This window comes from Pinus tabuliformis, chromosome 3_1 (genome assembly GCF_031772625.1).
Source record: "Pinus tabuliformis cultivar Carrire ecotype Pingquan chromosome 3_1, CPIR1, whole genome shotgun sequence".
NCBI classification, from domain to species: domain Eukaryota; kingdom Viridiplantae; phylum Streptophyta; class Pinopsida; order Pinales; family Pinaceae; genus Pinus; species Pinus tabuliformis.
The window spans coordinates 707,710,474-707,782,562 of NC_142301.1; the positions used below are offsets into that span (position 1 = coordinate 707,710,474).

Below are 72,089 nucleotides of genomic sequence, written 5' to 3' on the forward strand. Positions count from 1 at the left end.
AAGTTTGAAGAAATATATTTGGCAAGGACTAACTCAGGGATGATCAAAATGGATGACAGATATTTTGCAAATGAATGGTTTATTTGAACTGATCTCTTGAACACATAACGACGCTGCAGATGGCTTGGTGAAAATTGACCCAAATCTAATACCCAGAAACTGGCTGAAGACTTTCAATATGGTTTGATTAACTGTTAGGAAAAGGATTTCCCAACCCAGGTGAACAAAAAGTGTCGTGTTCAAGAGTGGTTAACTGTTTTTCTAAAACACAATGTGTAACAAACAGGTTCATTTCCCTCTCTTTTCCCCCACCATTTCTGGCAAGTACCTCTTTATTTTTTGGCAAGCTTGACGAGGATAACATTTGCTTGGTTATAAGGTCATCCTTCGGATGAGCCCAACTTAGTTTAAAATTCGAACCCTAAGAAGGAGTGGTTCATTCCTATTTAAAATTGAACAGGTCCTTTACTGTTAAATTTTAATGAGTCCAATATAGGAAAAACTTGGTGTTTTTCAATTTTAGGGAGTCAGAAGAAAAACTTAAGATAACTCCATGGATGTCCTTTTTCGTAAATTTGTGTCTCCCAAGCCCGAAAAATTATAAAATAATACTTGAGAGAACCGCTTGACCATTACGATCAAGGAGTACTTTTCATAATTAGTGGCTTCGATCTGAAAAAGTAAAAAAGTGATCATAGACATGTTGTTTTATAACCAATATCGAACTTGAAACGACAAAAGTCCGGCGATCTTTTCATGTTTATATGGTCAGAAAAGAGCTGTAACTGGACCGTCCTTTTAATTCCATTTTAACGAGTTTAAAAAGGAAAAAATCGGCAATCTTTTCATATTTTACGAGTCAGAAAAGAGCTTAAAGAGGACTCATCCTAGAGGAATGAGTGGTATAAAGGGTAGCAACTGGTTCCGGCAATGGAGGAACTACTCAAAACATGTAATGGTTAAGAGGCTAGCTAATAAAACCACTCATAGATGCGGTCCCTCAGGAAGGGTAAACAACCAAGCGAAAGCATATGATCAGCCAAAGAGATGGTGGCGATGGAATGAAGACAACCAAGGCTCATATAACAGAATTTAGCGGATAAAGACGGAAATCACGAGATGTAAAGGTATAGGTTCATTTTTATACAAGCTTTAACCATAGAGAACTCTACTTGGATTCGGTTTCATGTTTACACATGCTTGAAACGAAAAACTATGCTTGTTATAAGTTCGCATGCCCCTAGCATAATGACGCAAAATGAGGTACATGCCCCCCAAGCTTCATTGCCTTCAACCAAGTAGATGGAATGAAGGTTCACTTTCGAGATCTTGGAAAGACTCGACTCGAAAAGGGAGTTGCTTCATTTTTTAATGAGGTTGACACAGGAAAAGAACTATCCTCAAAACCCTTGTTTCATTTTTTAAACGAGCTTGACACAAGGCAAGGAACTATGCTCTAAAATCCTTGATTCATTTTTTAACGAGCTTAACACAAGACAAGGAACTATGCTCATGACTCCTTGTTTCATTTTTTAAACGAGCTTGACACAAGACCAGGAACTATGCTCGAGACATCCAGTTTCATTTTTTAGCAAGGTTGATACAGGAAGAAACTATCCTCGAGATAGGTTAGGAATCAGAAAACAATTGTACTGCTTGATATGCAATTTCAAAGGGATTCGAAGGTATCGCGCCATCAAATGAATCCACCTCGGAATCGGAAGGTACGATCCAAGGATCATCAAAAGCAATAGTGTTTGATGAAATCATATGAATAGTTGTAATAGAAGGTGATACGTTAGGAGGAGGGACGGAAAAAGTTCCCAGTAAACCAGAATCTTTAATCAAACCTACCCCAACATCCTTGTAAGGGATAGTTGTTTTACCGACATGCTAAACACTATCAGTAGAGGCTGTGTTAGATGAGAAATAACTCAGATGGTCTATTGTAACGATCTTTCTATTATAAGGAAACATAACAAGCCAAAAGACCGATGAAACAATAGCAGTCATAGCATAAGACCAACTGCGACCCAGGAGAAGGTTGTAATCTAGAGGGGCATCAACCACTTCCACATCTAGATTTACAATTTTTCCTTCGACCCCTATAGGTAAATCTTCAAAAATACCAAAAGGATGGAACCCTTGGCCATCAAAAGCCTTTAGAATTGTCGGAGACTGATTGAGTGTAGGAGAACCAAGAGATCTCCAACATTGGATCGACATAATACATGTAGAAGCTCCCTCATCAATCACAGTCCAAAAGCAAGGCTTGTTTTTGACTAACACTGGAATTTGGAAAGCCATTTGATGAGGAAGGTGGGGTGTACTATTTTCTAAATCGAAGATTATTAGGTTCAAATCCTGAATATCAACAGCTCCTATAGCAGACAATAGTAATTTACATTGTGTCGGGCATGATTGCAGCACTTCCAAAACTGACATTTCTGAAGGGGCAACAGCTAAGTCTTCAACAATGTTATAATTCTGAGCAGCTTTCGCATATGGATGGAAAGCTAATTTCCGAAATATACCTTTAGCAGGTGGTTTGGTTACTAAGTCTGGGTTGGGTTTCTCAATATATAGTGGAGCAGACCCATGAGGAGGTGTTGTTGATGTGTTTAAATTAGAAGATTCTGCTTCTTTACCATCAACAGGATTTTTACTACCATAATCTTGCAATCGTGTCGCAATCCTGACATGAGACATCATCATAATGGGTTCTTCCAAGGTATTCAAGGAAGAAGCAACCACTTTACTATCTTGAGTAGGAGAAGGATCCTTCAAGACAGCAATAATTTGAGAACCTTTAACAAATTTCAAAAACTCTGCTCAATAGGGGCATTCTTTAGTAAAATGATCCTCGTCGCAGATGAAACAAGGATAGCGAGGTTTTCGTTTTTCATCAATAGATTCATTTTTATTTGTTTTATCTTTTGAATTTTGATTGTTTTTGTTCTTCCCCTTCTCTTTACTACCGGATTTGGTCGTAGATGAATCTACGACATGGACGTCGACAAAAACTTCAGTGGAAGAATCTCCTTTCGGGGAATCAGGTAACGTTATTGTAGGAGAAGATTTCTTTGAATATTTCTTCTTTCTTTTAATGCTAACTGAAAAAATGGTACCATCAGCGATATGAGACACTGAAGGAGCTGTAGTTTTCGGAAGATTAGGGATTTTTTCATGTAAAGTACCTGACTGCATATAGACGAGGTCAAGGTACTGAGCCTGAGCAATGACTTGCTCTTCAGTGACAACTTCTGCCTTAGCTACATCTTCAGTGATTTTAGGTAACAATGATTTAACAAACCAATCCACTAAGATTTGATCCGGAATGAAAACTTTCACTAAACGCCTTCTACGTCGCCATTCATGAATATGATCAGAAATATATGTGGACGTGGATTGTTTTAGTGAAGTTAATAATTTCGTGCCATTGTCGTATCTGACAGGCAACTGAAAATGAGTTAAGAAAGAAGTGACTAACTGACTGAAATCATAAAAAGAGCCTCGTGGTAACTCAATGTATCATTTCGCGGCAAGACCAATCAGAGTTCGTTGAAAAAGACGTAAGTGAATTGAATCATCAATAATGGAATTAGATGCACACCAGAGGTGATAAGTCATCACATGATTTGACGGATCCTCACCTGACTTACCCTCGAATTTCGAGATATCACTGGGCAACTTATTAGGCATTGGCGACCAGTATGGAAGATAGTAAATCGGATTGTTCGTAAGGCGTGACAAATCAGGTAAATCCAAAGTTGCAATAAATGGTAACTAACGGTTAGGTTCACGAAAACCTTGTGTAATGAGACCAGCTCCAGGAGGAGGATATCCAGGATAACCTGGAATCAGATTTGCATTAGGAATGTTATAACCTCCCGGAAAACCAGGATTAACCGGACCAAACTGGGGTTATTGAGGCTATTGATAAGTATAGCCAGGGTACGGTTGATAATGATAAGCTGGATTTTGTACAGTAGGACCGGATTGATACTGTCCCTGGTATGATTGACTCGTGGCAATTGTACTTGAACCAGCTTGTCCTGTAGGCATCTGGACCGAAGTCTGAACTATAGGTCCTGACTGGGGCACAAAGACTTGAGGAGTTGAAACTGATGCAGGGATAGTAGAAACCGGAGCTACAGATACTCCAGAAATAGGTGTGGTAGATTGAACAGAAAATGCAACAGTTGTAGCAGAAGTTCGAGGCGGAGTCTGAGGTGAGCTAGGCCCAGGCTGTTGAACTAAACCAAGTGTAGAGGTTTGAACCATAGGTTGGACAGGTTGCTGGGTTGGACCAGAAACCAAAGGTTGTCCAGTTTGATTAGATAACTGCACATTAGGTTGCAAAGTCTATTGAGTTTGAGACGGATCCCACACCATATTCATTTCGGGACCCATAAAAGGTTGTACATATGGAGGACCATAACCTGGTTGAACGTAGGGCTGATAATTAGGAGGTACATTTCCAGTTCCTTGTAAAAATGACTGACCAGAAGGCAGTTGGAAACCTTGAGTTGGGTACTGACCTTGAGGTTGATAACCCTGAGGCACGTACTGAATCTGGGGTTGATAAGCATCCTAAGGAATATGGGGTTGACCTTGGGGTATGTACTGTCCTGAAGGTTGAAAACCTTGAGGTAGCCCTCCAAGCAGAAACTGACTACCTTGGGGTTGCCCCCCAAGCGATAACTGACTACCTTGAGGTTGCCCCCCAGGCGGTAACTGACTACCTTGAGGTTGAGGGTTTGGAATACTACCAGACATCATAAAGATCTGTTCTACGTTCAACGTTTTAGTTCCATTATTACCAGGTGATAACTGATGTTCAGTCGGTCGAGGAGTTGCTCCTGAAAAAGTACTAGAAAGTGACTGGTACCCCAAAGGAACAGTAGGACCGCCATATAAAAATGTTTCCGGTGATTGGGAAAACATGGATGACTATCTTGACATGATTGATCAAGGATAATAATCTTTGGGTGTAGGATGAAAATAATCACACGCAAACAAAGAAAATTTCAATAAAAGAACCTAAAGTCTCTAAAGAAACAAACAACTGAATCACACACCTAAAAAATCTAAGAGTTCAAACCACACACAAACAGTAACTTCCTGTACTAAAAACACTAGTTGGTGATGAAATCCAATGTCGTAGAATTTAATACAGAAAGGGCGGTTGGAACAGTTACCCCGACAACCTGCTTAATGAAATAGACTGGCACAAGTTTCTTCACATAACCATCTCGAGTGAAGAGAACCCCCCAAAGAGTCCAAGTGAGTCTAGTCGACGTCTACTCCAGGTATTGTGAGACTCATCCTTCACCATCACCTTAGGAAATAATCTTAAGTATATGGATACTAAGGTTACCAACAACAACAAATACAACTAGGGAACAGTCTACGATCCGATCTATGCGCAAGGGCAGAGTAACAAAGCTCAATCCCCTTGAAGGCTCCTCAACATGATTAATCCAAGGTTTACCAACAAGTGACCCCAGGCTCCTCGACAATGGTTAATCCCAGGTTTACCGTTTTTAATATGTGAAAATATTCTATCTTTCCCAATGAGACAGACTTGATTGTCTCAAAGGTTCGGACATGATCTCGTGATGGACTCCCATAAGAGGAGTTTCCCAAATTATATCAATTACGATTGGATTTATTTCCTACCACAAGATATATCTACTTGTTTGTTTTAACTACCTTGGAGAGTTAATCACTCCCTACTCCAAGATACTAGCCTAAGCTATATTGGTGATAAGAGCCCTAGAAATAAAAAGATTGCTAGATCAATTTTAATTAAGCATTACTTTTATGGGTTGTTTCTTAATTCAATAGGTATGGAAATGAAATTTTTATGGTGTGAATACTCGACTCCAAAACACTAAAAAAAATGCACCTAAAATGATAAACAATTCGTTTTTCCTTCAATGAATTTCTAGCTAAAAGAAAGAGTTCGAAAATGCAATTCTTTAAGAAACAAATCCTTCTTTCAACATAGAAATAAAAAGAAAATCCTTTTGTCTTTTTCAATAAGAACTCAAAACGAGACTACTAATTAAAGCTCACAAAAAATCCCTTTTCTTTTTCAAAACTCAAAACTACAAAAAACAATTTTCTTTCAAAAGAGATCTACAAGTTCTAGAAAACACTCAAAACTACAAAAACTAATTTTGAGATCTAAAAACTTAAAAAAAAACTAATTGAATAAAAGTTTCAATTATTTTCGAGGACGTTTTACTTAGTTATTCAGTAAACTAAGGATTAATTCGTTCGGAATAACAAAACAATCAAAAAACATCCAAATGTGTTTTCTTTTATAAAAATGAAATTCAAAACTTATAACCTAGTTTGTTCAAATATTTGCAAAGAGAAAAGTAAAGCTACTTCTCACAAAGGGCAGATTTCACAAACAGGTCAGACTCATCAAGAAGACAAAAAGACACCAGGGTAATCTAAGGTTTCTCAGGCTTCTAATCTTTGAGTCACTACAGAGACCAAGTGGAAACCACTCTAGGCATGCAAAAATTCTAGAAAATAATCTAAAACAAAAATACCAATGGAACTTACTTCCAAGAGATTTTTGACAGAACACATGCAGATCTGGGTAGACACTAAAAGCCGTAAATAAAACCTACACTTAACTGGAAGAAAACATTTTAAGTTTTTCAAAATTTTGACAGGGTCCGCAGGTTTCCAGAAGAACCAGATGCGGTACCACTCTGTGTACTAAGGGGAAACTATGGAGATGCCCGCACTGTCTATAAAAAGAAAGTACGATCCTCTGAAAACTTCGAAAAAACAAAAAATAATCCAGATCCTAAAAACTACCCAATCCCACACACATCAAGAAAAAGCCAGAAACAAGAACAAGTTTCTCCAGTCAAAGAGAAAGGAAAACCAAAAACCAAATTCAGTTCCCCAGCAGAGTCGCCAATTTGTTGGCTAGATAAATCAATCTTGTGGACAAGGCTGATCTCCCTAGTATCAAAAGATATCTAGCAACAAGCAAGACAAGAAAATCTACCTTTCTCTAAACATATTGCGATTCGTTAATAAGAACTATAGAGGTGTTTAGACCCTACCTTAAGTCTAACGCTAGTTTGTAGTAGCCATCCTTCAACTGTCCAAAAGAGTTTTCTTTTGAGAACTTGCAATCACAAACAAGCACACGTCAAATAACACCTGCATAGCTAATATAATAAATCATGTTCATAATGGTGATCAAGGAATCCATAAAATAAACCATAAAACAAAGCTTATTGAGAAAAATAAACTTGATTGTATTAACTTTGAAAATAGAAGAACTTTACAACCTTTGGTGCCTTCATGTTATACAAGCTCTTCCTAGGGTCTAAAACAGGAATCTCCTCTACTTTGACAAGCCTCACACTCTTCCAAATGAGATCAAAGAGGTATGTAATCTTTCCTCACAAAAGCTCAATTAGGAAGACTAAGTTCTAGCAGCATTTCACCTCAAAAATATTCAGCTTTTAACCTCCTAAGTAACCAGCCCAATGCTTCATTTTATAGTGCAAAGGAAGGAGGTTACAGGTCCACCTATGAAGGGATAGAGTCCTCCTTCAAAGGGATAAGCTCCTCACATCAAGGAGTTAGCTCCTTAAGGTATGGGATGCATGAACCTTAAAGGAGCGAACTTGCCACCTTAAGATTCCTTCCAGAAGCTTCTAGAAATGACTCAAAGTGAGTTTTTAAGAATATACTTGCGCCTTTTTGAGTTTTACAGGGGTCCGCACCCATTACACACAGACAGAGTGGTCAGGTGTGTAGGGGACATGACCTTTAGGTGCGGGACTACAGGTAATGCTAAGAGAAAATGTGGAACAAGAGTTTTATAGACTTTTGAGGACTTTCTCTTATTTTCAAGGCTTGATATGAAGAACTGAGGCTTAAGACTTGCAAGGAGCAAAGTATGAGTGGTAATGGACTCACACAAATTGCAGAATGTCAAGGTGACAATATTTTGTGAAACAGCTAATTTTGAGCATCATCCATTGGAAGAGGTATGATTAACCTTTGACTACTTTTGTGGCTTTAAAGATGGCTGCCAAATTTCTGTTCAATTGCACCTTTTTAATAGTTGAAGGCAAATATTGGAGAGGGTGGCAACAATGCCAATGCCCAATGACCTCTCCTTTTTCACACTTAGTGTGGTTGCTTCCCAAAAATAAAAATGATGACAGGGTATGTGTGATGATGTTCATTTTGAAGAGATCGCAAAATGGTCATGATGTGGCATAACAACATGGTGTGGTAGCAGTAGGGACATGGCAATGCATATAATGCCAAGGAAATGACATATGTTGGTTGAATAACACTTCACAAAAATTATTATAAAAATTAAAAAATGCAATATGAATCCATTTATAAAATAATAAATATGAAAATTTCTTATTGAGACAAGAGGCACATTCTATAGCCGAGTATGATGTGTAACTATGTCATCAAAGTTGAAATTTTGCTCATGTTGACCTAAATAAAAATTAAAAAAAAAATAAAAAAAAAATAATATATATATTTGTCGATATATATATCTATATATATATATATATATATATAAGCTGAATTATGCCAATCATATTAAAAAGTCATTCTAAATTGTTTTAATTTCTTTTTGTTATGTTTTTCTTAATTAAAAATACAAAGAAATATTGTAACATCTTTATATAATTACGTCTTCAGGCGTTCCCTCTGAAATCAACTCTCCTCCCATGCCACTGTGTTATTGTGAGTCATTGATTTAGGTGTTAGATGATAGAAATGGTCTCTGCCATCTGATTAAAAACTGGTATTATTCAGTTACCATTCTCTAACGAAATTTTCTTCTTACCCAGCCTTCCTCTAAATCCAGGAACTGACAGTGCTTTTGCAGGTTCTTTCGATCTAGGCATTTTTTCTTACCTCGCCTTCCTCTAAATCTAGGCACTAATAGTTCTTCTGCAGGTTCTTCCGAGCTAGGCATTACAGTTTTCTTTGAAAGTATTGCATGCGGGACTTTATGAAGCACAGGAGGAGCCATCACTTCCGAGCTAGGCATTACAATTTGCTTTGTAAGTACTGTATGCGGGACTTTATGAAGTAGAGGAGGAGCCATCGCCCAACGTCTGGAGTGGGGATACCAATCCTAGGCCTCTCCCTTGGCTTACAGGAGCGGAAACCTTGCTCACCTGTTGTCTCAGCAATGCTCCTCCGTGGCCTCGTCCAACAATGTTCTTCGGTTCTCTGTCTCTGTTGTTTCACCATTTTCTTCACTATGGATTAGAATCGGTATGTATCGAACAACGTGTTATTCTTGTTCACGAATAGGAATTCATTTAGACATTTCTTACCTTTCTTTGGCCACTGTTACGATGGTTCGCAGATTTGATCTTTAATTGAATGATGTTGATAAATACTTAAGTTTCCAGGGAAATTATAGATACATATCTGAATTTATTCATCTTAATTTCTACTCCTCCATGGATCACCGGGTGGAGACTCCTTACAACATCAATTACTTTGCAAAAGATTCAAATTCTCTATGGAGATCTGTAGTTTGCAGTTTATGTTTCTTTTTCCCCACAAACATTTGATGAAGTTGTGTGTTCTTGGGTGAGTGAACGAGTCTTTCATGTGGTACTTTTTTGCAGGATGGAGCAGGCCAAGCAGGGTGGCCACTTGGGCTTCAGACACTGAAATTGAGGGTACACATAATGGATGCCATGAGAGGTGGAGAAATTGGTTCGATGAGGATGTCCATGCCTAGTTTTTATTCTGTTTCTTCATTGGGTTTTGATATAGAGGTAATTTGATGAGATAAATTTTGGATTTTTCTATGAATACGCATTTGGAACTTTTAGGTTTAATTTTCCTACAAAATGTTTGAATTCTGGAGAGAGATTGACTAGCATCTGAATTAGGGTTTTGGCAATGCAAACATAGGAAGGGTTTGCTTATGGGCATTGCCATGGGTAAAGTGGCGGTCACCATGTGCTGGAAATTGACATGGACGACGCTAGGACAGGCATAGAATTTCAAGAGACCCTCGGCATAACTACCCTCCACAGAGTTACGATTTGGCTCTTAGCCATCTAGATCCTTGTTTGATAAGTTTAAGGGCTATTTTGATTTTCATTGGGAAGGGTTTATCTGTCATTCAGTGCATGCAGAGAAGCATTAATGAAATTTTATTGTTAAGCCCCCTTAGAGCCAGGGTGATTTAAAGAGTTTCTTGGGTCACTAGTACTGCTGTGACCAAAATATTTTTTGGTCAATCTTCAAGACCATTTAACTGCAAATCTTAGCTAAATGACACTGAAATTTACCTGACCATGACACCGTGTGGGATGTGGGCTTTCTGAGGGTCAACATTTATAGCGTGGACCCTTTTTCCTATATAGTTTAAATGCATATATTCTGTGGTGTCCACGATCTGATTCATTAATTTTATGCTTAAAATCCAAGTAGGTGCAAGTCCAGACATTGTAAGTATTGTTCTAACATTTTTTTTTATTTTTGGTCTGGGCTGATGGCAGTCTTCTTTACCCTTCTTTATCATTCTTCCTTGATAAAAGCACCACACTTTGAAACCCCATTGGTATCTGGTCCAATCGCAGAACACGTCATGCCAACAACAATGTTGAGCTTGGTGTACTTATGTGATCATAGGTCACATCTCATGCATTTACTTCCAAGAGTGTTTTTACAGCTATGCCTAGTACGTAGGATGTTAACTGCCACTATTTTACTAAAGATATTTTGTTATTGGAATAGTCGTGTTATTCAAATTAGGCTTACTTTTGAGCTTTGTGCTGCTGGAACATGTAGGCTTTGGTTTATTTTGTTTTATGATCTGGCTTTGGGGGCCATGAGATAACCTCTGCATATTAGTATATGCTACACCTAAGTCTTTTTACTTGTTTATATTTTGAATGTTCTGACCTTGCTACAGGTTTTCGTTATGTTTGCCTTGGCTATGTTTATCTTGGCATTTTTTGGATTGTCATAAGTCTATATACTGGAAATTTATTTTTGGAATACGTTTGGCATTTTTTGGATTATTATAGGTCTATATATACTGGAAATTTATCTTTGGGATACATTTTTGTTTTAGAGATATATATTGTATTTTGAGCCGAACATACAGTTCAGAATAATTTCATCTATGGATTATATGGATTATGTAAACTAGTTTACATACATGTTCCAATGAGTCATGAGGACACAGGAGCTGCAGAGGAGCTGGTACAGGCCCTCTACCTTAAGGTGATGGAGGAAACACCTCTCCTTCTCACAATGACTGCACTTGGACTTGGCCTTCTCCTTCTCCTCCCCCATTTCTCTCCACACTTACATCTCTTCCATCCTATTCTTCGGTCCTGTTCTTCGGTTCTCTGTCTCTGCTTTTTCACCAGTTTCTTCGCTATTGATTTTTTCTTTAAACTAATAATCCCAAGTCTCTCACATTGGAGTAATTCCTTAGTTTTAGAAATTTCAAAGTGGACAACCTCTCCAACGGAGGAAGCTCCTTCACATAGCGACTCCCATCCAATTCTAACCTTTCCAGCTGTCGAAAGTCACACATCCATTTGGGAAATTTCACTCCAATGTAATCACCCAATATAAGACTTTGCAACTTCTTCATCTTCTGCATCTAATCAGGAAGATTGTACTTAAGATTATTCCTGTTTATGTGATGCAAATATAAATGCCTCATTTCTGGCCAATTTCCCATTATGGTTGCTAGTGCATCAAATTTTGAAAATAAGACTAAACAGAGCTCTATAAGATTTGTCAGATCCTTCTGAGCCACAACATTTGTGGGATCATTCAAAGATTTTTCCATACCCATACTCAAATGTAGTCTTTTGAACGAAGTGAGTTTAGACATCTCACTTGGCAATGATGTTAAGACTTTGCAGTCTGAAAGATCCAAGAATTGAAGCCTAGAAAGATTGCATATAGCTGGAGGCAATTCCTTGATGTTAGTAGAATTCAATGTGAGAAATTCAAGCAATGTGAGTTGAGTGACCGATGTTGGCAGTGACTCTATTTGGGTATGGGAGAGATCAAGAACCCTCAAAGCATTGAGCTTGATTAGAAAGTTCTCTAGAATAGGATAAATTAATGGATTTTCAGATAAGATTAAACTCACCAGCTTGGGGCACATGAAATCTTCTGGCAATTTTTCAATTTGATAGCTGAACAGTAATATTCTTTCGTAAAGACAGTGTAGCATGCTGATCATTCTCATTATGCAGAAATCCTACAATCATGTTTCTTCTCTTTATAGGCTCTCTTAGGCTCCCACTAGGATCAATATATGCTCATTACGTCCAGGGAGGCTTAGACCAGGCTTGTAGTGCAAGGTTTTCTTTATTTTAGTATATCTGTCACCAGTTCCAAGGACTCCTACACGTTTTGTGGAAGAGTGTACCCGAAGTTGTATGGGATTGTGCATGTGAATGGTGTACAAGGAATTTTTGGGTTTGAACGTCATTTTATTTTTCAATTGAAGAGAGTGTGCTAAGCAAGTTTAAGAAGGGAGTTTAAGTGGGTTGGTTGAGGGGTGAGTTCTCAGTAGCATCATGGAAAAGAGGAGAGAAAAGATGATGCTTCATCTTATGCCTAATTACCCATCAGATTCATCACCCACCAGAGGCTGGCCAGAAGACAAGCACTGGTTTTGCAATGCTCCTGGGATCTCAATAGGTTTCAATCCAAAGGGGTCCTCAAATTCAGAGGGGGCCAAAAGCCCAATTTCTCCATTGGATTTGAAGACCTTTTCTGGAGTTGGGATCACTTATTGGCCTAAAAACAACTTTGATTACCAGTTGAGTTCTCACAAGCAGCAAAGCGAGACAATACCGATTGGTTCTCCCCATGGATTTACAGAATCCACCCATCAAACAGGAATGGAGCATTCAGAGAGCTATACTTGTGTTATATCCCGTGATTCAAATTCGAGCACAAACAACATGCATACTCATTGCGGTATAGAGTGTGAAATTGTGCAATACCCTCTTCAAAATCAAGATGAACATGAAATATGGGATGTCGCATGGCCAGCTCAGAGCTATTCAAATGCTCCAGCGTTTCCTGTTGCCCATTTTCTCAGGGCTTGTTATCTTTGCAAATGGCAATTGAACCATGGAAAAGACATCTACATGTATAGGTCTGTTATAATGATCACACGATTGATTTAAACCTCTGAGAATCGATTGAATTGATTAAAATTTCCCATTCTTAAGAGTTAGTCTCATTCTCTGTTTGCTGATTATTGTAGGGGTGACATGGCATTCTGCAGCGAGGAATGCCGCTACCAACAGATTTTGATGGGTGAACGAATGGAAGCATTTGCTGCTTCTCCATCTTCATCGAGTGCTGCTTCATAAGATCCACAGGGGCTTCACTGAGTGAGCAATACCATACCACGTGGGTTCATATTGGGGGATATATATTGAGGAAGAAATGGCACAATATATTGGAGGATATATAGGGGGTAAAAGGTTTTTATATTGGTAGGTATAAAAAAATGGACCTCAAAGTTAATGAAAAAATATAAAGGGGTATAAAAAATGTTAATGAAAAAATGGATACGTACAATATCTAGTGTAAGTAGGAAATTTTTTAAATTTGGAAGGTGTATTGGGTTTGTATTGGTAGGGGGTTAAATAATATCATTTTTAGGGGTATTTTCGAATATGTAGTCAAATAAGGGTATTGTTTAATATGCCACAAACGCACGTGATAGGTCAGAGGTTCATTGAGTGAAGCCCCCATGATAAGATCAAAGGCATGATATTTGTCTATCATTAGCGGGGCAAAAAGAGGCATTCCAATGTATGTATTTTTTGCATCAGAGTAGCTGTCGAAAAATACACTGCTACAGATGATATAAAAATGTATCTCTTTTTTATTCAGAGGAAAAGGGATTGAATGGGGTAGGATTTTCTCAGGCATATTAATACAAAGAGAGTTTTTTGATCCAATTTTCAAGTGTCAAATGCAAGAATAAGCTAATTGAATTTTTATTTCCAATCCTTCAAATTATTCCCTTGGTAGGAGAACCATTTTAAACAAATTCTTAGTTTTATCTCCAAGAATCTATTTAAAATCACTACTTCATCTAAATTTAATGAAGTTCTTTTCCCTTCGAGTGAATGTTATTTTTATGGATCTTTATCTTGTCATTGTTACTTCACACAGCCACTACTATAACTGCAGATGCTTAATATATTTCAAGATTGGCTGCAAGGGACTTCTACGTGATTTTCAACCTTTATATTCAAATTTTGTCAATTTGCAGTCAGAGTTATGCATTACACTAAAATTGTATGTCAGATAAGAAGCGGCTTTGTTTCTGTGGCAGCAGTTGCAGGCATGGTAATGTGCCAAAGTTACTGAAGTTTTTCCTATGCTTTACTAGAATGGATTTTTGTTCACAAGCGTCATTTTTCATGTCGTAAGTACTTTTCCAGATTTTGCAGATGATGAAAATGGACTCCCTTCACCCAATTTGGTCTATTGGCAAAAAGGTTTATAAGGTATTTGAAGCGAAAAACTCTGATGAGGAGCAAGTGACTAGCCTCTCTACAAGAAGATCTCCAGTTTACCAGGATTGGAAAATGAGCACAACCACACTTATCTCTTCATGGATTATTGTGATTTGCATGTTTTTTGTTTCATAACTGCTCTAGCTAGTTTTAGCTTGGCAATGTATTTTAACTATTATAATAGTCAAGCTATGGCTCTCATCCAAGCCAATGATTATGTTGTAACTATATATTCTACCCTAGCTCTTGGGATTGCTCCATAAGGTCATTGGACTTTATTATACCTCTGTGCTTTGTAAAAGATTGAGTACTTTCAATATTAAGGCTATGTAAGTTTTTATTTGTCATCACTTGTGTTTATAATAAGCTTTGTGATTTAACCTATTTAGAAGGAAAGAAGCTAGCTGATGGGCATGCCAACTCAGTCATTCCCCTCTTCTCTTATTTAATTTTTCTTCTAGGATATAGATATATTGCTGCATTATTTCATTTCCATGGTGTGGTGTGCTAATCGACCTTAAAGCTTTCATATATCAGTGGTTTTGGGATCATAGAATGTAGTATTTGATACTTTATTACTTGGGATCAATTTTTTATCATATGCCTGAGTGGAGTGCATATGGATCTATACGAGGATTAAAACCATGATATATCACTTCTTTTAAGGGTTGATTCATGAATCGATTTTAGAAAACTTTAAATCAATAATAGTTTGATAATGACTATCCATTACTCAATTTCCTGTAACTTTAAATCAATAATGGTTTGATAATGAATATCGATTACTCTGTTTTATGTAAGTTCGTTGTCATTGGTTTATTGTGTATGAATGATTTGAAGAGGGATGTGATCCTGGAGTAGTAACCTGTAGCTTTTATTTGGGAAATTATTGAACTATTTTTTCAACCATTGCAACTACACTGTATGTGTGTATCAATACTTTGAGATTGATCTATTTCTCTTGTGAAATCTTGGAAACAGAGTATATTTTTCAAGAGCTTGCTTATCTATTACACTTTATAAAATTGATATTATCACATTATTTTACTTGTTTTGTTATTACAGTGATTAATTTTCTCTTAACCACAATCTACTTTGATATTATATCCCATCTTACAACACTTTGCTGATTTTTACAATAATTTTTAAGAAAATAACTCTTTGTTATCACACAATTACCTTTTTTCTCATATTTTTTCCCATGAAAAATTTCCTTTACCATCCTCTTTTCCAAAGTAGTTTATTATACTTAAAAATTTATACTGTCTCAACATGGAGCATACTATTAGTTCCATGGTTCCAAACCACTTTTATATGGTTTCAACCAATTTAATATTGTCCAATGAATCTCCAGAATATGCATTCGAACATGGTTCGGAGATAATTAGTACATAAAATACTCTATGTTCTATTTTCACAATTTCAATTATTGAATTTCTATATCTCTGTTTTGAGAACACCCATGGATATATTCTGTTTGCACCCATCTATTAAGCTTGGTAGATATTTACTATTCTCATTTATCCATAAATAATTTTTTTATCAGAAAAACTACATTACTTCTTGGCTATCCTTGAATATCAATAAATCCATGCATTTTGGACAACTAAATCTTGCACGTTCATTGTTTCCTTATTTTTTTTTTTATACTGAGGTTTTTGATAGGGGATGGTTTCACTCATAGAATCATTTTCTCTTCAAAATCCGGGGATTTTATTTTCAAAAAATATTTCATTTTGGGGTAACAAACATAGACGTGTTTCTGAGATATTTTTTATTTTCTCTGTTGAATTCTTAATGTCATTGTTGACTGTCAAATGCAGATATTCTCAAAGTTGTTTAAGAGGAAATTGATTTCATGATGATGATGATGATGAGATTTTGTTCCTATGCTCAAAAAACTTGGAGAGAAGCCTAGTGAGCTCACTATAATTTTGACATTGTAAAAAGCTAGGAATGTTAGTATTGTAACAAAGATTGTGAAAATGAGATCTAATGTGGTTGTACGCAGGACACTCTAAGAGGAAGTGATTTTCATCCTCGATGTTCCCATTCTCACATAGATGGCAGATCCTTTCCATCCATGGTGTTTTAGGAACTGCCCAACCACCTGTTTCACTATGGAGCTCATGAGAATTCATTCTAATCTTAGCTATATTAATTTTCCTCTTTGAGCTAGTTAAAATAGAGAGATACTTTTGATCTTCTAGGGTGGGGTTGATGACCTCCATAATCACTACTGTTATTATCCTAGCTTGGTTGTGTTAGAATGCAAAAAAATGATTCTAGATAATTTAGGTATGAAGGATTTTAATGGCATTATAAATTTAAATGGTTTGGTTGTGTTAGAATGCAAAAAAATGATTGTAGATAATTTAGGTATGAAGGATTTTAATAGCTTTATAAATTTAAATGGTTTCAGAGTAAATGTAATGTAATCTTTGTATCTTGTGTTAGAAGAGGAGAGAAAATGTATGTTTGTATCTTGTGCTAGAAGAAGAGAAAAAATATATAGATCGTACTATATTTACCTTTTTACTTGTTGAACACATCTGATAAGGTTTCACAAAACACATTGATTTTTAATTTTAGTCTTGTTTCGCTATTTGCTTTGGACAGGAATGTTGTTTATAAAGAGCAAGCAAGATTGAAACAGAGTACTTGCAATGGCCTTATCCCGAAATCTCGAATTTATGCCATAAAATTTATGCCTTATGGGATTATCTTTGCAACCTCTATTGTAATTACTAGTTACATTATTGTTAATAAAAAATTACACGCTAAAATATTGTAACTCATTTATATAATTTATTTATTGAAATATTATCTTTACATATTTTTAATTAAAAAAAAAAAAACCATAAAAAATTAAACACGTTATTTCTTCTTTATTGTGAAAAAACATGAGTGGCAGTACAGGTATGAATAATTCCTTTCAGGGACGGGAGCGCATCCAGTGAGCGAACATCACCACTTATCGCAATACTCATTTTATTTATTTATTTATCTATCAGTAGACGGTAGACTCTGTGCTGACCATAACATAGAACACGAAACAGTAGTAGTCGATGTGATGATTTGGTAGCGTAGAGATTAAGTTCCGAAGGGCTTCTGGTTTTTGCAGTCGAGGTTGGATCCCACGTCCACGCCCAGCATGTTGCAGTATCTCTGATAGAACCCGATGCGCCCCTGCTGCACGTCGCTTATTGTGCCTGTGCCGCATTCCGGCCCACCGTTTATGATGTCCGTCACCATTCCATATCCCGCCACTCTGCCAGCAGCGGTATCGGTGGCTGACGGACTCCATCTTCCCAATATCACGTCGTGGCACGAAGGCTTCGGAGACTGCGCCGTCATCCAGAACCAAACCGCCGTTTTAAACGATATCGTGGCATCGGTCACCACGAGATCGTAACCTAATGCATCCCCCGCAGCTTTATAGTTGTAGTCCCTACTCACACACCAGTAAATGTATTAGGCTTCAAATTCATTCGTTTTATTTTGCATTTGTATTTGTAGAATTCGAAGCGGATTAACAAAACTTAGATATAGAAATATTACCCCGTTAGCTGAATAGGTCCTCGTCCGTGGTATCTGTCTCCGCTATTCACCTGATCTTTGAAGCAGTAACCCCACGCACATGGGCCGTCTGGGGCCGTTGCCCACCCGCCTGTGGAAACCCGTATATCCTAATCCGATTAATAACAATAAGGCATGGCAGGGAGACAGAAGAGTTAGAGGAGGCTAAATTAATAATACCTGTGGTTTCCTGCGAAGTTTGACCAAAGAAAGCCGCGAGCTCTCTTTTGCGGCTCTCTAGATCGCCGTTGTTCCGAAGTCTGGGAAACTATTAGCTGCCGCAATGAAGGCGGTGTAGGTGTAGAAGCCTTTCGCCGGGCATGCGGCGTCGTTTCTGTGCTTCAGAAATTGATTGAAAACATCTTCACTTATGATGGATGCGACTCCCTGTTGTGCAGAAACATAACAAAACAAAGAACTCATTTTCGCCACTGCGGTGAGGGCCAATAGCAACCTCATGATCGACATCATTCTCCCCATATTCGTGTACGCCATCGTTATGCTGCTAACGCAAATTCTGGTGATGATCCCAGGCTGCAAACCCGTCGTTTTATAGCAGCAATGCTGCCGGAGTAAAATACCGCGTCACGGGGCCGGGGGTGAAACTTTCTACCACTGCGTGGGGTTCGCGGTGGAATATAGTGTTTTTATAGTCGAACCTACAACCACCACCATTCATAGCGATATTTCGGCGAAGGTAGAAGGTAATTAACGGGTTACGCGGGTCCACGATTTCGATTGGGCATTATAGCTGCCCCTCTCCTGTTCTTCATCTTGACTTCAGATCTTTCTTCGCTTCTTCCTCGCCTCGAGAAGGCTCCACTTTACTTTGGAGGGCAGACTTTGGTTTTGAGTCTTGACCTTTTCACACATACAACAATATGGAAACTATTTTTTTCTTTTCAAGAAACTTATCGGTTTTGGTCTTTTCAAACTTATGGCAACTAGATTGATTTTAGGGGAATAAACTCCTGGTTTCTGTCCGAGTACATGTTAATTTTTTTAACGTTTAGACTACGGTACATTACGGTTATGTAAGAATATCATACACATGGAAGAATCCATTCCACTTTAAGTTGCAAGAAGTGCTCATGGTCGCGGCACACCGTGGTCAACCAAGAAATAGATAGCCTGCGTTGTCTTTAATGGGATGGTACAGTGGTGTACATCTTTACCGTTCATTGTATATCCATTATTCTGCAAAATCAATCCTAAGTAGCAAAGGCTTAAAGGTAATTTTATGGTGGTGATTGGGACCGGCATCTCTTACATCTTAATGATTATAAACTGGGTATTGTCTTCTCTGTGCTGTAGTAGTGTGTTTGTGTTAGGTTGTGTTATTGTACTACCTTATAAGGGCTGTGCTTGTGTTTTGCACTATGTATGGGTTTTGTAGGCAAAGGTTTTTCTTGTTTTTGATAATTGACTAATTTACTTAGTAGTGTTTCTGTTCGATAGGCGATCTTTTCACATCTGTGATTTTGGGATTTAATTCTTTTGTTTATATCTATATCTTATTGGCCACAATCTTTAACGCTGGTGTGGTTGATTATTTTAGGTCTAGAATATTGGAAGAACCTAGTGCACATTTTTCAAAGAGTTAACACTTTTTAAGGGAGGGTGGCAATGGAGTGTATTGTATTGTGGTATTGAGTTAACACTTTTTAAGGGAGGGTGGCAATGGAGTGTATTGTATTGTGGTATTTTATTGGTGGTTTTGTGTAGGTTTTGTGTATGAAGTGTTTTGTTTTTGTGTAATATGGTTGTGTTTTTCCTTAATGTTGGCGTGGTTGATTATTTTAGGTCTCGAATATTGGAAGAACCTAGTGCACATTTTTCAAAGAGTTAACACTTTTTAAGGGAGGGTGGCAATGGAGTGTATTGTATTGTGGTATTTTATTGGTGGTTTTGTGTATGAAGTGTTTTGTTTTTCTCTAATATGGTTGTGTTTTTCATTACATGGATGATGGTAAATATAAGGATTTTGGATAGGTGTTTATTACTACGTTACATGTTAGTGATTTTTTTGTTACTGCTTCAAATAGGCATAGAATATTGAAAGACAATGGTGCATTTTTTTTATAAAGATGACATTTTATAGTTTCTCTAATAGTGTCCATTTACTTACTAATTACATAAACAATACCTAGTTCAACGAGGGAAATATGTATTATTGTGTTCTTGGTTCTATCATGTCTATTTAGAATGCAATCTTAATAAATCACTCAAAATTTTCTTGCTCTAGTTTAAAACAAAAATGAAAAACAAAAAGAAATATCTCATGTCTAATATGTTAGTGCATTGTTTATTCTCTGTGAATTGTGCAAAGTATCACTAGAATGGATGGAAGTGGTTTGTGTTAGTTGTTGCTATGCATGTGGTGCAATTATTCATATTTGATTTTATTTTCTAGATTATTTTGGTTCCTTCCACAACTAAAATACTTATTGTCACTTTGATTGGCTAGTTTACAAACATTTACAATTTCTAAGGGATTTACTAGCTAGAACATGTTATGTTGATTTTAGGCTCTATATCCCAAAAAGTGTTTTCGGAATGGATTTAGATTCTCTTATATGGATTTGTTTTTGGAATGTCTTTATATTCTCTTATATGTATTTCGGTGTGCAATTCTTTGGAATAATAGGCTTTAAACTTCATGGTTGGGTTTCCATAGTTTATTTCATTGATTAGATTAATGAGAAACAAAACCTTTGGTCATTGATTATAATTTCTTGGTTATTGTTTACAACTTATACAAGTTATGCTTCATAGGATACATAACCTTTGTTGTCGATGAATTCTAATTGACATGTGTGTTTGGACCATGAGATGAGCAAGTAGCAAATTCAACTATTGACTTTGTCACTTAACCGATTGATGAGTTGAATATATATTTTAGACACACATCTTATTTTTTGTACCATTGTCCGGCCATTATAAAAAAAACAACTATTTATCCTATGTCATAGCACCAAGGCATCAAAATTTTATGTGCTATTGTTATAATAAATGTCTCTAATTCAAGAACTATTCAATAAGTTTTCAACATGGCTCTTAGGTTGATGCTTACATGGCTTCTTTCCTTCGTTCTTTTGTGGCACCAATTCCACTAAGCCAATTGAATTTTGTGCCCTACTACTAATGCATTTAATGCATTCTAGTTTTTTTTCCCTACTTTGTTCGCTTTATGGGATGTTTATTTTTCTCAATTAAAAATTTCATAAATTAACTATGCTTATTATTTTATTTCATTTGTTTAAAAAAATCTACTTTTATATTAGGCATTAATGCTTTGAATAATACTTTTAATCTTGTAATTGGGAAACCCATGTTATAATTTTCACCCATGGGCCTGATGGCCTTATATTATTGTGTCATGATGTATTCAATGCATTTGAATGCCATTCTGTGTCCAAAATACTTTCTATGATATCGTGTCCCCTAGCATCACATAGTAATTTGTATAATAGCAATGATGGTTGCATCATTTTCATTCTCTATACTTTCAATGTTCTTCTTATTCTATTTTTCACTTCCCTCACCTTTTCTTGCATATTTTTAGTCATAGTTGCAATCATTTGAACTCTGCGATGGTAATTGTATATTGTACTTAAATTTCTTTTGGTTCTTTTTCGAATTTAAACTTATTAGAAAGACACTGGAAACAATCATCACACTACTCCTTGGATATCCTCTTCCTCATGCCATAACAAAGTTTCTCTTTTTTCCTTATTGAAATTCAAAATGACCTAATATTCTTGGAACAAAGACTAGGGATATTGAAATTGTAAGATATTTAACTTTATGAGAAATTTCCATAATTAAATCCTATCATGCATTGAGAATGAGGCCCACTCAAAGAAAAAGTTAGAAAAGAAGTGATGTTCAATACTTTATACCATCCTCCCTATTTATAGTCTTGTTGTATGTGAATGGTGATCATTCAAACACTTTATTGTATGTTGCCACAAATTTTTTTAAAGTAATTGTTTGGTGTACCTAATTTTAACAATAAATTTTCTTTTGTATACATGTCAACTAGTACCTAGCCACCTTCATATTCCCTCTTCAATATAATTGATGGTGCAAATATTTGACAAGTTAGTCATGTAAGAGTCATTTATTAAATAATAATAGACCTCTCAAAATTAGTGATCAAATTTGAAGGGTTACTCTTCACTGAAAAAATACACTTCAATTAACAAGAGAAAACAAAATATACAATTCAAAAAAAAATAATTTAAATAAAACATTTCCCTTTCAATTTTTTACAATGTTAAAGATAACAAACCACAAAATATATAAGTTGTAATTGAAATAGAAAATAGCAATCATGTTATTGTGTAATCCCAAATGTAACGTTATTTTGGTTTATATGTATATTATAACTAAAATTTAAAAATCATGAACACAAAGTTATATCTTTTTTTTTTTTTAGAGTTTTAAAGTGTTAAAACTGACAATCTACACCTCTCGATGCAACATTAGAATCAACCTTTTTTTTGGAAAAACCATATAAGATATGGTTTGTTCTATGCACTCATATAATAAGTGAGTATTACAAGTTAGAATCATAATCATAATGATGCTTAACTATGAGCCTCATGTTTGTTGTAGATATCATTAGAAAACAAGAAATTGTACTAGAAATTAAGGCCTTTGTTAAAATTCTATCAAAGCATTACAAAATCCACGTAGAAGGACTACTTGTTTTATAGGTAGCATCCTATTTTTAGTTCTCAAATTAACAATGAATAATTTGTAAATATGGTTAATGGTTGAGGGCCAAGTGATATAATATGTAAACATAGTATATTCTAAATAATAAAATAAGATACACCTCTAATTGCAAGATGGACACAAATATAGTTATAAGGGGCTATGATTCCACAAGAAAGAGGGATAAAAGGTATAGGGCGAGGGGGAAATCCACATGCCTATATTCCCAAGTCATTTTCCCATATTAATTTCTATTCCATATGATCACCATCTGAGTAATTAAATACCAATCAGTCAATCCATGTATGAGTTTGATAGAAGAGTTGTCTTAGCTAGTTATTGAAGCATGAGGGAAAGTAAACTCATGTAAGAGGAGGGTGGGAGAGTCCACCATCTTAGTTATGACAACATGGGTAGAGTATAGTCGTCTTTAGGAAGAACGAGAGTCAAGAAACCCATCCATGGAAGAGGAAATTTAAGTCAAAGTATGTGATTAGTTATGCAAGTGGCAAGGAGTGAAGACAAGAAAGTTTTAATATTGAAGAAAAGAAGGAAGCAATGATTGTATGTTGAGGACAACTTGTGAAGATAGTAACTATGTTGAAAGCTAGGTTGATATGTCTATGTGGAGTTTCCAATGATAAAATTACCTAAGATCCCATGTAAATTTGTGTGAGAGACCCTATAACAACTACTATCCTGAAGCCCTTAATTGAGAAATTCTTGGTTGGTCTTATGATAGATCCCTAAAGGGGATCAATATTGTTTGGGGGACTACAATGCAAAAAATAAAATCTCATTCCATGGGTTCTGCAAAATAATCGCGAATAGAGTTGGGTAGTTAGAAATATTGTAGGAGTCAAATCACTATGCTCTTAATGGGTATTAGGATGTATGAGTGCATAGTTGACACCTATAGGAGATTTCCTATATTTGTAGATGCATATCCTCAACTTGAGAGTGACTTATTGCTAATAAAATTAGAGCAACAAAGTGTATGGTTGGGTGGAACATCCAACATACAAATCTTGTTGTTTAGATCTTGTTAAAGATAAGTGTTTTGTCACTGTTTTGGTTTCTAATTTGAATGCTATCTTGAATTACTTGAATGTTGTGGTTAATTCTTGGCTTGTATGTTTAAAGTTTTTTTCAATTGTTCAATTCAATTGCATTTACATTTTTAATATTTTATTATTGATTGTATCAATGCATATATCATGTTGTGATTATCCATTTAGTGAAATACGATATTAGAGTTTGATTTCGAAAGTAACATGCCTCAAACATGAATTTTCAGTCATTGCAAGGTGGTATTAAATCTATGATTCAATACTGACTTTGTATGGGTCAAAGACTAGTGTGAATTTGACAAATTCATTTCTACATAGTTTTGATCAATGTCGAATTCCGGGAAAATTTGTGCAAAAGGAGGAGAATTTCCAAATTGCATAGCAAATTCATGGTGAATTTGTTCCTAAAAAAATCAAGAGAATGATTAACGTCATCAATATGCAAGTTACAAAACCAAAATTTAGCTTTAGAAGATGATTTTAATAATTCCATATCGATTTCATAGTTTCAAATATCTAATCACTGAGATCATCTCTAATCAGGGGATCAATAGTCCAGAATCATCCTAGGATATGACCAAGTTCTTATTTTTGGGAGGTTGGCCAAATTCTCATAGTTTTTAGAGTTGGTCAAAAAGGATATTAGTGAATTAACTATAGGGCTAAAGAAAAAAACATCCATCTCCAAAATCAATTAAATTTTATATTTAATGGAAATGTCTAATCAAATGATTTCTCGGGATCAAAAAAAAGAAAATAGCTCTTAGGCTTTTCAATGGAATACTTTGGCCAATCCTTAAAGAAGAAATTTGCATTTTGGTAGTATGCCCATCAATGGGGCCTTTTGGAAAAATCGTCAATGGGTTGATGAAGTCCTTTGACAAAAATTGTCCATGAATATTTTCAATGAAATCATCGATGGGTCAATGAAGGATCATGTTGATACCCAATGACCTCTCCTTTTTAGTGTTTGGTATGGTTGATTCCAAGCATATAAGTGATGATGTGGAAGAGTACATGTTGTGATAAAAATCGTGAAAATATGGTAGTATGCCCATGATGTGGCATGACCACATGGCATGGTAGTAGGAGCGACCACGACCAAGGTGGATCCGCATTATTTATTTCTTATTGTACAAAAACAAGGGTGATATTACAGGTATAAATAATTAATCTACTCTGCAGTAGCAGGGAGGGGAGCGCATTAGTGAGAGAACATCACCACTTATCGCAATTCTCATTTTGTTTATTTATTTATTAGATACACGGTAGACTCTGTGTTGACCATAACATAGAACACGAAACAGTGGTAGTCGATGTGATGGTTTGGTAGCATAGAGATTAAGTTCTGAAGGGCTTCTGGTTTTTGCACTCGAGGTTGGATCCCACATCCATGCCCAGCATGTTGTAGTATCTCTGATAGAACCTGATGCACCCTTGCTACACGTCGCTTATTGTGCCTGTGCCACATTCTGGCCCATTGTTTATGATGTCCGTCACTATTCCATATCCTGCCACTCTCCGAGTAGCACTATCAGTGTCTTACAGACTCCATCTTCCCAATATCACGTCATGATAAGAAGGCTTCGGAGATTGCGACGTCATCTAGAACCAAACTGTCATCCTAAATGAGACCATTAGTATTTTCAGACTGGATTAACAGAATATGCTAAGTAAAGTTATTAGTCCATATATCTGTTGGTTCTCTTTTCAACAATTTCTTCTTAGTTTTAGAGTACACTGAATTGCATGGATATAATCAGATTCAGTTATACCTAATTTTTCATAAATCTATCAAATGTATATGTCTCATCATGTTGCGCTCGGTGGTGGAATAGTTCTTCTCAGCCTTGGATAACCTCCTACTTGTGAATGCTATAGGATGGTCCAATTCTCCTCTGCCAGCCTATGTCAGTACTACTCCCAGTGCTATACATGATGCATCTACATGTACATGAAACTCCTTCTTCCAATTTGGGAAGACTAAAATCGCGTGGTGACCGTTTTTCCCTTCAACACATCCAAGCTTTACTGGCAGTCATTGTTCCAACAGAACGTGACATCCTTTTTAAACAACTTCTACATAGGTGCAGGGATCTGGGCATAGCCCTTGACAAACTTCCTATAGTACCCAGTATGTCCCAAGTTTGCACACAGTTGTTTCACACTCCTTGGCGCCTCTAGGTTAATTATCATTGCAATCTTCACGGGATCTACCATCAATCCCTATCTTCATACCACATGACCCAGCAAAGTCCCAAAAGGGACACAAAATAGACATTTCTTCAAATTGAGCGCAATCTGGTACCTTCGACAAGTGTCTAGCATTAAGCACAAACTGGCCACATAGCATTTTACCAACCGAAACATAGTCCAGTCATCAAAGTACACCTCCAAAAACTAATGAATGAAGTCGTCGAATGTAGCAATGACTATGCTTGAAAGAATTGCAGGCGCATTCTTTAACCCGAAAGGCATTACGTTGTATTGTTGGCTTGTTGGGGCCTAACCCAGGTTCGGAGTTAATTAGCCAAATAAATCATCGTACTACTAGCCCTTTCAGCAACAATACGCGGAGAGCGTACTGATGTCTCATCCGAAGTAGTATGGGAGGGTGCTAGAACCAGGTTTCCACACCCTTAATATGTCTGAGAGGTTTGACTGGTCCCACTATTTATCCCTGTGTGTAGGTCACTCCGCCGCACTTCCATGTACCTTACACCCTGATACACTTCCTTCACACAACCCTAACCAGGGATTGTGGAGCTTCTGCGCTGCTAGAGCCACGCTCTGTGCTATTACCCACGATCTTACTTATCTTCCTATTCCAGTTAATTATCTTCACGTACTTGGATGTCTTATGTTATAATTAGTTATACAAAATATTCAAATAATTTCGCGCAACATATAAACATTATACTCATAAATTATACCCAATCATATATTAAAACAGAAAAAGATGCATAGAAATATAGTAAACTTTTTCTTTATTGATTCCTCCAACGGTTATAGACTCGACCTGCCTTTTGCACTCAGCTACAGGGGTCGGCGCACTCAGCTATGGACTACTAGGCCTTCATGCCCTTAGCTGCAGAGCCTTCCCCTACTCTACGACCCAAAAGACACTCTTTACACTGTTCCTCAATCCCTTAGACCTCTCCTGCTCTCCTATTCTATCTTTTATATTAGTTTTTCTCTGATACACTTAGAGCCTCGCTCTATTTATACAATCCCATGGTCCGCGGACCATGGGTAGGCCTATTCAACCGACATTACATTACAAAAACTAGGGTGGACAACCCTGTGACTCTATTATAATTTTGCGCCCCGCGCCCACAATTCGCGGAGCTTTTACAAACAGATTAGGTAAAAACTTGGGCTTTAAACCCCAAAACCTGCCTTGGGGGCAGTCCCTACCCAACATGTACTCAAAACATCCCCATTCAGTCGTGAAGGTCATCTTGTTTCTATCTTCAGGCACGATTTTGATCTGATGGTACCCATAGAACCCATCAATGAAGGAGTATGATTCCTAGCCACCTACATTATCCAATACCTCATCAGTGAACATATTCGGGAAAGGATCATGCATGCAAGCGATTCAACTTCCTGGGATCTACGGATATCCTTATTTCATCCTTCTACTTCTTTTCCTGTACCACCATTGGGTTTAGCCAATCAGATTCTTCTACAGGCTCAATGATGCCTGCCGCGAGCATCTTATCTAACTCTAAGTGGACCTTCTCCTTATACTTTGGATTGAGACGGTAAGGTCTTTGCTTAACTGGATTTGCGTCGGGTTTTAACGTGATATTCATAACGCTCAGGTCTCCTATTATCCCCTTTAATTCCATAAACTTGGTAGGGAACAAATCCTGGTATTCGCGTAGTAATTCAGTCACCTTATCTACCATCGCGTCATCCCAGTAATCTCTAATCTTCATGAATTTGGGCTCCACCTCCGTACCAATATTTATCTATTTAGTCTTCAGCGGCGCAGTTATATCACGATTCTCAATCGATGATTCCTCAATCTCGCGATATCCTAAATATCATTGCTTTAACCACTTGTAGTGCTTTGTTAATACAGTCAAACCCATCTTCGAAGCTAAACATCATTATGAACCCTTTGCACAAAATATCCCATTCTCCTATGCCATGGCGGAGCTCTGTCTCCAAGTACCATTTCATTGGGATGACATCCAGGGTGTGATAGAACAAGTGCACCCATTCATGTTGGGGCTTCGCTCCATAGGCCTTAGCCAATTTTTCCAAGTGAGCGTGCAGACCATCCCTCTCATCATACTTGATTGTCACTCGTACCTTCGGCTTCCCAAAGTGTGTTCTCATCATCCTCCTACACTCACGCCAATCATCAAAACTACCCTTGTGTGTACCCCACCATCTCGAAGGCATAACGTGCAGGGCCCAGTCCAAAGCCTAGAAGCACTACTTCTATGGTACTTCCCTCTCAAATGCATCCAAAAACACATCCACATCATTCAAGCCATCATAAGTGGGAAAATTTCTTACCTCTGACGACACAGTGTAACCACCGAGTCATCATGTTATAGCTTAGTGTGGTTACTTCATGTAGCTGACTCTGCTAGTGCTCTAATTCTTTGTCTGAGTCTGAGTTGCAGGAACTCTTGCAATCCCATGTAATTCGTCCGTCCCCTATCAGATTCACCCAATCTTGGTCTCGCACTGTTATCTTATATATGCAGTCCAAATCGTCATTGCTTTCGTAATCACGGACTGGTTCAGTATAGCACGATCCTTCAGCGGGATCTAGGGGTACTATTATGCGAAGCGATTTATTTTCAAATATCATCTTTTGCTTCTTTAGGTTGATTACCCCGTTCACATCAGTAGCCCAATCAATGCCAACAAGTGCAGTGTAGGGGTTTCTTTCATCCACAATTTCTATTACTTCAAAATCATCCAATGCGCTCGCACCTTCAATATCTTAAGTTACTCCTTGCAGCGATACCATGGGGATGATCTTCTTCTTATTTTCCATCCTTAACTGAATCGGATACCACTGCAGCGCGGGTCTCCCCATCCGCTCCCAAGTCTGCTTTAGCAAAACATTCGCGTCTAACCCCAGATCTAGAATAACTTGATCCATTTCATATTCTCTTATCTGCACTATGAGTCTCATTTCAGGTCCTGTCCTTGCCTTATGCTTACTGATCTTCCGTACCACACGCGGTTCACCCGAAGTGGTTCTGGCACACCTATTTATAAGTTCCTGTAACCCCTTTAAAGCCTTTCTATCGTGCAACAACTTCATGTAGGTCTCTAAAACAGTCATAAGCATAGACAGGTCCATTTCCTTAATAGGCTTATCCCGGCTCCCTGAGGTAGAGGCCTCAACGAAGCTTTTCTTTGCTTCCATGAACGTTTCGCTTGCATTCTCCAAATGAAATTCAGCCTCCTTTTCTGGAGCTTTGTGTACCCATGCACTGTCTTCAGGTTGTTTCCCCTTATCATCGCCTATTGCAATTCCTCTTCAGAGCACTATATTAACATTCAGATCCTATTCACGACACTCAACCCTCATCATCTGCAGGTTTTCAGTCGGTTGCGGGGGTAGCACCCCTTTGTCGCTTATTCTTGCTACCAATGTAGGACAGTCCTCAGTCTCATGATCAAACTGAGTGCAATATTTACACAACAGATGCGTTGGGTTAGTGCATTTGTGGGAATAGTGTCTTGGTCCTCCACAATTGTAACATATCAATTTTCCACGCCCTTTTCCAGTTCCTCCTCTACCTCGACCTCGTCCGTGCCCCTGAAGGCCTGTCTGCACCATCCCAACGCCTTGGTTAGGAGGCTGCATTTTTTCCTGAACTCTATAGGTAGGTGTTCTATCCATCATCAGTTCATAACTTCGGAAATTGTGCTCATCATGCCCTACTGGCCTATAGAAGTTATAGAACAATTGTTGCGGTGGTTGTACAAACTTCTACAGCAAATGACAATTATTAGTCGTATGTTTCCCTGCTACCTGACATATAACACACCACAACATAGATCCCATGCTCGACCCTACTTGGGCTTCTGGCCTCAAAGGAATCGGTCCTCCCCTTGTAATATAGTTCGCAAAGGCCAGGCAGTGATCCTTCTCATGCCCCTGACCTTTACATTTCAAGCACCATATCTCTTTGCGTGCCTCTAGCCGAACTGTTTTGTCCTGCTTTAGACTTTGCATTTCAAGGCAAAGATTTTGCAACTGCGCATGGATCTTTTAAACCCCTAGATTCAGATCTTGCATCGGTGTTTCATGCAATATTATTTCAATCTCCAAGGCCTCTCTGTGAGTCGCAATCTTCTATTGTGACAGCACAACCCTTAGGTGAGGCAGGAGCGAAGCCACGAACCACTCGTGGTGCTACCCATCTATTAAATTCATATTATTTTCGTAGATTTTACACTTCAATCTCTAATCCAGCTTCCAAGGTGTCTCACCTAGTTTCATCGCGATTTCCTTGAACCCCACAATCAACTGCGCCTCCGATTTAGGCCTACTGAACTCTTTATTCAGCGCGGTCTCGATATTTGCCAACCTAGCGTTAGGGTTGCCATTACAGTACTTGATGTACCATGTTAGTGCACAATCCTACAAAGCACTAACTAATGTCGCCTTCTTCATGTGATCATCTGTGAAGCGTTGAGCTTCCCATACAACTTTTACGACGAACCAGAACTGGTTTGGGTCCTCATTTCCCAAGCCCTTAATCAGAGGCAGCTTCACTGAATTCACCATGTTGAACTATGGTGGAGGTGGTGGTGGTGTGGGCGAAGTCGTAGGTGACGATGGTGAAGGTGGAGGTGGTGTGGGTGGAGGTGGTAGTCGTAGGAACCCTTGTTTTATCAACAGAACTGCACTTCGTGGAGAAGCTTGTGCTACTCCTTCTTCGTCACTCAAGGGAGGTAAAATTAGTGGGTTATATTCATGACCCTTTCTTCCTTCGTTCCTGTAAGTCTTTCCACTTCGCGTAGCTCTGAACATCAAGGTAGTTGCATAACCCACTTTTCACACTGTAACATCTTAATCCAAGTATTTAAAGACTTCAAGTACTTACCTCGTGGAGCTTTGAAAAAGTGTCGCTTCGCCTCACTGTAACTGACTGAGGTATCGATCGCGAATTCTGTCACAAACCCCCCTATGATACAATCAAGCCAATGATCGACAGCGCATGTGATCATATCCTCAGAGGCTTCCAATCTCTGTACTAACTCCGGGGTCTAGATAGTAGGATTGTCAAGCCTCCACCTTTGTTAGTTATCTGTTAGCTTCGCGATCCACTCGTAAAACTCAACTGGAAAGGAACATAAAAAGATCTCGTGAATTTCTGTATACAAGTACTTGTCTAGCCACTATTCCTTTGTCAGTCACGAATTTCTGTTCTCCTGCGCCGTGAATTCGTGGATCTTCCTATCCAACTAGTCTTCGATCTCTTTCTTAGTTGGATTCCAGTGATATGACATCGCAAATCTCTCATGCAGATCCTAGTCCTGGCAACGAAACAATTTGTTGGCTTCATGGGTCCTAACCCAGGTTCAGCGTTAGTCAACCAAACAAATCCCTACACTACTGACCCTTTCGGAATTAGCCCGCGGAGCGCGGACCAAAGTCTTGACCAAAGTCTCACTTGAAGTAGTATGGGGGGATGTTGGAACCAAGTTTTTGCACCCTCAGATGGTCGTGATGTCGGTTTATAACATCATTCTCATTATGTATATATCCTACAATTGTGTTTCTTCTATTTATAGGCTCTCTTAGGCTCCCACTAAGATCAATATGCTCATTACGTCTAGGGAGGCTTATACTAGGCTTGTAGTGCGAGGTTTTCTTTATTTTAGTATATTTGTCACTAGTTCCAAGGACTCCTACACGTTTTGTGGAAGAGTGTACCTGAAGTTGTATGGGATTGTGCATGTGAATGGCGTACAAGGAATTTTTGGGTTTGAACGTCATTTTATTTTTCAATTGAAGAGAGTGTGCTAAGCAAGTTTAAGAAGGGAGTTTAAGTGGGTTGGTTGAGGGGTGAGTTCTCAATAGCATCATGGAAAAGAGGAGAGAAAAGATGATGCTTCATCTTATGCCTGATTACCGATCAGATTCATCACCCACGAGAGGTTTCAATCCAAAGGGGTCGTCAGATTCAGAGGGGGCCAAAAGCCTAATTTCTCCATTGGATTTGAAGACCTTTCTGGAGTTGGGATCACTTATTCGCCTAAAAACAACTTTGATTACCAGTTGAGTTCTCACAAGTAGCAAAGCGAGACAATACTGATTGGTTCTCCCATGGATTTACAGAATCCACCCAACAAATAGGAATGGAGCATTCAAAGAGCTATACTTGTGTTATATCCCGTGATTCAAATTCAAGCACAAACAACATGCATACTCATTGCAGTATAGAGTGTGAAATTGTGCAATACCCTCTTCAAAATCAAGATGAACATGAAATATGGGATGTCTCATGGCCAGCTCGGTGCTATTCAAATGCTCCAGTGTTTCCCATTGCCCATTTTCTCGGGGCTTGTTATCTTTGCAAATGGAAAGTAAACCATGGAAAAGACATCTACATGTACAGGTCTGTTATAATGATCCCACGATTGATTTAAACCTCTAAGAATCGATTGAATTGATTAAAAGTTCCCATTCTTAAGAGTTAGTCTCATTCTATGTTTGCTGATTATTATTAGGGTGACATGGCATTATGTAGCGAGGAATGTCACTACCAACAGATTTTGATGGGTGAACGAATGGAAGCATTTGCTGCTTCTCCATATTCATCGAGTGCTGCTTCATAAGATCCACAGGGGCTTCACTAAGTGAGCAATATCAGACCACGTGGGTTCATATTGGGTGATATATATTGAGGAATAAATGGCACAATATATTGGGGGATATATAGGGGGTAAAGGGTTTTTATATTGGCATGTATAGAAAATGGACCTCAAAGTTAATCAAAAAATATAAAAGGGTATAAAAAATATTAATGAAAAAATGGATACCTACAATATCTAGTGTAAGTAGGGGTTTTTTAAATTGGGAAGGTGTATTGGGTTTGTATTGGTAGGGGGTTAAATAATGTGATTTTTAGGGGTACTTTCGAATATGTATTCAAATAAGGGTATTGTTTAATATGCCACAAATGCACATGATAGGTCAGAGGTTCATTGAGTGAAGCCCCCAGGATAAGATCAAAGGCATGAAATTTTTCCATCATTAGCGGGGGTAAAAGGAGGCATTCCAATGTATGTATTTTTTGCATCAGAGTAGTTGTCGAAAAATGCAATGCTACAGATGATATAAAAATGTATCTCTGTTTTATTAAGAGGAAAAGGGATTGAATGGGGTAGGATTTTCTAAGGCATATTAATATGGAGAGAGTCTTTTGATCCAATTTTAAAGTGTCAAATGCAAGAATAAGCTAATTGAATTTTTATTTCCAATCCTTCAGATTATTCCCTTGGTAGGAGAACCATTTTAAATAGATTCTTAGTTTTATCTCCAAGAATCTGTCTAAAATTGCTACTTCATCTAAATTTAATGAAGTTCTTTTCCCTTCGAGTGAATGTTATTTCTATGGATATTTATCTTGTCATTGTTACTTCACATAGCCACTATTATAACTGCAGATGCTTAATATATTTCCAAATTGGCTGCAAGGGACTTCTACGTGATTTTCAACCTTTATATACAAATTTTGTCAATTTGCAGTCAGAGTTATGCATTACAATAAAATTGTATGTCAGATAAGAAGCGACTTTGTTTCTGTGGCAGTAATTGCAGGCATGGTAATGTGCCAAAGTTGATGAAGTTTTTCCTATGCTTTACTAGAAGGGATTTTTGTTCACAAGCGTCATTTTTCATGTTGCAGGTACTTTTCCAGATTCTGCAGATGATGAAAATGGACCCCCTTCACCCAATTTGGTCTATTGGTGAAAAGACTTATAAGGTATTTGAAGCAAAAACCTCTAATGAGGAGCAAGTGACTAGCCTCTCTAAAAGAAGATCTCCAGATTACCAAGAATGGAAAACGAGCACAACCACACTTATCTCTTCATGGATTATTGTGATTTGCATGTTTTTTGTTTCATAATTGCTCTAGCTAGTTTTAGCTTGGCAATGTATTTTAACTATTATAATAGTCAAGCTATGGCTCTGGTCCGAGCCAACGATTATGTTGTAACTATATATTCTACCCTAGCTCTTGGGATTGCTCCATAAGGTCATTGGAATTTATTATACCTCTGTGCTTTGTAAAAGATTGAGTACTTTCAATATTAAGGCTATGTAAGTTTTTATTTGTCATCACTTGTGTTTATAATAAGCTTTTTTATTTAACCTATTTAGAATGAAAGAAGCTAGCTGATGGGCATGCCAACTCAGTCATTCCCCTCTTCTCTTATTCAATTTTTCTTCTAGGATATAGATATATTTCTGCATTATTTCATTTGCATGGTGTGGTGTGCTAATCGACCTTAAAGCTTTCATACATCAGTGCTTTTGGGATCATAGAATGTAGTATTTGATACTTTATTACTTACGATCAATTTTTTATCATATGCAGTGGAGTGCATATGGATCTATACGAGGATTAAAACCAAGGTATATCACTTCTTTTAAGGGTTGATTCATGAATCGAATTTAGAAAACTTTAAATCAATAATAGTTTGATAATGACTATCGATTACTCTGTTTTCTGCAACTTTAAATCAATAATGCTTTGATAATGAATATCGATTACTCTATTTTCTGTAAGTTTGTTGTCACTCGTTTATTGTGTATGAATGATTTGAAGAGGGATGTGATCCTGGAGTAGTAACCTATAGCTTTTATTTGGGAAATTATTGAACTATTTGTTGAACCATTGCAACTACATGGTATGTGTGTATCAATACTTTGAGATTGATCTATTTCTCTTATGAAATCTTGGAAACATAGTATATTTTTCAAGAGCTTGCTTATCTATTACATTTTATAAAATTGATATTATCACATTATTTTACTTGTTTTGTATTACAATGATTAATTTTTTTTTAACCACAATCTACTTTGATATTATATCCCATCTTACGAACACTTTGCTGGTTTTTACAATACTTTTTAAGAAAATAACTCTTTGTTATCACACAATTACCTTTTTTCTCATGTTTTTTCCCATGAAAAAATTCCTGTACAATACTCATTTCCAAAGTAGCTTATTATACTTAAAAATTTATACTGTCTCAACATGGAGCATACTACTATTTCCAAACCACTTTTATATGGTTTCATGCAATTTAATATTGTACAATGAATCTCCAGAATATGCATTGGGAACATGATTCGGAGATAATTAGTACATAAAATACTCTATGTTCTATTTTCACAATTTTAATTATTGAATATGTAGATATCTGTTTTGAGAACACCCATGGTATATTCTCTTTGCACCCATATATTAAGCCTGCTAGATATTTACTATTCTCAATTATCCATAAATAATTTTGTTATAAAAAAACTACATACCTTCTTGGTTATCCTTGAATATCAATAAATCCATGCATTTTGGACAACTAAATCTTGCACGTTCATTGTTTCCTTATTTTTTTTATACTCGGGTTTTTGATAGGGGATGGTTTCACTCATAGAATCATTTTCTCTTCAAAATCAGGCGATTTTATTTCCAAAAAATATTTCATCATTTGGGATTATTGAATTTCTAGATATCTGTTTTGAGAACACCCATGGATATATTCTCTTTGTACCCATATATTAAGCCTTATAGATATTTACTATTTTCATTTATACATAAATAATTATATTCTCATTTATACATAAATAATTTTGTTATCAGAAAACTTCTTGACTATCCTTGAATATCAATAAATCCATGCATTTAGGACAACTAAATCTTACACGTTCATTGTTTCCTTATTTTTTTTTATACTGGGTTTTTTGATAGGGGATGGTTTCACTCTCATAATCATTTTCTCTTCAAAATCCGGGGATTTTATTTTCAAAAAATATTTCTATCATTTGTGATAACAAACAAAGACATGTTTCTGAGACACAATCATCATACAAGCAATGCGTTGAGAAGATAAGGGACACCATGCATCAAGGAATATATTTTTTATTCTCTGTTGAATTCTTAATGTCAGTGTTGACTGTCAAATGGAGATATTCTCAAAGTTGTGCAGAAGGAAATTGATTTCATAATCACTACTGTTATTATCCTAGCTTGGTTGTGTTAGAAAGCAAAAAAAATGATTCTAGATAATTTAGGTATGAAGGATTTTATTGGCATTATAAATTTAAATGGTTTCAAAGTAAATGTGATGTAATCTTTGTATCTTGCGTTAGAAGAGGCAGGAAAATGTATGTTTGTATCTTGTGCTAGAAGAAGAGAGAAAATGTATAGATCGTACTATATTTACCTTTTTACTTGCTCAACAGATCTTATAAGGTCTCACAAACCACATTGATTTTTAATTTTGGTCTTGTTTCAATATTTACTTTGGACAGGAATGTTGTTTATAAGGAGCAAGCAAGGTTGAATCAGAGTGCTTGCAATGCTCTTATCTCGAAATCTCAAATTTATGCCATAAAATTTATGCCTTGGCGTTACTTTTGCAACATCTGGTGTAATTGCTAGTTATATTAAAATTACACGCTAAAATATTATAACTCATTATGTAATTTATTTATTGAAATATTATCTTTATAAATTTTTAATTTAAAAAAAAAAAAAAAAAAACACGTTATTTCTTCTTTATTGTGAAAAAACATGAGTGGCAGTACAGGTATGAATAATTCCTTTCAGGGACGGAAGCGCGTCCAGTGAGCGAACATCACCACTTATCGCAATACTCATTTTATTTATTTATTTATCTATCAGTAGACGGTAGACTCTGTGCTGACCATAACATAGAACACGAAACAGTAGTAGTCGATGTGATGATTTGGTAGCGTAGAGATTAAGTTCCGAAGGGCTTCTGGTTTTTGCAGTCGAGGTTGGATCCCACGTCCACGCCCAGCATGTTGCAGTATCTCTGATAGAACCCGATGCGCCCCTTCTGCACGTCGCTTATTGTGCCTGTGCCGCATTCCGGCCCACCGTTTATGATGTCCGTCACCATTCCATATCCCGCCACTCTGCCAGCAGCGGTATCGGTGGCTGACGGACTCCATCTTCCCAATATCACGTCGTGGCACGAAGGCTTCGGAGACTGCGCCGTCATCCAGAACCAAACCGCCGTTTTAAACGATATCGTGGCATCGGTCACCACGAGATCCGGATTGTTTATGAGATCGTAACCTAATGCATCCCCCGCAGCTTTATAGTTGTAGTCCCTACTCACACACCAGTAAATGTATTAGGCTTCAAATTCATTCGTTTTATTTTGCATTTGTATTTGTAGAATTCGAAGCGGATTAACAAAACTTAGATATAGAAATATTACCCTGTTAGCTGAATAGGTCCTCGTCCGTGGTATCTGTCTCCGCTATTCACCTGATCTTTGAAGCAGTAACCCCACGCATATGGGCCGTCTGGGGCCGTTGCCCACCCGCCTGTGGAAACCCATATATCCTAATCCGATTAATAACAATAAGGCATGGCAGGGAGACAGAAGAGTTAGTGGAGGCTAAATTAATAATACCTGTGGTTGTTGGATATTTTTAATGCAAAATACCAAAAACAAACAATATGTTTACCACAGAGCCAATGCTCTGTTTACTCTGTCCAGGATCTTTTGACAGAAAACCTCTTAGAAACAAAATGACTCAGATCAAACCATTAAACTGACACAAAACATTTCTATTCACAAATATATTTCCTCATACATATTCATCCTCTGTTACTGAGAGGGATTCACCACAAGAAAAACATTCAACAAAAAAAACATTCACTGTGTTTTCACCTGAGAATTCACTGAGCTGGGTTTACTGCTGTAAATCCCATTTTACATTCACTGCTGTAACAAAACTTTACTGCTGTAATATAAAGACTTACATAAGATTACTGCTGTGAAAAACAAAATTACACAGGCTTACAAAAATTCACGCTCCACCATTTCCTTTATCCACTACTTGTCCAAAACCACACATGGTTTTCCTTCACCTCTGTTTTTCAATTCCCACAAAAAACATTACAACATATTTGTGCACTGCTGTGCATACACCCTCTGTTTTACAAAATCAACACCACCACCATTACAACCCACGAGCATATTTCTACTTGGCTGGTTCATCTGTGTTTTTTTTTAACTCGTGTCTCTGATCTTTTTACATACCATTACCCAAATATGGTCAACGCATAAAAAATATAAAAAAATTACGTACCCATATCCCTTACAATACTTAGTTAATGAGCACATGCGCCCATACCTCCGATTAAAAACATTTACGTGCAATATATGAAAACTTCAATATACTACCTACCACTATGACATTTCATTAATTAACCGTATGGTCAACAAAACTTTGATTTACTCCACGCTATGAATTTAATGTTTGCCGTATGCAGGTTTGGCAATCAACGGTTGAAAGGAGTGGAGCACATCCGACGGTGGAGGGCAATATCGGAAGACCAACAAGTGCTGAAAGTTAACCTCCGAGATTCTTACGTTGCGTTACGTCAGGGGTCAACCACGCGTCAGCTCCATATTTTCTCGGAGCTCCTTCCCGGATTATTCCTTCGTCGGCAAATAGCTCCGAGAAAATCCGGTGAACGGTTTCTGGCTTGGTTCACGGTTTTTCTTGGTCTGCGTTGAAATTAGATTTCAACACTCCCCTTTAATTTCAACAGCTGGGCATTCAGTCATACCCAGACACTTTCTCAAAAATTCAAAGCTCTTCTGATCAAGTGGCTTTGTCAAGATGTCTGCTACCTGTTCTTGAGTCCTGCAATGTTCTAGGACAATTTCTCCATTGTTCACCAATTCTCTGATGTAGTGAAACCTTGTATCAATGTGTTTCGTTCTCTTATGAAACACTGAATTCTTTGACAAAGCAATAGCTGAGCTATTGTCACAAAAAATCACTGTCGCTTTTGCCTGCTCTTGGCCTAAGCTTCTCAACATTCTTCTCATCCACACTGCTTGACATGCTGCTGCTGTAGCTGCCACATATTCAGCCTCTGCTGTAGACAATGCTACAATGGACTGCTTCTTAGAAGCCCATGAAATGGCTCCTGAGCCCATATTAAAAACATAACCGGAAGTGCTCTTCCGATCATCTACACTTCCAGCCCAATCACTGTCTGTGTATCCAACCAAATCTGAATGTTCTGAGGCATGATATAGAATTCCAAACATTTTGGTACCTTTGACATACCTCAAAATTCTCTTTGTTGCCTGCCAATGTGCCTCCTTTGGCCTCTCCATGAACCTGGAAATTAGACTAACAGCATACATTAAATCAGGCCTAGTTGCTGTTAAATACATAAGGCTGCCCACAATACTTTTATACAAGCTAGGATCAAAATCCTTGCTGCTGTCCTCTCTGCTGAGCTTTAATCCCATTACTGTGGGAGTGATGGCTGCCTTGCATTCTTGCATGTTAAATCTGTCCAAAACTTGATTTACATATCTTGCTTGAGATATAAAAATTCCTTTTTCATTTTGATCTACTTCTATGCCTAAGAAGTATCTCAAGAAACCCATGTCAGTCATTTCAAATTCATCCTTCATGACTGATTTAAAATTTTTAATGAGCTGATCATCATTACCTGTGAAAATCACATCATCAACATACAAAACAACAATTAAAATCTTACCATCCTTTTCCTTGATGTAGACTGTGGGTTCTCCTTCACACTTGTCAAATTCATTATCCAATAGATATGAATCTATCCTGCTGTACCATGCTCTTGGCGCTTGCTTCAGCCCATAAAGAGATTTCTTCAATTTGCACACTTTGTGCTCTTCACCTTTCTTCTCATATCCGAGAGGCTGTTCCACATAGACCTCTTCCATTAACACTCCATTTAGGAATGCTGATTTCACATCCATTTGGTAGACTTTCCATTTGTTTTGTGCTGCTATGGACAGCACTGCTCTCACGGTTTCCATTCTTGCAACCGGTGCAAAAGTCTCCTCATAATCTCTCCCATACTGCTGCTTGTAGCCCTTGACAACCAGCCTTGCCTTGTGCCTTTCAATCTTGCCTTCAGCATTGCTCTTGGTCTTGTAGACCCATTTCACACCAATGACTTCTTTGCCTTTTGGTAACTCAACCAAATCCCATGTTTTGTTTCTCTCTATGGCATTCATCTCCTCATCCATAGCTTCTATCCATTTCCTATCTTTGATTGCATCTTCGAAATGAATAGGATCATCAACATGACAAAATAAGGCAAATAAGGAATTCATTCCTTCTTCATAAATGTCACTTAGATTTCTAAATTTCTTACCTCTTTCACTTGGTGTGCAAGTGCTTGAAGATGCACTTGAATTTCCTCCTTGTGGTGTGCTTGGAGAAGCACTCTCATTGATCCTCAATGGTGTCCCTTGTTGTCCTTGTGTTGGTGCTGCTGTTTGGGGATTCATTTCAGCCACCTCCTCTTCATCTTCATCGTGAGACAAACAGTTTTTGACATTCACTGTTTTCTCTATGCTTCCATCCCAAGCTTCCTCTTCAATGAATTGAACATCCCTGCTGACAAAGAACTTCTTGGTAGATGGAATGTACAGCCTGTAGGCTTTGGATTCATCACTGTATCCAATGAAGATGCATTTCTCCCCTTTGCTGTCCAACTTCCTCCTTAGCTGATCCGGAATGTGTGCATAGGCCACACACCCAAAAACTCTCATGTGGGTGACTCCTTGCTTTCTCCCACTCCATGCCTCTTCTGGCACTTTGTTCATGACTGCTTTTGTAGGACACCTGTTCAATATATAAACTGCACAATGTACAGCTTCAGCCCAATACTCATTTGGCAAATGCTTTGCCTTCAACATGCTCCTTGCCATATCCATAATGGTCCTGTTTTTCCTTTCAGCAACTCCATTTTGCTGTGGGGTGTACCGAGTTGTAAACTGTTTGTGAATTCCATTTTCTCTACAGAATCTTAGGAATTCCTTGGAGATATACTCACCTCCTCTATCAGTTCTCAATACTTTTATGTGCAACCCACTTTGGTTCTCCACAAGTGCTTTGAAGTTTTGGAATTTCTCAAAGACTTCACTTTTGTTTTTAAGGAAATATATCCAAGTCTTTCTTGTAAAATCATCAATGAATGTCAAGAAATATAGGCTGCCTGCTAATGATGGAGCTTGCATTGGTCCACACAAATCTGAGTGGATAATCTCTAAGGGTGTCTTTGCCCTTATGCTCTTCCCTGATGGAAAACTTTCTCTGTGTTGTTTTCCCAAAATGCAGCCTTCACATAGGCTGTCCGGTTTCTCTATCAATGGTAATCCTCTTACCATTCCTTTCCTACTCAACAAGTTTAGACCTCCAAAATTGAGATGACCAAATCTCAAGTGCCACAACCAATTTTCATCCTTTGGCACGCTTTGGAAGGCCTCTTGGGTAACTGCTGCAATTTCATTTTTGATTTTCAAATCTGCCCTGATCCTCAAGGGGAACATCCTGTTCCTTGTCATCTTCACTTCAGCAATGCATCTTTTGCTGGGTGGTATATCCATGATAGTGCATACATCATTTTTAAAGAAAACATTGTACCCCTTATGGACAAGCTGTCCAACACTCAAGAGGTTACATCTCATGCCAGGGACATAGTATACATCTGCTATGGTTTTCTTTTCTCCTTGCTTTGAAAGTATTTTTATTTCTCCTTTTCCCATAACAGACACTTTACTATCAGTTCCTAGTGTGACTTCTGATTTCACATTTTTATCTAGGGCAGAAAAGAAGGCTATGTTTCCGGTCATATGGTTGCTGCAACCCGAGTCTAAAAACCATATGTCCTCACTATGTGTTTCAGCCATGTTACAAGCTAACAGGACATTTTCTTGACTGTTGTTTTCTCTTGTAACATTTGCATTTTGTCTGTTGTTCATATCATGCTGTTTCTTTCTACAATCACTAGCATAATGTCCATACTTTTTGCAATAATAGCATTGAACATTAGATTTATCATACCTTTGTCCTTGAGCATGATGTTGTCCTCCTTGTTGGCTGCTGCCTTGGCCTTGGTTCTGATTTGGATTGTTGCCTCTTCCTTGTGCATTTGATGAGTTGTTCCTTCCACCTCTATTCTGGCTTCTGCCTCTTCCTCTTTTGTTTCCTCTGCCTTGACCTCTGCCTCTTCCAAAGGACATCTGGGTCTTGAAGGCTTGCTCAAGAGATGAGTTTTCATTCCTACTCAACCTCTGCTCATGTGTTATCAGTGATGCATGCAGCTCATCAACTGAATAGCTTGAGAGATCCTTTGTCTCTTCAATGGTGGTGACTATGGCATCAAACCTTGAGGGTAAGACCCTCAATATTTTCTCCACAATTCTTCTGTCTTCAATGGTTTCTCCATGAGTTCTCATTTGTGTGATTACACCAATCACATGAGTGAAGAATGAGTCAATGTTATCTGACTCCTTCATGTTCAAGTTCTCAAAATCCTTTCTCAGCAATTGTAGCTTTGCTGTCTTCACTCTCTCCATGCCTTGATAGGCTGTCTTGAGGGTTTGCCATGCTTCATTGGCTGTCTTAGCTGCTGCTAACCTTGGAAACATACTCTGGTCTACTGCTAGATACAACAACACACGGGCTTTTGAATCTTTCTTCCTATTGTTCTTCAGCAGATCCTTCTCTCCCTGAGTTAATGCATTGAACTTAGTTTCATCTGCTGGTTCTTCAAAACCTTCTTCAACTATTTCCCATAAATCTTGGGAAGCAAGCAGAGCTGTCATAGTTATTGACCAGTAGTCATAGTTCTTCCCATTAAACTGTGGGAGCTGGGTGTTAAACAAACCCATACCAGTGCTTGTGCTGGCCATTCCTTGACTGTGTATTTAAAACACTGACTGTCTCTTCAATAACAAACAAGATAGCTATGAAGAATACCTGAATCCTTTGTTGTCTGAGTCTTCTGTCTGCCTGAGAAGTTTTGCTGCAGCAACAACCTTCTCCCTTCAGCTTCTTTAACTTCCTTAAAGAGCCTAAGCCTGCTCTGATACCACTGTTGGGTATTTTTAATGCAAAATACCAAAAACAAACAATATGTTTACCACAGAGCCAATGCTCTGTTTACTCTGTCCAGGATCTTTTGACAGAAAACCTCTTAGAAACAAAATGACTCAGATCAAACCATTAAACTGACACAAAACATTTCTATTCACAAATATATTTCCTCATACATATTCATCCTCTGTTACTGAGAGGGATTCACCACAAGAAAAACATTCAACAAAAAAAACATTCACTGTGTTTTCACCTGAGAATTCACTGAGCTGGGTTTACTGCTGTAAATCCCATTTTACATTCACTGCTGTAACAAAACTTTACTGCTGTAATATAAAGACTTACATAAGATTACTGCTGTGAAAAACAAAATTACACAGGCTTACAAAAATTCACGCTCCACCATTTCCTTTATCCACTACTTGTCCAAAACCACACATGGTTTTCCTTCACCTCTGTTTTTCAATTCCCACAAAAAACATTACAACATATTTGTGCACTGCTGTGCATACACCCTCTGTTTTACAAAATCAACACCACCACCATTACAACCCACGAGCATATTTCTACTTGGCTGGTTCATCTGTGTTTTTTTTTTAACTCGTGTCTCTGATCTTTTTACATACCATTACCCAAATATGGTCAACGCATAAAAAATATAAAAAAATTACGTACCCATATCCCTTACAATACTTAGTTAATGAGCACATGCGCCCATACCTCCGATTAAAAACATTTACGTGCAATATATGAAAACTTCAATATACTACCTACCACTATGACATTTCATTAATTAACCGTATGGTCAACAAAACTTTGATTTACTCCACGCTATGAATTTAATGTTTGCCGTATGCAGGTTTGGCAATCAACGGTTGAAAGGAGTGGAGCACATCCGACGGTGGAGGGCAATATCGGAAGACCAACAAGTGCTGAAAGTTAACCTCCGAGATTCTTACGTTGCGTTACGTCAGGGGTCAACCACGCGTCAGCTCCATATTTTCTCGGAGCTCCTTCCCGGATTATTCCTTCGTCGGCAAATAGCTCCGAGAAAATCCGGTGAACGGTTTCTGGCTTGGTTCACGGTTTTTCTTGGTCTGCGTTGAAATTAGATTTCAACAGTGGTTTCCTGCGATGTTTGACCAAAGAAAGCCGCGAGCTCTCTTTTGCGGCTCTCTAGATCGCCGTTGTTGCCGAAGGCTGGGAAACTCTTAGCTGCCGCAATGAAGGCGCTGTAGGTGTAGAAGCCTTTCGCCGGGCATGCGGCGTCGTTTCTGTGCTTCAGAAATTGATTGAAAACATCTTCACTTATGATGGATGCGACTCCCTGTTGTGCAGAAACATAACAAAACAAAGAACTCATTATCGCCACTGCGGTGAGGGCCAATATCAACCTCATGATCGACATCACTCTCCCCATATTCGTGTACGCCATCGGTATGCTGCTAACGCAAATTCTGGTGATGATCCCAGGCTGCAAACCCGTCGTTTTATAGCAGCATTGCTGCCGGAGTAAAATACCGCGTCACGGGGCCGGGGGTGAAACTTTCTACCACTGCGTGGGGTTCACGGTGGAATATAGTGTTTTTACAGTCGAACCTACCACCACCACCATTCATAGCGATATTTCTGCGAAGGTAGAAGGTAATTAACGGGTTACGCGGTTCCACGATTTCGATTGGGCATTATAGCTGCCCCTCTCCTGTTCTTCATCATCTTGACTTCAGATCTTTCTTCGCTTCTTCCTCGCCTCGGGAAGGCTCCACTTTTACTTTGGAGGGCAGACTTTGGTTTTGACCTTTTCACACATACAACAATATGGAAACTATTTTTTTCTTTTCAAGAAACTTATCGGTTTTGGTATTTTCAAACTTATGGCAACTAAATTGATTTTAGGGGAATAAACTCCCGGTTTCTGTCCGAGTACATGTTAATTTTTTTAACGTCTAGACTACGGCACATTACGGTTATGTAAGAATATCATACACATGGAAGAATCCATTCCACTTTAAGTTGCAAGAAGTGCTCATGGTCGCGGCACACCGTGGTCAACCAAGAAATAGATAGCCTGCGTTGTCTTTAATGGGATGGTACAGTGGTGTACATCTTTACCGTTCATTGTATATCCATTATTCTGCAAAATCAATCCTAAGTATCAAAGGTTTAAAGGTAATTTTATGGTGGTGATTGGGACCGGCATCTCTTACATCTTAATGATTATACACTGGGTAGTGTCTTCTCTGTGCTGTAGTAGTGTGTTTGTGTTAGGTTGTGTTATTGTACTACCTTATAAGGGCTGTGCTTGTGTTTTGCACTATGTAGGGGTTTTGTAGGCAAAGGTTTTTCTTGTTTTTGATAATTGACTAATTTACTCAGTAGTGTTTATGTTCGATAGGCGATCTTTTCACATCTATGATTTTGGGATTTAATTCTTTTGTTTATATCTATATCTTATTGGCCACAATCCTTAATGTTGGTGTGGTTGATTATTTTAGGTCTCTAATATTGGAAGAACCTAGTGCACATTTTTCAAAGAGTTAACACTTTTTAATGGGCTGAGTTGCATTACCCAGCCCACCATGGCTGCATCTTCAAACTCACACTTCTGAATAGCAAACTTCAGGGCTTGATAGTCTGTTCTTATTGTAAAGTGTGTGTAGATGACAAAGTCTTTAAACTTGGAAATGCCAAGGCATACTGCTCGCAGCTCCTTTTTAAGGCTAGACCAGTTCAACTGGTTCTTAGCCCAAAGACCAGAGGAGTATTGACAAACTTCTAGTGCCTTTTTATCTGTGGGATTTTCCCGACATAAGACTGCACCCCAGCCGGCATGGCTTGCATCTGTCATTATGATCTTTTTCCATTCTTCTCTTATAGGTGAAAGGGGCTGTATATTTCTCACTCTTTCTTTAATTCTTCGGACTGCTTTAGTGCAATCTTTATTCCAAGGAATAGGATCTTTCTGTAGACGTTTATTTAGCAACTTTCTTTCCTGAGCACAATGTTTCAGGAACTTTGAGATATAATTTAAACTGCCTAGGAATCTCTGTAACTGATTTTTATCAGTTATCTCATCAGGAAAATGATCAACAAAATTGAGACTCCTTTGTATCACATTGTAGGAACCATACTGAATATTGTATCCAAGAAAATCTATCATGGTTTTGAAAAGCTTCATCTTGGATGCAGAGAGGACTATTCCCATTTCTTTCACTCTTTTATAGAAGATCTTTAGATGCTTGATATGTTCAGGAATGTTATCAGAATGAATCAAAAGATCATCTATATACTTCTTTAGAAATTCATCCATACCTTCAAAGGTTTCATCCATAATTCTTTGGAAGGCGGATGGAGCATTGATAAGGCCGAATGGCATAATGTTCCATTGAAAATGTCCTTCAGGAACAGAGAACGTTGTCTTCCATTTGTCTTCTTCTTTGATCCCAACCTGCCAAAATCCAGACTTCAAATCGAATTTAGAAAAGATTTTTGATTTGGAAATCTGTGCCAGAATGGTTGATGGTTTGGGCAATGGATAAGCATCATAATCCAAAATAGAATTCAGGGGCTTATAATTAACAACTAGTCTTGGTTTACCCCGGGCCTGTTTAGCGTGATTATTTACATAAAATGCAAATCAAGCTATAGGGCTCTTGCTTTTCCTAATTAACCCCTTTTTTAAGAGATCTTTGATTTCTGCTTTGCATGTCTTTAGTTGTTCTTCATTCATAGCAACAGCTTTAGATCTTCTGAGCTTGCCATTAAAATCTTTCTTGAGTGGCAGCTCTACATCTTGCTTCTTTATATGCCAGAATGCATTCGGATCATCAGAGCAACATTCTCTGAATTTGGTTGTTATATCTGCAATTTCTTTGGCGTATTTTCCATTGTTAAGAAGTTCTTCTGCTTTTAGAACTTCTTTCTTCACCTCCATTTTAGCTAAGAGATGTTCCATCCTTTCAATCCTAGATATTCTATTTGGGGAATTAGGATTAATAAAAGGAAAGAAAATTTATTTTTCATCCAAGCTAACAAAATAACCATACCTTCCTGATGCTCGATCTAGCTTGGCTCCATGCTTCTCAAAATTTTTGAAGAAGGGAGTCCCAAGGTACATGGCACAGTCTATTCCCGGGACTATTGGACAGACAAGATGAACTCGAGTGGCTTCTGTCAAAAAGATATTTACATCTGCTTCATGCTTTGTAGGAATAGTTCCACTGGCAGTTATCACCTTTGGACACTCAGTAGGCCTCCTTAGATGTGCTGGAACAACTGTATCACTAACAATGTTTAGGCGAGATCCAGTGTCCATCAAAACTTTCCAAAACTCCGTGTGATTTCCAATTTGTACCTTTAGTTTGACACAATACATTACATCTTGGTTGGGCCTGATGGCCTTATATTATTGTGTCATGATGTATTCAATGCATTTGAATGCCATTATGTGTCCAACATACTTTCTATGATATCGTGTCCCCTAGCATCACATAGTAATTTGTATAATAGCAATGATGGTTGCATCATTTTCATTCTCTATACTTTCAATGTTCTTCTTATTCTATTTTTCACTTCCCTCACCTTTTTTTGCATATTTTTATTCATAGTTGCAATCATTTGAACTCTGCCATGGTAATTGTATATTGTACTTAAATTTCTTTTGGTCCTTTTTCGAATTTAAACTTATTAGAAAGACACTGGAAACAATCATCACACTACTCCTTGGATATCCTCTTCCTCATGCCATAACAAAGTTTCTCTTTTTTCCTTATTGAAATTCAAAATGACCTAATATTCTTGGAACAAAGACTAGGGATATTGAAATTGTAAGATATTTAACTTTATGAGAAATTTCCATAATTAAATCCTATAATGCATTGAGATTGAGGCCCACTCAAAGAAAAAGTTAGAAAAGAAGTGATGTTCAATACTTTATACCATCCTCCCTATTTATAGTCTTGTTGTCTGCTAATGGTGACCATTCAAACACTTTATTGTATGTTGCCACGAATTTTTTTAAAGTAATTGTTTGGTGTACCTAATTTTAACAATAAATTTTCTTTTGTATACATGACAACTAGTACCTAGCCACCTTCATATTCCCTCTTCAATATAATTGATGGTGCAAATATTTGACAAGTTAGTCATGTAAGAGTCATTTATTAAATAATAATAGACCTCTCAAAATTAGTGATCAAATTTGAAGGGTTACTCTTCACTGAAAAAAATACCCTTCAATTAACAAGAGGAAACAAAATATACAATTCAAAAAAAAATAATTTAAATAAAATATTTCCATTTCAATTTTTTACAATGTTAAAGATAACAAACCACCAAATATATAAGTTGTAATTGAAATAGAAAATAGCAATCATCTTATTGTGTAATCCTAAATGTAACCTTATTTTGGTTTATATGTATATTATAACTAAAATTTAAAAATCATGAACACAAAGTTATATCTTTTTTTTTTTTTAAAAGTGTTAAAACTGACAATCTACACCTTTCGATGCAACATTAGAATCAACCTTTTTTTTTCGAAAAACCATATAAGATATGGTTTTTCCTATGCACTCATATAATAAGTGAGTATTACAAGTTAGAATCATAATCATAATGATGCTTAACTACGAGCCTCATGTTTGCTGTAGATATCATTAGAAAACAAGAAATTGTACTAGAAATTAAGGCCTTTGTTAAAATTCTATCAAAGCTTTACGAAATCCACGTAGAAGGACTACTTGTTTTATAGGTAGCATCCTATTTTTAGTTCTCAAATTAACAATGAATAATTTGTAAATATGGTGAATGGTTGAGGGCCAAGTGATATAATACGTAAACATCCAGAATCATCCTAGGATATGACCAAGTTCTTATTTTTGGGAGGTTGGCCAAATTCTCATAGTTTTTAGAGTTGGTCAAAAAGGATATTAGTAAATTAACTATAGGGCTAAAGAAAAAAACATCCATCTCCAAAATCAATTTTATATTTAATGGTCATGTCTAATCAAATGATTTCTGGGGATCAACAAAAAGAAAATAGCTCTTAGGCATTTCAATGGAATACTTTGGCCAATCCTTAAAGAAGAAATTTGGATTTTGGTGAAATCAAAAAAGGAAAAATGGGATACCTTTTACAAAATCATTAATGGGGCCTTTTGGAAAAATCATCAAAGGGTTGATGAAGTCCTTTGACAAAAATTGTCCATGAATATTTTCAATGAAATCATCGATGGGTCAATGAAGGATCATGTTGATACCCAATGACCTCTCCTTTTTAGTGCTTGGTATGGTTGATTCCAAGCATATAAGTGATTATGTGGAAGAGTACATGTTGTGATAAAAATCGTGAAAATATGGTAGTATGCCCATGATGTGGCATGACCACATGGCATGATAGTAGGAGCGACCATGACCAACGTGGATCCGCATTATTTATTTCTTATTGTACAAAAACAAGGGTGATATTATAGGTATAAATAATTAATCTACTCTGCAGTAGCAGGGAGGGGAGCGCATTAGTGAGAGAACCTCACCACTTATCACAATTCTCATTTTATTTATTTATTTATTAGATACACGGTAGACTCTGTGTTGACCATAACATAGAACACGAAACAGTGGTAGTCGACGTGATGGTTTGGTAGCGTAGAGATTAAGTTCTGAAGGGCTTCTGGTTTTTGCGCTTGAGGTTGGATCCCACATCCATGCCCAGCATGTTGCAGTATCTCTGATAGAACCTAATGCGCCCTTGCTACATGTCGCTTATTGTGCCTGTGCCACATTCTGGCCCATTGTTTATGATGTCCGTCACTATTCCATATCCTGCCACTCTCCGAGTAGCACTATCAATGTCTTACAGACTCCATCTTCCCAATATCACGTCATGGCAAGAAGGCTTCGGAGATTGCGACGTCATCTAGAACCAAACCATCATCTTAAATGAGACCATTAGTATTTTCAAACTGGATTAACAGAATATGCTAAGTAAAGTTATTAGCCCATATATCTGTTGGTTCTCTTTTCAACAATTTTTTCTTAGTTTTAGAGTACACTGAATTGCATGGATATAATTAGATTCAGTTATAGCTAATTTTTCATAAATCTATCAAACGTATATGTCTCATCATGTTGCGCTCGATGGTGGAATAGTTCTTCTCAGCCTTGGATAACCTCCTGCTTGTGAATGCTACAGGATGGTCCAATTCTCCTCCGCTAGCCTATGTCAGTACTATTCCCAGTGCTATACATGATGCATCTACATGTACATGAAACTCCTTCTTCCAATTTGGGAAGACTAAAATCACGTGGTGACCATTTTTCCCTTCAACACATCCAAGATTTTCTGGCAGTCCTTGTTCCAACAGAACGTGACATCCTTTTTCAACAACTTCTACATAGGTGCAGTGATCTGGGCATAGCCCTTGACAAACTTCCTATAGTACCCAGTATGTCCCAAGGTTGCGCATAGTTGTTTCACACTCCTCGGCGCCTCCAGGTTAATTATCATTGCGATCTTCACGGGATCTACCATCAATCCCTATCTTCATACCACATGACCCAGCAAAGTCCCAAAAGGGACACAAAATAGACATTTCTTCAAATTGAGCGCAATCTGGTACCTTCGACAAGTGTCTAGCATTAAGCACAAACTAGCCACATAGCATTTTACCAACCGAAACATAGTCCAGTCATCAAAGTACACCTCCAAAAACTAATGAATGAAGTCGTTGAATGTAGCAATGACTATGCTTGAAAGAATTGCAGGCGCATTCTTTAACCCGAAAGGCATTACGTTGTATTGTTGGCTTGTTGGGGCCTAACCCAGGTTCGGAGTTAATTAGCCAAATAAATCATCGTACTACTAGCCCTTTCAACAACAATACGCGGAGAGCGTACTGATGTCTCATCCGAAGTAGTATGGGAGGGTGCTAGAACCAGGTTTCCACACCCTTAATATGTCTGAGAGGTTTGACTGGTCCCACTATTTATCCCTGTGTGTAGGTCACTCCGCCGCACTTCCATGTACCTTACACCCTGATACACTTCCTTCACACAACCCTAACCAGGGATTGTGGAGCTTCTGCGCTGCTAGAGCCACGCTCTGTGCTATTACCCACGATCTTACTTATCTTCCTATTCCAGTTAATTATCTTCACGTACTTGGATGTCTTATGTTATAATTAGTTATACAAAATATTCAAATAATTTCGCGCAACATATAAACATTATACTCATAAATTATACCCAATCATATATTAAAACAGAAAAAGATGCATAGAAATATAGTAAACTTTTTCTTTATTGATTCCTCCAACGGTTATAGACTCGACCTGCCTTTTGCACTCAGCTACAGGGGTCGGCGCACTCATGGAGTACTAGGCCTTCATGCCCTTAGCTGCAGAGCCTTCCCCTACTCTACGACCCAAAAGACACTCTTTACACTGTTCCTCAATCCCTTAGACCTCTCCTGCTCTCCTATTCTATCTTTTATATTAGTTTTTCTCTGATACACTTAGAGCCTCGCTCTATTTATACAATCCCATGGTCCGCGGACCATGGGTAGGCCTATTCAACCGACATTACATTACAAAAACTAGGGTGGACAACCCTGTGACTCTATTATAATTTTGCGCCCCGCGCCCACAATTCGCGGAGCTTTTACAAACAGATTAGGTAAAAACTTGGGCTTTAAACCCCAAAACCTGCCTTGGGGGCAGTCCCTACCCAACATGTACTCAAAACATCCCCATTCAGTCGTGAAGGTCATCTTGTTCCTATCTTCAGGCACGATTTTGATCTGATGGTACCCATAGAACCCATCAATGAAGGAGTATGATTCCTAGCCACCTACATTATCCAATACCTCATCAGTTAACATATTCGGGAAAGGATCATGCATGAAAGCGATTCAACTTCCTGGGATCTACGGATATCCTTATTTCATCCTTCTGCTTCTTTTCCTGTACCACCATTGGGTTTAGCCAATCAGATTCTTCTACAGGCTCAATGATGCCTGCCGCGAGCATCTTATCTAACTCTAAGTGGACCTTCTCCTTATACTTTGGATTGAGACGGTAAGGTCTTTGCTTAACTGGATTTGCGTCGGGTTTTAACGTGATATTCATAACGCTCAGGTCTCCTATTATCCCCTTTAATTCCATAAACTTGGTAGGGAACAAATCCTGGTATTCGCGTAGTAATTCAGTCACCTTATCTACCATCGCGTCATCCCAGTAATCTCCAATCTTCATGAATTTGCGCTCCACCTCCGTACCAATATTTATCTATTTAGTCTTCAGCGGCGCAGTTATATCACGATTCTCAATCGGTGATTCCTCAATCTCGCGATATCCTAAATATCATTGCTTTAACCGCTTGTAGTGCTTCGTTAATACAGTCAAACCCATCTTCGAAGCTAAACATCATTATGAACCCTTTGCACAAAATATCCCATTCTCCTATGCCATGGCGGAGCTCTGTCTCCAAGTACCATTTCATTGGGATGACATCCAGGGTGTGATAGAACAAGTGCACCCATTCATGTTGGGGCTTCGCTCCATAGGCCTTAGCCAATTTTTCCAAGTGAGCGTGCAGACCATCCTTCTCATCATACTTGATTGTCACTCGTACCTTCGGCTTCCCAAAGTGTGTTCTCATCATCCTCCTACACTCACGCCAATCATCAAAACTACCCTTGTGCGTACCCCACCATCTCGAAGGCATAGCATGCAGGGCCCAGTCCAAAGCCTAGAAGCACTACTTCTATGGTACTTCCCTCTCAAATGCATCCAAAAACACATCCACATCATTCAAGCCATCATAAGTGGGAAAATTTCTTACCTCTGACGACACAGTGTAACCACCGAGTCATCATGTTATAGCTTAGTGTGGTTACTTCATGTAGCTGACTCTGCTAGTGCTCTAATTCTTTGTCTGAGTCTGAGTTGTAGGAACTCTTGCAATCCCATGTAATTCGTCCGTCCCCTATCAGATTCACCCAATCTTGGTCTCGCACTGTTATCTTATATATGCAGTCCAAATCGTCATTGCTTTCGTAATCACGGACTGGTTCAGTATAGCACGATCCTTCAGCGGGATCTAGGGGTACTATTATGCGAAGCGATTTATTTTCAAATATCATCTTTCGCTTCTTTAGGTTGATTACCCCGTTCACATCAGTAGCCCAATCAATGCCAACAAGTGCAGTGTAGGGGTTTCTTTCATCCACAATTTCTATTACTTCAAAATCATCCAATGCGCTCGCACCTTCAATATCTTAAGTTACTCCTTGCAGCGATACCATGGGGATGATCTTCTTCTTATTTTCCATCCTTAACTGAATCGGATACCACTGCAGCGCGGGTCTCCCCATCCGCTCCCAAGTCTGCTTTAGCAAAACATTCGCGTCTAACCCCAGATCTAGAATAACTTGATCCATTTCATATTCTCTTATCTGCACTATGAGTCTCATTTCAGGTCCTGTCCTTGCCTTATGCTTACTGATCTTCCGTACCACACGCGGTTCAACCGAAGTGGTTCTGGCACACCTATTTATAAGTTCCTGTAACCCCTTTAAAGCCTTTCTATCGTGCAACAACTTCATGTAGGTCTCTAAAACAGTCATAAGCATAGACAGGTCCATTTCCTTAATAGGCTTATCCCGGCTCCCCGAGGTAGAGGCCTCAACGAAGCTTTTCTTTGCTTCCATGAACGTTTCGCTTGCATTCTCCAAATGAAATTCAGCCTCCTTTTCTGGAGCTTTGTGTACCCATGCACTATCTTCAGGTTGTTTCCCCTTATCATCGCCTATTGCAATTCCTCTTCAGAGCACTATATTAACATTCGGATCCTATTCACGACACTCAACCCTCATCATCTGCAGGTTTTCAGTCGGTTGCGGGGGTAGCACCCCTTTGTCGCTTATTCTTGCTACCAATGTAGGACAGTCCTCAGTCTCATGATCAAACTGAGTGCAATATTTACACAACAGATGCGTTGGGTTAGTGCATTTGTGGGAATAGTGTCTTGGTCCTCCACAATTGTAACATATCAATTTTCCACGCCCTTTTCCAGTTCCTCCTCTACCTCGACCTCGTCTGTGCCCCTGAAGGCCTGTCTGCACCATCCCAACGCCTTGTTAGGAGGCTGCATTTTTTCCTGAACTCTATAGGTAGGTGTTCTATCCATCATCAGTTCATAACTTCGGAAATTGTGCTCATCATGCCCTACTAGCCTATAGAAGTTATAGAACAATTGTTGCGGTGGTTGTACAAACTTCTACAGCAAATGACAATTATTAGTCGTATGTTTCCCTGCTACCTGACATATAACACACCACAACATAGATCCCATGCTCGACCCTACTTGGGCTTCTGGCCTCAAAGGAATCGGTCCTCCCCTTGTAATATAGTTCGCAAAGGCCAGGCAGTGATCCTTCTCATGCCCCTGACCTTTACATTTCAAGCACCATATCTCTTTGCGTGCCTCTAGCCGAACTGTTTTGTCCTGCTTTAAACTTTGCATTTCAAGGCAAAGATTTTGCAACTGCGCATGGATCTTTTAAACCCCTAGATTCAGATCTTGCATCGGTGTTTCATGCAATATTATTTCAATCTCCAAGGCCTCTCTGTGAGTCGCAATCTTCTATTGTGACAGCACAACCCTTAGGTGAGGCAGGAGCGAAGCCACGAACCACTCGTGGTGCTACCCATCTATTAAATTCATATTATTTTCGTAGATTTTACACTTCAATCTCTAATCCAGCTTCCAAGGTGTCTCACCTAGTTTCATCGCGATTTCCTTGAACCCCACAATCAACTGCGCCTCCGATTTAGGCCTACTGAACTCTTTATTCAGCGCGGTCTCGATATTTGCCAACCTAGCGTTAGGGTTACCATTACAGTACTTGATGTACCATGTTAGTGCACAATCCTACAAAGCACTAACTAATGTCGCCTTCTTCATGTGATCATATGTGAAGCGTTGAGCTTCCCATACAACTTTTACGACGAACCAGAACTGGTTTGGGTCCTCATTTCCCAAGCCCTTAATCAGAGGCAGCTTCACTGAATTCACCATGTTGAACTATGGTGGAGGTGGTGGTGGTGTGGGCGAAGTCGTAGGTGACGATGGTGAAGGTGGAGGTGGTGTGGGTGGAGGTGGTAGTCGTAGGAACCCTTGTTTTATCAACAGAACTGCACTTCGTGGAGAAGCTTGTGCTACTCCTTCTTCGTCACTCAAGGGAGGTAAAATTAGTGGGTTATATTCATGACCCTTTCTTCCTTCGTTCCTGTAAGTCTTTCCACTTCGCGTAGCTCTGAACATCAAGGTAGTTGCATAACCCACTTTTCACACTGTAACATCTTAATCCAAGTATTTAAAGACTTCAAGTACTTACCTCGTGGAGCTTTGAAAAAGTGTCGCTTCGCCTCACTGTAACTGACTGAGGTATCGATCGCGAATTCTGTCACAAACCCCCCTATGATACAATCAAGCCAATGATCGACAGCGCATGTGATCATATCCTCAGAGGCTTCCAATCTCTGTACTAACTCCGAGGTCTAGATAGTAGGATTGTCAAGCCTCCACCTTTGTTAGTTATCTGTTAGCTTCGCGATCCACTCGTAAAACTCAACTGGAAAGGAACATAAAAAGATCTCGTGAATTTCTGTATACAAGTACTTGTCTAGCCACTATTCCTTTGTCAGTCACGAATTTCTGTTCTCCTGCGCCGTGAATTCGTGGATCTTCCTATCCAACTAGTCTTCGATCTCTTTCTTAGTTGGATTCCAGTGATATGACATCACAAATCTCTCATGCAGATCCTAGTCCTAGCAACGAAACAATTTGTTGGCTTCATGGGTCCTAACCCAGGTTCAGCGTTAGTCAACCAAACAAATCCCTACACTACTGACCCTTTCGGAATTAGCCCGCGGAGCGCGGACCAAAGTCTCACCTGAAGTAGTATGGGGGGATGTTGGAACCAAGTTTTTGCACCCTCAGATGGTCGTGATGTCGGTTTATAACATCATTCTCATTATGTATATATCCTACAATTGTGTTTCTTCTATTTATAGGCTCTCTTAGGCTCCCACTAAGATCAATATGCTCATTACGTCTAGGGAGGCTTATACTAGGCTTGTAGTGCGAGGTTTTCTTTATTTTAGTATATTTGTCACTAGTTCCAAGGACTCCTACACGTTTTGTGGAAGAGTGTACCTGAAGTTGTATGGGATTGTGCATGTGAATGGCGTACAAGGAATTTTTGGGTTTGAACGTCATTTTATTTTTCAATTGAAGAGAGTGTGCTAAGCAAGTTTAAGAAGGGAGTTTAAGTGGGTTGGTTGAGGGGTGAGTTCTCAATAGCATCATGGAAAAGAGGAGAGAAAAGATGATGCTTCATCTTATGCCTGATTACCGATCAGATTCATCACCCACGAGAGGTTTCAATCCAAAGGGGTCGTCAGATTTAGAGGGGGCCAAAAGCCTAATTTCTCCATTGGATTTGAAGACCTTTTCTGGAGTTGGGATCACTTATTCGCCTAAAAACAACTTTGATTACCAGTTGAGTTCTCACAAGTAGCAAAGCGAGACAATACTGATTGGTTCTCCCATGGATTTACAGAATCCACCCAACAAATAGGAATGGAGCATTCAAAGAGCTATACTTGTGTTATATCCCGTGATTCAAATTCAAGCACAAACAACATGCATACTCATTGCAGTATAGAGTGTGAAATTGTGCAATACCCTCTTCAAAATCAAGATGAACATGAAATATGGGATGTCTCATGGCCAGCTCGGTGCTATTCAAATGCTCCAGTGTTTTCCATTGCCCATTTTCTCGGGGCTTGTTATCTTTGCAAATGGAAAGTAAACCATGGAAAAGACATCTACATGTACAGGTCTGTTATAATGATCCCACGATTGATTTAAACCTCTAAGAATCGATTGAATTGATTAAAAGTTCCCATTCTTAAGAGTTAGTCTCATTCTATGTTTGCTGATTATTATTAGGGTGACATGGCATTATGTAGCGAGGAATGTCACTACCAACAGATTTTGATGGGTGAACGAATGGAAGCATTTGCTGCTTCTCCATATTCATCGAGTGCTGCTTCATAAGATCCACAGGGGCTTCACTAAGTGAGCAATATCAGACCACGTGGGTTCATATTGGGTGATATATATTGAGGAATAAATGGCACAATATATTGGGGGATATATAGGGGGTAAAGGGTTTTTATATTGGCATGTATAGAAAATGGACCTCAAAGTTAATCAAAAAATATAAAAGGGTATAAAATATATTAATGAAAAAATGGATACCTACAATATCTAGTGTAAGTAGGGGTTTTTTAAATTGGGAAGGTGTATTGGGTTTGTATTGGTAGGGGGTTAAATAATGTGATTTTTAGGGGTACTTTCGAATATGTATTCAAATAAGGGTATTGTTTAATATGCCACAAATGCACATGATAGGTCAGAGGTTCATTGAGTGAAGCCCCCAGGATAAGATCAAAGGCATGAAATTTTTCCATCATTAGCGGGGTAAAAGGAGGCATTCCAATGTATGTATTTTTTGCATCAGAGTAGTTGTCGAAAAATGCAATGCTACAGATGATATAAAAATGTATCTCTGTTTTATTAAGAGGAAAAGGGATTGAATGGGGTAGGATTTTCTAAGGCATATTAATATGGAGAGAGTCTTTTGATCCAATTTTAAAGTGTCAAATGCAAGAATAAGCTAATTGAATTTTTATTTCCAATCCTTCAGATTATTCCCTTGGTAGGAGAACCATTTTAAATAGATTCTTAGTTTTATCTCCAAGAATCTGTCTAAAATTGCTACTTCATCTAAATTTAATGAAGTTCTTTTCCCTTCGAGTGAATGTTATTTCTATGGATCTTTATCTTGTCATTGTTACTTCACATAGCCACTATTATAACTGCAGATGCTTAATATATTTCCAAATTGGCTGCAAGGGACTTCTACGTGATTTTCAACCTTTATATACAAATTTTGTCAATTTGCAGTCAGAGTTATGCATTACAATAAAATTGTATGTCAGATAAGAAGCGACTTTGTTTCTGTGGCAGTAATTGCAGGCATGGTAATGTGCCAAAGTTGATGAAGTTTTTCCTATGCTTTACTAGAAGGGATTTTTGTTCACAAGCGTCATTTTTCATGTTGCAGGTACTTTTCCAGATTCTGCAGATGATGAAAATGGACCCCCTTCACCCAATTTGGTCTATTGGTGAAAAGACTTATAAGGTATTTGAAGCAAAAACCTCTAATGAGGAGCAAGTGACTAGCCTCTCTAAAAGAAGATCTCCAGATTACCAAGAATGGAAAACGAGCACAACCACACTTATCTCTTCATGGATTATTGTGATTTGCATGTTTTTTGTTTCATAATTGCTCTAGCTAGTTTTAGCTTGGCAATGTATTTTAACTATTATAATAGTCAAGCTATGGCTCTGGTCCGAGCCAACGATTATGTTGTAACTATATATTCTACCCTAGCTCTTGGGATTGCTCCATAAGGTCATTGGAATTTATTATACCTCTGTGCTTTGTAAAAGATTGAGTACTTTCAATATTAAGGCTATGTAAGTTTTTATTTGTCATCACTTGTGTTTATAATAAGCTTTTTTATTTAACCTATTTAGAATGAAAGAAGCTAGCTGATGGGCATGCCAACTCAGTCATTCCCCTCTTCTCTTATTCAATTTTTCTTCTAGGATATAGATATATTTCTGCATTATTTCATTTGCATGGTGTGGTGTGCTAATCGACCTTAAAGCTTTCATACATCAGTGCTTTTGGGATCATAGAATGTAGTATTTGATACTTTATTACTTACGATCAATTTTTTATCATATGCAGTGGAGTGCATATGGATCTATACGAGGATTAAAACCAAGGTATATCACTTCTTTTAAGGGTTGATTCATGAATCGAATTTAGAAAACTTTAAATCAATAATAGTTTGATAATGACTATCGATTACTCTGTTTTCTGCAACTTTAAATCAATAATGCTTTGATAATGAATATCGATTACTCTATTTTCTGTAAGTTTGTTGTCACTCGTTTATTGTGTATGAATGATTTGAAGAGGGATGTGATCCTGGAGTAGTAACCTATAGCTTTTATTTGGGAAATTATTGAACTATTTGTTGAACCATTGCAACTACATGGTATGTGTGTATCAATACTTTGAGATTGATCTATTTCTCTTATGAAATCTTGGAAACATAGTATATTTTTCAAGAGCTTGCTTATCTATTACATTTTATAAAATTGATATTATCACATTATTTTACTTGTTTTGTATTACAATGATTAATTTTTTTTTAACCACAATCTACTTTGATATTATATCCCATCTTACGAACACTTTGCTGGTTTTTACAATACTTTTTAAGAAAATAACTCTTTGTTATCACACAATTACCTTTTTTCTCATGTTTTTTCCCATGAAAAAATTCCTGTACAATACTCATTTCCAAAGTAGCTTATTATACTTAAAAATTTATACTGTCTCAACATGGAGCATACTACTATTTCCAAACCACTTTTATATGGTTTCATGCAATTTAATATTGTACAATGAATCTCCAGAATATGCATTGGGAACATGATTCGGAGATAATTAGTACATAAAATACTCTATGTTCTATTTTCACAATTTTAATTATTGAATATGTAGATATCTGTTTTGAGAACACCCATGGTATATTCTCTTTGCACCCATATATTAAGCCTGCTAGATATTTACTATTCTCAATTATCCATAAATAATTTTGTTATAAAAAAACTACATACCTTCTTGGTTATCCTTGAATATCAATAAATCCATGCATTTTGGACAACTAAATCTTGCACGTTCATTGTTTCCTTATTTTTTTTATACTCGGGTTTTTGATAGGGGATGGTTTCACTCATAGAATCATTTTCTCTTCAAAATCAGGCGATTTTATTTCCAAAAAATATTTCATCATTTGGGATTATTGAATTTCTAGATATCTGTTTTGAGAACACCCATGGATATATTCTCTTTGTACCCATATATTAAGCCTTATAGATATTTACTATTTTCATTTATACATAAATAATTATATTCTCATTTATACATAAATAATTTTGTTATCAGAAAACTTCTTGACTATCCTTGAATATCAATAAATCCATGCATTTAGGACAACTAAATCTTACACGTTCATTGTTTCCTTATTTTTTTTTATACTGGGTTTTTTGATAGGGGATGGTTTCACTCTCATAATCATTTTCTCTTCAAAATCCGGGGATTTTATTTTCAAAAAATATTTCTATCATTTGTGATAACAAACAAAGACATGTTTCTGAGACACAATCATCATACAAGCAATGCGTGGAGAAGATAAGGGACACCATGCATCAAGGAATATATTTTTTATTCTCTGTTGAATTCTTAATGTCAGTGTTGACTGTCAAATGGAGATATTCTCAAAGTTGTGCAGAAGGAAATTGATTTCATAATCACTACTGTTATTATCCTAGCTTGGTTGTGTTAGAAAGCAAAAAAAATGATTCTAGATAATTTAGGTATGAAGGATTTTATTGGCATTATAAATTTAAATGGTTTCAAAGTAAATGTGATGTAATCTTTGTATCTTGCGTTAGAAGAGGCAGGAAAATGTATGTTTGTATCTTGTGCTAGAAGAAGAGAGAAAATGTATAGATCGTACTATATTTACCTTTTTACTTGCTCAACAGATCTCATAAGGTCTCACAAACCACATTGATTTTTAATTTTGGTCTTGTTTCAATATTTACTTTGGACAGGAATGTTGTTTATAAGGAGCAAGCAAGGTTGAATCAGAGTGCTTGCAATGCTCTTATCTCGAAATCTCAAATTTATGCCATAAAATTTATGCCTTGGCGTTACTTTTGCAACATCTGGTGTAATTGCTAGTTATATTAAAATTACACGCTAAAATATTATAACTCATTATGTAATTTATTTATTGAAATATTATCTTTATAAATTTTTAATTTAAAAAAAAAAAAAAAAAAACACGTTATTTCTTCTTTATTGTGAAAAAACATGAGTGGCAGTACAGGTATGAATAATTCCTTTCAGGGACGGAAGCGCGTCCAGTGAGCGAACATCACCACTTATCGCAATACTCATTTTATTTATTTATTTATCTATCAGTAGACGGTAGACTCTGTGCTGACCATAACATAGAACACGAAACAGTAGTAGTCGATGTGATGATTTGGTAGCGTAGAGATTAAGTTCCGAAGGGCTTCTGGTTTTTGCAGTCGAGGTTGGATCCCACGTCCACGCCCAGCATGTTGCAGTATCTCTGATAGAACCCGATGCGCCCCTTCTGCACGTCGCTTATTGTGCCTGTGCCGCATTCCGGCCCACCGTTTATGATGTCCGTCACCATTCCATATCCCGCCACTCTGCCAGCAGCGGTATCGGTGGCTGACGGACTCCATCTTCCCAATATCACGTCGTGGCACGAAGGCTTCGGAGACTGCGCCGTCATCCAGAACCAAACCGCCGTTTTAAACGATATCGTGGCATCGGTCACCACGAGATCCGGATTGTTTATGAGATCGTAACCTAATGCATCCCCCGCAGCTTTATAGTTGTAGTCCCTACTCACACACCAGTAAATGTATTAGGCTTCAAATTCATTCGTTTTATTTTGCATTTGTATTTGTAGAATTCGAAGCGGATTAACAAAACTTAGATATAGAAATATTACCCTGTTAGCTGAATAGGTCCTCGTCCGTGGTATCTGTCTCCGCTATTCACCTGATCTTTGAAGCAGTAACCCCACGCATATGGGCCGTCTGGGGCCGTTGCCCACCCGCCTGTGGAAACCCATATATCCTAATCCGATTAATAACAATAAGGCATGGCAGGGAGACAGAAGAGTTAGTGGAGGCTAAATTAATAATACCTGTGGTTTCCTGCGATGTTTGACCAAAGAAAGCCGCGAGCTCTCTTTTGCGGCTCTCTAGATCGCCGTTGTTGCCGAAGGCTGGGAAACTATTAGCTGCCGCAATGAAGGCGCTGTAGGTGTAGAAGCCTTTCGCCGGGCATGCGGCGTCGTTTCTGTGCTTCAGAAATTGATTGAAAACATCTTCACTTATGATGGATGCGACTCCCTGTTGTGCAGAAACATAACAAAACAAAGAACTCATTATCGCCACTGCGGTGAGGGCCAATATCAACCTCATGATCGACATCATTCTCCCCATATTCGTGTACGCCATCGGTATGCTGCTAACGCAAATTCTGGTGATGATCCCAGGCTGCAAACCCGTCGTTTTATAGCAGCATTGCTGCCGGAGTAAAATACCGCGTCACGGGGCCGGGGGTGAAACTTTCTACCACTGCGTGGGGTTCACGGTGGAATATAGTGTTTTTACAGTCGAACCTACCACCACCACCATTCATAGCGATATTTCTGCGAAGGTAGAAGGTAATTAACGGGTTACGCGGTTCCACGATTTCGATTGGGCATTATAGCTGCCCCTCTCCTGTTCTTCATCATCTTGACTTCAGATCTTTCTTCGCTTCTTCCTCGCCTCGGGAAGGCTCCACTTTTACTTTGGAGGGCAGACTTTGGTTTTGACCTTTTCACACATACAACAATATGGAAACTATTTTTTTCTTTTCAAGAAACTTATCGGTTTTGGTATTTTCAAACTTATGGCAACTAAATTGATTTTAGGGGAATAAACTCCCGGTTTCTGTCCGAGTACATGTTAATTTTTTTAACGTTTAGACTACGGCACATTACGGTTATGTAAGAATATCATACACATGGAAGAATCCATTCCACTTTAAGTTGCAAGAAGTGCTCATGGTCGCGGCACACCGTGGTCAACCAAGAAATAGATAGCCTGCGTTGTCTTTAATGGGATGGTACAGTGGTGTACATCTTTACCGTTCATTGTATATCCATTATTCTGCAAAATCAATCCTAAGTATCAAAGGTTTAAAGGTAATTTTATGGTGGTGATTGGGACCGGCATCTCTTACATCTTAATGATTATACACTGGGTAGTGTCTTCTCTGTGCTGTAGTAGTGTGTTTGTGTTAGGTTGTGTTATTGTACTACCTTATAAGGGCTGTGCTTGTGTTTTGCACTATGTAGGGGTTTTGTAGGCAAAGGTTTTTCTTGTTTTTGATAATTGACTAATTTACTCAGTAGTGTTTATGTTCGATAGGCGATCTTTTCACATCTATGATTTTGGGATTTAATTCTTTTGTTTATATCTATATCTTATTGGCCACAATCCTTAATGTTGGTGTGGTTGATTATTTTAGGTCTCTAATATTGGAAGAACCTAGTGCACATTTTTCAAAGAGTTAACACTTTTTAATGGGCTGAGTTGCATTACCCAGCCCACCATGGCTGCATCTTCAAACTCACACTTCTGAATAGCAAACTTCAGGGCTTGATAGTCTGTTCTTATTGTAAAGTGTGTGTAGATGACAAAGTCTTTAAACTTGGAAATGCCAAGGCATACTGCTCGCAGCTCCTTTTTAAGGCTAGACCAGTTCAACTGGTTCTTAGCCCAAAGACCAGAGGAGTATTGACAAACTTCTAGTGCCTTTTTATCTGTGGGATTTTCCCGACATAAGACTGCACCCCAGCCGGCATGGCTTGCATCTGTCATTATGATCTTTTTCCATTCTTCTCTTATAGGTGAAAGGGGCTGTATATTTCTCACTCTTTCTTTAATTCTTCGGACTGCTTTAGTGCAATCTTTATTCCAAGGAATAGGATCTTTCTGTAGACGTTTATTTAGCAACTTTCTTTCCTGAGCACAATGTTTCAGGAACTTTGAGATATAATTTAAACTGCCTAGGAATCTCTGTAACTGATTTTTATCAGTTATCTCATCAGGAAAATGATCAACAAAATTGAGACTCCTTTGTATCACATTGTAGGAACCATACTGAATATTGTATCCAAGAAAATCTATCATGGTTTTGAAAAGCTTCATCTTGGATGCAGAGAGGACTATTCCCATTTCTTTCACTCTTTTATAGAAGATCTTTAGATGCTTGATATGTTCAGGAATGTTATCAGAATGAATCAAAAGATCATCTATATACTTCTTTAGAAATTCATCCATACCTTCAAAGGTTTCATCCATAATTCTTTGGAAGGCGGATGGAGCATTGATAAGGCCGAATGGCATAATGTTCCATTGAAAATGTCCTTCAGGAACAGAGAACGTTGTCTTCCATTTGTCTTCTTCTTTGATCCCAACCTGCCAAAATCCAGACTTCAAATCGAATTTAGAAAAGATTTTTGATTTGGAAATCTGTGCCAGAATGGTTGATGGTTTGGGCAATGGATAAGCATCATAATCCAAAATAGAATTCAGGGGCTTATAATTAACAACTAGTCTTGGTTTACCCCGGGCCTGTTTAGCGTGATTATTTACATAAAATGCAAATCAAGCTATAGGGCTCTTGCTTTTCCTAATTAACCCCTTTTTTAAGAGATCTTTGATTTCTGCTTTGCATGTCTTTAGTTGTTCTTCATTCATAGCAACAGCTTTAGATCTTCTGAGCTTGCCATTAAAATCTTTCTTGAGTGGCAGCTCTACATCTTGCTTCTTTATATGCCAGAATGCATTCGGATCATCAGAGCAACATTCTCTGAATTTGGTTGTTATATCTGCAATTTCTTTGGCGTATTTTCCATTGTTAAGAAGTTCTTCTGCTTTTAGAACTTCTTTCTTCACCTCCATTTTAGCTAAGAGATGTTCCATCCTTTCAATCCTAGATATTCTATTTGGGGAATTAGGATTAATAAAAGGAAAGAAAATTTATTTTTCATCCAAGCTAACAAAATAACCATACCTTCCTGATGCTCGATCTAGCTTGGCTCCATGCTTCTCAAAATTTTTGAAGAAGGGAGTCCCAAGGTACATGGCACAGTCTATTCCCGGGACTATTGGACAGACAAGATGAACTCGAGTGGCTTCTGTCAAAAAGATATTTACATCTGCTTCATGCTTTGTAGGAATAGTTCCACTGGCAGTTATCACCTTTGGACACTCAGTAGGCCTCCTTAGATGTGCTGGAACAACTGTATCACTAACAATGTTTAGGCGAGATCCAGTGTCCATCAAAACTTTCCAAAACTCCGTGTGATTTCCAATTTGTACCTTTAGTTTGACACAATACATTACATCTTGGCTGGGCCTGATGGCCTTATATTATTGTGTCATGATGTATTCAATGCATTTGAATGCCATTATGTGTCCAACATACTTTCTATGATATCGTGTCCCCTAGCATCACATAGTAATTTGTATAATAGCAATGATGGTTGCATCATTTTCATTCTCTATACTTTCAATGTTCTTCTTATTCTATTTTTCACTTCCCTCACCTTTTTTTGCATATTTTTATTCATAGTTGCAATCATTTGAACTCTGCCATGGTAATTGTATATTGTACTTAAATTTCTTTTGGTCCTTTTTCGAATTTAAACTTATTAGAAAGACACTGGAAACAATCATCACACTACTCCTTGGATATCCTCTTCCTCATGCCATAACAAAGTTTCTCTTTTTTCCTTATTGAAATTCAAAATGACCTAATATTCTTGGAACAAAGACTAGGGATATTGAAATTGTAAGATATTTAACTTTATGAGAAATTTCCATAATTAAATCCTATCATGCATTGAGATTGAGGCCCACTCAAAGAAAAAGTTAGAAAAGAAGTGATGTTCAATACTTTATACCATCCTCCCTATTTATAGTCTTGTTGTCTGCTAATGGTGACCATTCAAACACTTTATTGTATGTTGCCACGAATTTTTTTAAAGTAATTGTTTGGTGTACCTAATTTTAACAATAAATTTTCTTTTGTATACATGACAACTAGTACCTAGCCACCTTCATATTCCCTCTTCAATATAATTGATGGTGCAAATATTTGACAAGTTAGTCATGTAAGAGTCATTTATTAAATAATAATAGACCTCTCAAAATTAGTGATCAAATTTGAAGGGTTACTCTTCACTGAAAAAAATACCCTTCAATTAACAAGAGGAAACAAAATATACAATTCAAAAAAAAATAATTTAAATAAAATATTTCCATTTCAATTTTTTACAATGTTAAAGATAACAAACCACCAAATATATAAGTTGTAATTGAAATAGAAAATAGCAATCATCTTATTGTGTAATCCTAAATGTAACCTTATTTTGGTTTATATGTATATTATAACTAAAATTTAAAAATCATGAACACAAAGTTATATCTTTTTTTTTTTTTTAAGTGTTAAAACTGACAATCTACACCTTTCGATGCAACATTAGAATCAACCTTTTTTTTTCGAAAAACCATATAAGATATGGTTTTTCCTATGCACTCATATAATAAGTGAGTATTACAAGTTAGAATCATAATCATAATGATGCTTAACTACGAGCCTCATGTTTGCTGTAGATATCATTAGAAAACAAGAAATTGTACTAGAAATTAAGGCCTTTGTTAAAATTCTATCAAAGCTTTACGAAATCCACGTAGAAGGACTACTTGTTTTATAGGTAGCATCCTATTTTTAGTTCTCAAATTAACAATGAATAATTTGTAAATATGGTGAATGGTTGAGGGCCAAGTGATATAATACGTAAACATCCAGAATCATCCTAGGATATGACCAAGTTCTTATTTTTGGGAGGTTGGCCAAATTCTCATAGTTTTTAGAGTTGGTCAAAAAGGATATTAGTAAATTAACTATAGGGCTAAAGAAAAAAACATCCATCTCCAAAATCAATTTTATATTTAATGGACATGTCTAATCAAATGATTTCTGGGGATCAACAAAAAGAAAATAGCTCTTAGGCATTTCAATGGAATACTTTGGCCAATCCTTAAAGAAGAAATTTGGATTTTGGTGAAATCAAAAAAGAAAAATGGGATACCTTTTACAAAATCATTAATGGGGCCTTTTGGAAAAATCATCAAAGGGTTGATGAAGTCCTTTGACAAAAATTGTCCATGAATATTTTCAATGAAATCATCGATGGGTCAATGAAGGATCATGTTGATACCCAATGACCTCTCCTTTTTAGTGCTTGGTATGGTTGATTCCAAGCATATAAGTGATTATGTGGAAGAGTACATGTTGTGATAAAAATCGTGAAAATATGGTAGTATGCCCATGATGTGGCATGACCACATGGCATGATAGTAGGAGCGACCATGACCAACGTGGATCCGCATTATTTATTTCTTATTGTACAAAAACAAGGGTGATATTATAGGTATAAATAATTAATCTACTCTGCAGTAGCAGGGAGGGGAGCGCATTAGTGAGAGAACCTCACCACTTATCACAATTCTCATTTTATTTATTTATTTATTAGATACACGGTAGACTCTGTGTTGACCATAACATAGAACACGAAACAGTGGTAGTCGACGTGATGGTTTGGTAGCGTAGAGATTAAGTTCTGAAGGGCTTCTGGTTTTTGCACTTGAGGTTGGATCCCACATCCATGCCCAGCATGTTGCAGTATCTCTGATAGAACCTAATGCGCCCTTGCTACATGTCGCTTATTGTGCCTGTGCCACATTCTGGCCCATTGTTTATGATGTCCGTCACTATTCCATATCCTGCCACTCTCCGAGTAGCACTATCAATGTCTTACAGACTCCATCTTCCCAATATCACGTCATGGCAAGAAGGCTTCGGAGATTGCGACGTCATCTAGAACCAAACCATCATCTTAAATGAGACCATCAGTATTTTCAAACTGGATTAACAGAATATGCTAAGTAAAGTTATTAGCCCATATATCTGTTGGTTCTCTTTTCAACAATTTTTTCTTAGTTTTAGAGTACACTGAATTGCATGGATATAATTAGATTCAGTTATAGCTAATTTTTCATAAATCTATCAAACGTATATGTCTCATCATGTTGCGCTCGATGGTGGAATAGTTCTTCTCAGCCTTGGATAACCTCCTGCTTGTGAATGCTACAGGATGGTCCAATTCTCCTCCGCTAGCCTATGTCAGTACTATTCCCAGTGCTATACATGATGCATCTACATGTACATGAAACTCCTTCTTCCAATTTGGGAAGACTAAAATCACGTGGTGACCATTTTTCCCTTCAACACATCCAAGATTTTCTGGCAGTCCTTGTTCCAACAGAACGTGACATCCTTTTTCAACAACTTCTACATAGGTGCAGTGATCTGGGCATAGCCCTTGACAAACTTCCTATAGTACCCAGTATGTCCCAAGGTTGCGCACAGTTGTTTCACACTCCTCGGCGCCTCCAGGTTAATTATCATTGCGATCTTCACGGGATCTACCATCAATCCCTATCTTCATACCACATGACCCAGCAAAGTCCCAAAAGGGACACAAAATAGACATTTCTTCAAATTGAGCGCAATCTGGTACCTTCGACAAGTGTCTAGCATTAAGCACAAACTGGCCACATAGCATTTTACCAACCGAAACATAGTCCAGTCATCAAAGTACACCTCCAAAAACTAATGAATGAAGTCGTTGAATGTAGCAATGACTATGCTTGAAAGAATTGCAGGCGCATTCTTTAACCCGAAAGGCATTACGTTGTATTGTTGGCTTGTTGGGGCCTAACCCAGGTTCGGAGTTAATTAGCCAAATAAATCATCGTACTACTAGCCCTTTCAACAACAATACGCGGAGAGCGTACTGATGTCTCATCCGAAGTAGTATGGGAGGGTGCTAGAACCAGGTTTCCACACCCTAATATATGTCTGAGAGGTTTGACTGGTCCCACTATTTATCCCTGTGTGTAGGTCACTCCGCCGCACTTCCATGTACCTTACACCCTGATACACTTCCTTCACACAACCCTAACCAGGGATTGTGGAGCTTCTGCGCTGCTAGAGCCACGCTCTGTGCTATTACCCACGATCTTACTTATCTTCCTATTCCAGTTAATTATCTTCACGTACTTGGATGTCTTATGTTATAATTAGTTATACAAAATATTCAAATAATTTCGCGCAACATATAAACATTATACTCATAAATTATACCCAATCATATATTAAAACAGAAAAAGATGCATAGAAATATAGTAAACTTTTTCTTTATTGATTCCTCCAACGGTTATAGACTCGACCTGCCTTTTGCACTCAGCTACAGGGGTCGGCGCACTCAGCTATGGACTACTAGGCCTTCATGCCCTTAGCTGCAGAGCCTTCCCCTACTCTACGACCCAAAAGACACTCTTTACACTGTTCCTCAATCCCTTAGACCTCTCTGCTCTCCTATTCTATCTTTTATATTAGTTTTTCTCTGATACACTTAGAGCCTCGCTCTATTTATACAATCCCATGGTCCGCGGACCATGGGTAGGCCTATTCAACCGACATTACATTACAAAAACTAGGTGGACAACCCTGTGACTCTATTATAATTTTGCGCCCCGCCCACAATTCGCGGAGCTTTTACAAACAGATTAGGTAAAAACTTGGGCTTTAAACCCCAAAACCTGCCTTGGGGGCAGTCCCTACCCAACATGTACTCAAAACATCCCCATTCAGTCGTGAAGGTCATCTTGTTTCTATCTTCAGGCACGATTTTGATCTGATGGTACCCATAGAACCCATCAATGAAGGAGTATGATTCCTAGCCACCTACATTATCCAATACCTCATCAGTGAACATATTCGGGAAAGGATCATGCATGCAAGCGATTCAACTTCCTGGGATCTACGGATATCCTTATTTCATCCTTCTGCTTCTTTTCCTGTACCACCATTGGGTTTAGCCAATCAGATTCTTCTACAGGCTCAATGATGCCTGCCGCGAGCATCTTATCTAACTCTAAGTGGACCTTCTCCTTATACTTTGGATTGAGACGGTAAGGTCTTTGCTTAACTGGATTTGCGTCGGGTTTTAACGTGATATTCATAACGCTCAGGTCTCCTATTATCCCCTTTAATTCCATAAACTTGGTAGGGAACAAATCCTGGTATTCGCGTAGTAATTCAGTCACCTTATCTACCATCGCGTCATCCCAGTAATCTCCAATCTTCATGAATTTGGGCTCCACCTCCGTACCAATATTTATCTATTTAGTCTTCAGCGGCGCAGTTATATCACGATTCTCAATCGGTGATTCCTCAATCTCGCGATATCCTAAATATCATTGCTTTAACCGCTTGTAGTGCTTCGTTAATACAGTCAAACCCATCTTCGAAGCTAAACATCATTATGAACCCTTTGCACAAAATATCCCATTCTCCTATGCCATGGCGGAGCTCTGTCTCCAAGTACCATTTCATTGGGATGACATCCAGGGTGTGATAGAACAAGTGCACCCATTCATGTTGGGGCTTCGCTCCATAGGCCTTAGCCAATTTTTCCAAGTGAGCGTGCAGACCATCCTTCTCATCATACTTGATTGTCACTCGTACCTTCGGCTTCCCAAAGTGTGTTCTCATCATCCTCCTACACTCACGCCAATCATCAAAACTACCCTTGTGCGTACCCCACCATCTCGAAGGCATAGCGTGCAGGGCCCAGTCCAAAGCCTAGAAGCACTACTTCTATGGTACTTCCCTCTCAAATGCATCCAAAAACACATCCACATCATTCAAGCCATCATAAGTGGGAAAATTTCTTACCTCTGACGACACAGTGTAACCACCGAGTCATCATGTTATAGCTTAGTGTGGTTACTTCATGTAGCTGACTCTGCTAGTGCTCTAATTCTTTGTCTGAGTCTGAGTTGTAGGAACTCTTGCAATCCCATGTAATTCGTCCGTCCCCTATCAGATTCACCCAATCTTGGTCTCGCACTGTTATCTTATATATGCAGTCCAAATCGTCATTGCTTTCGTAATCACGGACTGGTTCAGTATAGCACGATCCTTCAGCGGGATCTAGGGGTACTATTATGCGAAGCGATTTATTTTCAAATATCATCTTTCGCTTCTTTAGGTTGATTACCCCGTTCACATCAGTAGCCCAATCAATGCCAACAAGTGCAGTGTAGGGGTTTCTTTCATCCACAATTTCTATTACTTCAAAATCATCCAATGCGCTCGCACCTTCAATATCTTAAGTTACTCCTTGCAGCGATACCATGGGGATGATCTTCTTCTTATTTTCCATCCTTAACTGAATCGGATACCACTGCAGCGCGGGTCTCCCCATCCGCTCCCAAGTCTGCTTTAGCAAAACATTCACGTCTAACCCCAGATCTAGAATAACTTGATCCATTTCATATTCTCTTATCTGCACTATGAGTCTCATTTCAGGTCCTGTCCTTGCCTTATGCTTACTGATCTTCCGTACCACACGCGGTTCACCCGAAGTGGTTCTGGCACACCTATTTATAAGTTCCTGTAACCCCTTTAAAGCCTTTCTATCGTGCAACAACTTCATGTAGGTCTCTAAAACAGTCATAAGCATAGACAGTCCATTTCCTTAATAGGCTTATCCCGGCTCCCTGAGGTAGAGGCCTCAACGAAGCTTTTCTTTGCTTCCATGAACGTTTCGCTTGCATTCTCCAAATGAAATTCAGCCTCCTTTTCTGAGCTTTGTGTACCCATGCACTGTCTTCGGTTGTTTTCCCCTTATCATCGCCTATTGCAATTCCTCTTCAGAGCACTATATTAACATTCGAATCCTATTCACGACACTCAACCCTCATCATCTGCAGGTTTTCAGTCGGTTGCGGGGTAGCACCCCTTTGTCGCTTATTCTTGCTACCAATGTAGGACAGTCCTCAGTCTCATGATCAAACTGAGTGCAATATTTACACAACAGATGCGTTGGGTTAGTGCATTTGTGGGAATAGTGTCTTGGTCCTCCACAATTGTAACATATCAATTTTCCACGCCCTTTTCCAGTTCCTCCTCTACCTCGACCTCGTCCGTGCCCCTGAAGGCCTGTCTGCACCATCCCAACGCCTTGGTTAGGAGGCTGC

General features: G+C 38.1%; 1 protein-coding gene and 1 pseudogene across 2 annotated transcripts; both read right to left on the reverse strand.

The window, feature by feature from the left end:
• Positions 1 to 17,541: 17,541 nt before the first annotated feature.
• On the reverse strand, positions 17,542 to 18,661 carry LOC149189145 (endochitinase-like; annotated as a pseudogene). The gene is made up of 3 exons (XR_016256331.1): positions 18,327 to 18,661; positions 18,129 to 18,237; positions 17,542 to 18,018 (listed from the first exon to the last, which is right to left on the reverse strand). The product of XR_016256331.1 is annotated as an endochitinase-like (transcript).
• A 42,485-nt stretch (positions 18,662 to 61,146) lies between these two features.
• Positions 61,147 to 62,471, reverse strand: LOC149189146 (endochitinase-like). The gene is made up of 3 exons (XM_089411770.1): positions 62,060 to 62,471; positions 61,862 to 61,970; positions 61,147 to 61,751 (listed from the first exon to the last, which is right to left on the reverse strand). The coding sequence occupies exons 1-3, from the start codon at positions 62,373 to 62,375 to the stop codon at positions 61,376 to 61,378; spliced, it is 801 nt and encodes a 266-aa protein (XP_089267896.1). The 5' UTR covers positions 62,376 to 62,471; the 3' UTR covers positions 61,147 to 61,375.
• Positions 62,472 to 72,089: the final 9,618 nt, after the last annotated feature.

What these genes read in the sequence shown, in the direction of transcription:
- LOC149189146 (XM_089411770.1), bottom strand. Translation starts at nt 62,375, where the DNA reads ATGGCGTACACGAATATGGGGAGAATGATGTCGATCATGAGGTTGATA. An exon ending in AACATCGCAGGAAACCACAG is followed by an intron (nt 61,971 to 62,059) that starts GTATTATTAATT and finishes GGGTTTCCACAG; the next exon opens with GCGGGTGGGCAACGGCCCCA. An exon ending in GGACCTATTCAGCTAACAGG is followed by an intron (nt 61,752 to 61,861) that starts GTAATATTTCTA and finishes GTGTGTGAGTAG; the next exon opens with GGACTACAACTATAAAGCTG.